Below are 72,089 nucleotides of genomic sequence, written 5' to 3'. Positions count from 1 at the left end.
TTCTTGTTGGTAATCCAATTCAGAGAACCATAGAATAGCAAGAAACTTTAGGACTCACCTAGTCTAACCTCTTCATTTGACTGAAAGGGAAACTGAACACTAGAGAAGCGAAGTCTGTAGCACAGCTGATCATGAGAACATACAAAGAATGGAAGGATGGTTCCTCTTTGGCAAAGCAAACAGAGGAGTTGGTTTCATTGCGTGTCCAAAGAAATAAGAAAAATCATTTCATTGAAGACTTGGGCCATCTCCTCCTGGGGTACTCAGGAGGCACATAAGCAAAAAACCATCCACTATGAAGATAATTGGGACAGATGCTCTAATTATCAATATCCATTATGTCTGTTATGAGGATGACAAGCCTAAATAATGAATTATTAAAACATGTGCTAAGTTGAATATGTACATGTGTATTCTCTGATATCTTCATTTAGAAGATAGATCATTTCCATCAATTTTTCCCCAATAATCTGTTAAAATATATAGCTAAATAAAATAAAGTAGATTTTCCCAGTTTTGTAAAAGGAAAAAAATAACGAATTATTTTTCTTTTTTTAAAAAAAGCAATTTTTATCGATAGCGTTTATCTCTATATCATCTTCATTTCTAAATGTGTCCATCCTCCTTTCCTATATGGTGAGCATAATTCCACAAAGAATTTGATAAGACCTTACAAATGAAAGCAACTCATACGTGATTGCTTGAAGACCTTAATGCAGAGGTAGTGATAGGAAAGAATGGCAAAAGGTACAAAGCCACCCTCAGTTCAGGTCCCCTTAGCTCCCATCACATTATTACTTCCTCATTTGAGAGAAGCTGGGATGATTAGCATATGTCTCATTGAAATTCCTGACGGGGAGCTCCCCCTTGCTCTATGGGGAGTGGATTTCTCAGAGAAACCAAAAGGGTTGTGCATGGGGGAGGTGTTAGGAAAGTGTCTGGGAAGCCTAGAATGTCCCTTCTCTCCCCCCTCCATGATTCAATCTTATTCACTATCCAGGGCAAACTTTCTTAGGCTATTGCAACTTTCAAGAAAGTTTTTCCACTGAAGTCTCAGCTCAGAACATTTGAGACCTTATTTGGACTGGACTCCCCCTTTGAGGGTAATGGACTATTTTTTTTGTAGCCTTTGGATTAACATGTTCCTTTTGCAGGAGGACCTGAGAAAGGTCCGACTTTCCACTGTGTGCCAGTGGAAAAAGGCCTGGCTTTGGAGTGTGAAGATCGAGCTTTCCATCCCGTTTGTCATTTCCATTATTTACTGTTGTTGGTATAATAGTACTAACTTGCCCAAGTTAGTTTCCTTCTCTGGACTTTAGTTATTTATTTGTAAAATGAGGGGATGGGACTAGGTGGTCTCTAAGGTTCCTTTCATCTTTACATCTATGATCCCAAGTTCCTACTTTGCTTGGGGGAATTGGGGAAGAAATTAGTTGCATTAGTAACTCCTAGACCCTGTCTACTTGGCTACCTTCTAGGAGATCTATCTACCCTGTATACCCTTTACCAGTCCTTGCATTTACAACTACTGAATGAATAAAAAAAAATTTGATCAATGCTTTAAGTGTACTAGGTATACAGATATGAAAAGCAAGACAGTCTCTGCCCTTCTACTAAGGGAAGACTCCACATATAGGGAGAGGTAAGGAGGAAAGACAGCTGCCATAGGCCCCTTCTAGGCCTGGAAGGGCCGTTGACTGACACTTTCTAGGTGATTACTGTTCTTTGGGGTAGAGGTGTAAAGTGTCTACAGGGCTGGTGCTGTAGAAGATGGGGGGAAAATTCAATGTTCTGTGGCGCGGTGTGAAGATGATAGTAGCACAGCATGGTGAGTTTGGGTCTGGGATACATATAGCCAATCAGGAGCTCAGGGCATTCAGGCAAGAGCTGGAGTGCCATGGCATGAAGATAGCCTCAGGGGAAGGGAAAGGTAAAGGAATAATCATTTATGTGAAAATATACAGTCACTATGTGAATAATTGGATTCAATTCACACATTAGCAAAGTAATGCTTAAGACTATGCAAGGAAGTTTTCAGCAATATGTGAACCAGGAATTATCAGAAGATCAAGGTGGTTTTCAAAGAGGCAGAGGAACTGTGGACCAAATTGCAACATTTGCTGGATTTTGGAGAAAGCAAGGGACTTCCAGAAAAACACCTCCTTCTGCTTGATTGACTACATTAAAGCCCTTGACTGTGTGGATCACAATAAAATATGTCAAGTCCTCAAAGAGATGGGAGTACCAGATCATCTAACTTGTCTCCTGAGGAGGGTGTATGTGGACCAAGAAGCAACAGTTAAAACTGAACATAGAACTGATTGATTGGTTTAAGAGCAGAAAAGGAGTATGACAAGAGTGTATATTGTCATCTTCTCTGTTTAACTTGTATGCAGGGTACATCATGCAAAATACCAGGCTGGATGACTCAAAATCTGAAATTAGGTTGCTGGGAGAAACAGCAAAATCTCAGATATGCGATTGATACCACTCTGAAGGCAAAAAGTGAAGAGGAATGAAGAAACCTCTTGATAAGGGTGAAAGAGGAGAGTGTAAAAGCTAGCTTGAAGTTTAACATTAAAAAAAAATTTGGCAATTGGTCCCATCACTTCCTGGCAAAAAGAGGGAGAAGAAATGGAAGTAGTGTCAGATTTTATATTCATGGGCTCAAAGATCATTGCAGGCAGCAATTGCAACTATGAAATTAAAAGATGCTTGCTCCTTGGAAAGAAAGTTATGGTAAATCTGAACAGCATGCTAAAAAGCAAAGACATCACCTTGCCAACAAAGGTCCATACAGTGAAAGCCATGGTTTTTCTAGCAGCAACATATGGCTGTGAAAGTTGGACTATAAAGAAAAACTGAGTGCTGCAGAATCAACACTGGAATTGTGGTGCTGGAGAAGATTTTTGAGAGTCTCTTGGACAGCAAGAAGATCAAATCAGTCAAAAAATTATTCAGTTACTCATTGGAAAGTCAAATACTGAAGCTTAAATACTTTTACCACGTAAGGAGAAAAAAGGACTCATTGGAAAAGACCCTGATGCTGGAAAAGATAGAAAGCTAAAGGAAAAGGGGATGGCAGAGGATGAGATGGTTATATAGTATGATGGAACCAATGAACATTAACTTGGACAGACTTCAAGAGACAGAGGATAGAAGGGCCTGGTGTGCTATGGTCCATGGGGTCATGAAGAGTCACACGTGACTGAATGACTCAACAACAAAATTTTCTAGGCACTGTGCTAAGCATTTTTTGCAAATTTACAAATCTCATTTGAACCTCACAAGCATCCTAGGAGGTAGGTGCTATTATTATCCTCATGATACAGTTTGAAGAAACTGAAACAGAGAGGTTAAAGGACTTTCCCATGATCACACAGCTAGTTAAAGTGAGTAAAATCAGATCAGAACTCAGGTTTTTCTGACTCAAGGGCCAGTGCTCTTGTCCACTGCCATGTCTCTATGATACCTTAAGCTTACTAAGTGAACTTATCATCTTTCCTCCCAAACCTGTTTCTCTTCCCAGCTTCCCAATTTCTAATGATGATACCATGATCTTCCCATTTATCAAAGCTTGAAAACTTGAAGTCATCCTTGACCTTTGTCTCTGACTCCCCTGCCATTTATTCAGTAATGATCTAATAAATCATCAGATCTCACCACTTCTACCTTGGCACTATCACACGTCTCTTTTTTCCGCTTACATTGCCTTTTACCCAAATTCAAGGCTTTATTCACTCAGGTTTACCTAGGCTATTGTAATAGCTTTCTAACTGGTTTCTTTGCCTCTATTTTCTCCTGTTTCTAATCTATCCTTCATGTAGCTACTACAACAACCTTCCTAATGCAAAATTCTGATCATATTATTTCCTTATCCAAATGCATTTAGCCTATTACCTATACTGTAGTTATTAAAGTGTGGTTTGAGAACCCCTGGGTGGTCCCTAAGATACATTTGAGGGGTCTACAAGGTCAGTACTATTTTTATAACAATACTAAAATGTCATTTGTCTCTTAAAATACTTTTCCCTTTTCCATCTGCATATTTGTACAACACTAGATTTTCTTCACATACTTCAGCCAAAACAATAGATTCCAACAGACTGAATGCAGAAGCACATATGTGAATCTAGCTGACTTCTAAGCCAGATTCTTAAAAGATTTGCAAAAACATATAAACAATTCCACTCTTCTTACTAATTCTTTTTATTTTGGAAAATATATTTTTCATTAAAAATGTTATTTTTGTTGACATGTAATAGATTTATTGTTTTTATTTTCTATTAATAAATATTTTAAAATGTGTCTATTTTAATTTTTAATATGGTAAATACTGATAAGTATGTAGCCTACATAAACAAAAGCTCTCTGGGGTCCTCAATAATTTTTCCAGGTCTTACAGTGTCCTGAGACTAAAAATTTTGAAAACCATTGGCCAATAGGATAGAACATAAATTCTTTTGGCTGATCGTCAACATGCACCACAATCTATTGCTAGCCTACTTTTTCATCCTTAGGTTACGTACTTACAAATTCAAACCAAATTAAATTACTCACTGTTCCTCATCTTGTTCCACTGTGTCCAGACTCCTTCCCATTTGTATACAATTTCCCATGCCCATGACAGATTCCTTTGACCCACCTCTGTAACTAAATTATTTTTTTCTTACAAGTCCTACCTCAGGTAATGCCACTCCTATGAAGCCTTTCCTTCATCCCCCTCTATCTCTCTAATTTCTCATTGCTCTCATATGCACTTTTCACATGCTAATTTAGATTTTGAATATCTGAGTACTTGTCTTATTCCTCTGTTATTACGTATTAGGACCTAGAAAGCTGAATTTGTGTTGAACATGGTTGGCCTATAATAAATATCTATCCAAATGAACTTGTTAAATAGAGGGGATGAACCTTGATGGAAAGCAATGTGTTAACCCCAAAAATGTAAACTCATCTTAAAAAAAAAAAATATAACCAAAAAAAAAAAAAGATTCATCTTCCTGAGTTCAAATCTGGCCTCAGATATTTACTAGCTGTGTGACCCTGGGCAAGTCACTTAACTCTGTTTGCCTCAGTTAAACATCTGCTAAACATCTGTTAAATGAGCTAGAGGAGGAAATGGCAAAAGCACTCCAGTATCCTTGCCAAGAAAACCCCAAAGAGGGTCATGAAGATCCATCCATAATTGAAAACTGACTGAATAAAAACTACATACTAAACAAAATTGTCATAAGGAACACATTGTACACTGTAAATATTGGTATGATTGGAAAAGTTTAACATGTAATAAAACAGCTATTGTTAGTCATGAAAATGGTAGTGGTGCTTGAGAATAGGGAACATTCATGTAGAAGCCACAATGTGCCACACACTACACTAAAGTGCTCTACATATATGATCTCATTTGATCCTCAGTACAGCCCTTGGAGGAAGGTGCTGTCATTATACACTCGAGGAAACCAAGACAAACAGAGGATAAATGACTTCCCTGTGGGTCACGTGACTAGTAAGTGTCGGGAGCTGGATTTGAACTCAGATCATCCCAATTCCAGGGATCTATCCATTGTACCACCAGCTGCCTCCTAGTAATTACGATGCCAGTGTTGGTGATGAAAGTAGCAGGACTAGTGGTGGTAATGGAGGGGGAGTAGCTACTAAGAATAATGACTGATTGTGGGGTGCTATTTGTTATACTTCATAATTCTCAGAGGGAACAAGTAGCCTTACTTTGGGTACCTGATCTGCCCAATGAATTTAATGTTGGGGCTATATCCCCAGAGTTTACATGTGCTACATATAGGGGAATTCATCTGGGATAAATATTAGATCTGTCAATATCATCTCAGCTGGTATGGAGTATTACATCTTATCACTAACTTTAGGTGGAGTATAGTAAGGAATGTGCTGGTAAATGTTTAATAATAAGTTCTCCAACAAAAAAAAAGTAAACATGACACACTTTAAGTTTAATCTGCATTTTTAAAAATTTCTCCATCATTTTAAGTGGAAATAAATCAAGCCCTGATGTGCGGCATTTGCGAATTTCTGGAGTATACATACTTAACACTGAAAATTTAACAACTGGCTCTTACAAGTGAGGGAATTATAGGAACTGAGTGAACTACACTGACTTCATCTTATGAATCATTTCTGGAGCTAGCTCAGTTTCTTTTCTATTCAATTATGGGTCTAGTTTAATTTCTTGTGAGAAAGCCTAATTGTATTATTTGAACCTATCTCTGCATGACTGGTAAGTGGAACCACCTCTCCCAGTTGCTTATAGAGCCTCAGGGTCTATCTCCAGTTGTCCTGATCTGTATCTTGCCACTGGACCCAGATGGTTCCTGAGAGAGCATGAAGCCGGTGACTTTGTACAGCCCTCCCTCACTTAAATCTAATTCACTTGCATGTCATGGCATCACCTCCAGAATGAAGGACAAAGCACAACAGAGAACCTCAACTAAGGACGTTGGTTATGCTGACCAGAAACCTAGTTAGATCCAAAGACTGATGCAAAGAGTTTTCTCACAATTATGCATCTCAGGCAACCCATATATCCTGTCTGAAAACTGGCCTCATGGAAGTCAATCAGTCACTGTTTCCTTGTTCCTTTGATTAGATAGACACTTGGGGGAGGGGAGGGAGTGTGACACCTCTTTTTCTCATTTCAGGGAATTGTGCCTCTTTACTCTCTGCCTCTCAACTCGAAAAACCTCTAATTTGTGTTCCAATTAGAAATAAGATTACCTAATGTTGTATCCTGATTTATCCTGTTAATTGTTTGCTTTTGATTCATAAAAATCTGTTTTCCCCTATAATCTGGGTCTAGTGCCAACCTGAGTAGGCCTGGTCCCAATTTGTTATGCAATTGGCATGTATTGCTTAATGAATCGATATGCTAAGGAGCCCATACCTTTGTTTCCTCAGTTATTTCAGATTCCACCTACTACACAAGTTAATTCCAGTACACAGTCAGGTGTGGTAATTGATGAACTGGCTCAAAGATGCCACCCTTTCAGATACTTTAAAAAAGTTATGGAGGCAGCTAGGTGGCACAGTGGGTAGAGCACTGGACCCAAATTCAAATCTGACCTCCAACACTTACTAGCTATATGATCTGGGCAAGCTGTTTGTCTGCTTCCAAGAAAAGAGAAAGTTATAAGTCATGGTTTCATTTACAACCCTTTTTTCCTGTTGTTTAGTTTGGCTATATTCATGTCTGTTGATGTTTTTCAAGTTCATAATAAAAATGAAACTCTCTCCCAAATAAAATGTTAAAGGCAACAAAATGAAAAAAATTTTAAAACAAAACAAGGAAGGCATTGGTTAACTGCTTGAGGGATATGGCAAAATGTTAACAAACTAAAAAAAAAGTCAGAGCACCTACTATGTGCTAGGCACCTTGTGGACCCTTCATGGAGCATAATTTATCTATCTATAGTTTATCACAAACGACTCAGAGAAATTTGAATCACTCAGCTCTTGGAGAGATAGTATAGAAAGAGTCGTGGGCTGATCCAGCAGTTCTAGCCACACCATCAAATCCCTGTGTAGCTGTGGGTAAGTTGCTTGACCTCTCTGTAAGGGGAAAATATTGGACTAGATCTCCAAGTTTTCTTCAGGCTTGAACATTCAATGATTCTAACAACAACAAAAGAGAATATTTGCTTTTATAATCATCCTCAGACTAGAAATGCTAGAACAAACATAGTTAATAAGAATCTTAAGATTTAGATAGGATAGTAGACAATAATAGAGGACCTGGTGGCTTTTAATGGGTTAATTTTGAGATTAGTTTTAAATGGTTTAGTTTTCTATCTCAAGAGACTTTAAAATTTTACAGAAATGGTTACAAAAGCACCATTAATAATGTCTGAGGAGTCCTGAAGGAGATATATCAGAAGATCTGAAATTGGCTAATGTCTTAACTTTCCAAAAGGAGGAAAAGATTGATCCAAAAACTATATCCTTGTGAATTTGACATTGACCTCTAGCAAAACTTTGCTATGAATTATTATGCAGATGATTTGTAAGTACTTAGAAAAAGAAGCAGAGACCAATAGGAGTCATCATGACACAAATCACGACAAACTAATCTAATACCCTTTCTCGATAGGGTTATTGGGTGGCTGTCATGGACGCTGAGTATCCTGAAGCCATTAAACAAAATGTCTCCTGGTATACTTGTGGAAAAGCTCTCAAAACATGGCTGGGTGCTAGTAATAATTGGGTGAATTCATAACTGGTTGAAGAATTACATCAAAAGTGTTGATTAATGGATAAATGTTTATTGAGCAACAACACAGCATAATGGATGAAGTACTGGTCTTGGAGTGGGGGAGACCTAGATTCAGATTCTGCCTCAAATACTTATTTTGTGATCTTCAACAAGTCATTAGATCTATCAACCTTAGTTTCACTATCTGTAAAACGGGGTGATAATAGCACCTAACTCACAGTTTGGTTGTGAGAATCAAATGAGTTAATACAAATATAAAATGATTTATAAACCTTTACAAACTATATAAATGTTAGCGATCATTACCTGGACATAGGTCTTTCATACCATGCCATAGAGCCATGTACCAGTATGTGGCCATGGACCAGTTAGTTTTTGTCATTGACTTGAAATATAAAAAGCATAGTTATCAGATTTTCAAATAACAGAAAAATTGGAGCTAGAAGGGATCTTAGAGAACATCTAGTGTAGCTTCTCATTTTACAGATGAGGTAGGTGAGGTCTAGACATATTAAGTGACTTGCCCAAGGTCAAGTAGCTAGTGAGTGATCAAACAGGGAATTGTAACCAGATCTTCCATCTCTAAATCTAGTGTTCTTTCCACTCTAACATGACGCTGATACATTGGAATCTAGATCCAAAAATATCTCAACAGGTTGAAAACATATGATTAAAATTCTTTTTATCTTATCTGTGATTTCATCTGTATAGAGAGCTCCCCAGGGAGGAAACCCTAGCTATTAATGTAGATCAGCAATTGTTTTGCAACTTACAGAGTTGCCTGGGGCACTGAGAGGAGGTTAAGTGATTTGCCCAGGGTCACACAATCCATATGCCTGAGAGGCAAGATTTGAAGCCAATTTTGAGAAGAGCTCTCCAGCCTTCCTACTACACTGACTCAGACTAAATGACTGTATGAATGAAATAAATAAGGATAAATGCAAGTCCCTTTACTTGGGCAAAAAGTAAAACCAACAGGTATACAAGTACAGGTAGGGGTTTAACAGGTGTTTGTGGGAAAAGGATTTTTTTAAAAGTAGTAGACTATATATCTTCAGTTTGAGCCAACAGTATGGTATGGTTACCAAGAAAAAAAATACAGTTTTAGGATAGGTTGCATTAATAGAAGCTTGGTGTCCCGATGAAGAGAAGTGATAATCCAGCTGTGTTCTACTTTATTCAGGCCACATTTAGAGATCTAAAGAACTGAGTTCAGTCTCCATTACTACTTATCTTTTAGGGAGACATTGACAAACTAGAGGGGGGTGTTGAATGGTAAAAGGGCTGGAAAATGTCATATAAGGAATGGCTGAAGGTATTAGGAATGTTTAGCCAAATGATAGTTAGTAGGAGGTATTCACCTTGGAGACAAGGTCTTCTATTTCATCTGCCTTCTAAACCACTCTCTACTCCCCCTTCACAGGTCTGCAAAATCACCTAGAGATACCTAGAAGATCTATGAAGTCTTTTTTATGCCAAAATTTTGCTTAAGATTGGTTTATTCCACAATTTTTTGACTATTTACTCCTTCCTCTGCCCCATGACCGGCAAATCACAACCTCCCGATGCACTGATTCAGAATAACTCATTGAGTAAAAATTACTTTCCTTTGGGATCGCTTGTACTATTTCTATCCAGGATAGCAATTCCATTCCCTACAGCAGATTCTCAAACCTTTTTGCATACAGTTTTTGCAATGTTGTTTTAGCCAAAGTATATGAAGAAATTCTGACCTTACACATATATACTTATCTATATATCTATATCTATATATACATATATATGTATATAGTTGGAAAAGGGCAAAATATAAATAAGGCAAATAACATCTTTGTGTTATTATGAAAATAGGTTTGACCTCACAGACCCCCAAAAGAGTCTCCCCAGGAATTCTCAGAAAAAGATTTTAAGAACTGCTGCCCTAATAAGGAGACTTCCATATCTCCTATTTCACTACCCTCTGAAACAGTCTTCAACTTTCTCAATCACGTGGCACTACCATTAAATTTTTTTGAGTATATGATCCAATATGTACTTATTTACTTACAATGACGTGTTCATATACTACTCCACTAGTAATTATCCACATCATAAAACTTATGTAAAAATAGAAAAATTTAAAAGGATGAGATGAAGATGAATAATATTTGGTCCTAGAGTCAATAAGGAGTGACTACCATTTATCAAATAAAGTAGAGTTTAGGCCTGGACCCACTAATGCTGGTGGACTCAGGATTGGCATGAAATCAGATGCCCGTAGCCCATCTAACATTTAACAAAACAATAGCACAGAAAGGTTATTTAGGAAGGATATGGCCCAAATCCAGTTGGACACTTCTCCCTTGCTTCCATATTTGCCCTTGTGGGGTGCCTCTGGTTAGGAGCATGTGTCAAGCCTGAGGAATTATCAAATACTTACTCATGCTTGGGGCCTTTTTATATTTAGTCAACCAGACAACTTTGTCAACAGTCTGAGCCTTCATACTCGAGATCAGTTAAGTCTCTAAGATGTATCATTACCTTTTAGAGGAAAATTAGCCTAGTCTAACATGGCAGGGTCCTGGTCTTTGATACATATTTCAACCTATCCATGCCAGTCCACCCTGGGCAACTCTTTCTGTCCCACACAAAATAAAAAGAGGAAATGAGGGTTTTTTATTCACCAATCACTTCTCCAAAGTCTGAGCCTCTAAGGAGCATCAGCCACAACTGAGATGATTTGAGGAAGAGGGAGTGAGTATGTTGGTGGGAAAATTATCCTATGCAATTGCATATGTTAATGTTTTACACATGATTTTGCTTCATTATTTTTGTGATCATATTTAGATCATGACTGTAATTTACCACTCCTTCCCCTTATCTTGCTTCAACCCAATTCAGATGCCACTTCTAGAACATTTGTCTTAGAGCTCTCTATCTCCACAGATTATCTTGAATTTTACTTTTCTATGTTCATGTTGTATTTCCTAGTAGAAAATAAGTTCCTTGAGAACTGTATTTGTTTTTGTATTCTGTATACAGTTCCTTGCACTAATAAATGTTTAATTAACACACAATGAAATGAATATGAGAAGAAATATGATAGAACAGCAAAGGTGTTGCATATGGAACACCATATAATACTAATTAGCTCTGTTAGAGGAGCAATACAATATTCCCTAAAGTCCAGATGTCTCTTTCCTCTTAAGTTTTAGGGAGATTATTTTAGGTCAAAAGTTATCAGTTCAATCACAATTGCTCTGAGCCCCAAGGTAGGAAAATTCTTAACGTTAGCAAAAGGTTGATTTTCTGCCTTATCTGTCTCTGGTTAACACATTCCTTCATTGTGGTGGAGGCAAAATTCAGTTTACTGGAAATATTTGGGTAGCAAAACAGTGGATTATATTACAGTGTCTGTGGATAGGCACTGGGCAGGGAAGTTGGGAAAAGAGCCAATCTTTTCTCCACACTTCTCTCAGCCCAGGTCTGCTCCAAAATTCCTATAGATCCAATGACCTTCCTCTCTTTTTGTCACAGCTCAGTCCTGTCTTTGCCCCTAAGGGTGTGCTGTAATGCCACACTTGCTCCAACCTCTTGAATGAAAGTAGTTCTAACCAGTCTGGTAATTTACAGATGACCCCTGACTTGTGGCCAAATTTCCTTGGCCTATCAAACAGAATTCTTGGATCTTGTGCAACAGTCACTTAAGTCAGAAGGGCTTTTCCACGTGGTCTAAGATTGGTTGATTAGGCATCTTTTCACTTACTTTAAGAGGGGTGGGGCTGAGTAAATCAATCACCCCCACCCTCACAAACACTAAAACAGGGCAGAAATTTCTGGAGAGATTGATGACTAGTACGGTCAGGGAAGGTTAATAGAGGGAAAATACTTGAACTGGGTTTTGAAGCATAGGTAAGATTTTTATATGCTGGTGACAAGGCAGCCACTAATGCTCTCAGCCAAGCTTAGACATACTTCATCACTGCAATAAACCACTGAATTTCAGGCCATAAAATCTTTAGTCAGCCCCCATATTCCAAGGAAGAGTGCATAAGCATCCCCTTCAGCATCCTAGCTCCATGTTAGTGGGCTGGTGGCAAGGGAGACATAGGCACTTCTGTTTGCAACAGTTAGTCATAGAAAACTTGGCAGCTGCTACCCAGATTTTACAAACAGCTAGAAATTTGCAAAGAGCCATCCAGCTCTGAGCGAATTTCCTACAAGCATACAGAAAACTCCAGAGCTTCTCCAGAGTCATTCAGAATGCTGGCAAAAAAGAGATGAAGCAAAGGAACTCACAGAAGGACAAATGACATTTGATGTCCTCCACATACAGCGTGCTAGCTAGAAACTAATCTTCCTTTCCACCCTTAGGGCACAGATCCATTGAGTCAGCTAGGCAAACATTTGTTAAAGGTGTGCTGTGCAGGTGGATTTCAGAAAAACCTGCAAAGACTTCCATGAACTGATACTGAGTGAAATGAACAGAAGCAGGGGAATGTTGTACACAGTAACAGCAACATTGTGTGATAACCAGCTTTGATAGATTTAGCTCTTCTCAGCAATACAATCATCTAAGATAATTCCAAAAAACTCATGGTGGAAAACGCCATCCACATCAGAAAAAGAACTATGGAGTCTGAATGCAGATTGAAGCATTCTATTTTCTCTCTCTCTTTTTTCTTTTTTGTGGTTTTGTTGAGGTCTGAGGGGTGCTGGGGACCCCAAAATACCGACATGCCAGGTCCTGCTTGAATGAATTCGACACAAACCATCTTAAAGCCAAAGAAAAACAAAGTTCATTAAAGATTTGCCATATTGAGTTGACTCTTAAAGAGTCTAAGCATTTGTATAATGCTTGTTACAAGCCAACCAGATAGAATCTCAGCTAGACAGAGTCTGCGCTGGATCGCACCTGAGCACCTTCATGGAGTCAAGATGGAACTTAAGTACAGAAAAAGACTGAGAGGAGATCTTGGGGTGGTCTTGATGATACTGGGGTGTAATCAATGATGAGAGACAACTGGAGGTGATTGGGGGGTATCAGACAATGGAGGGCTTGGATAGGAAGCAGGTGGGGCAACAGATTTGAGTATGAAAGGCCAGGTTAAGTGGGGAGATTCAGGGGGACCTGGCTACAAATCTGAGTATGAAAGGCCAGGTTAAGTGGGGAGATTCAGGGGGACCTGGTTACAAATCTGAGTATGAAAGGCCAGGTTAAGTGGGGAGATTCAAGGGGAGTTCAAGGAGGTTCCAAGAGACTGAACCCCATCAGTTTTCCCCTTTTTTTCTGATTCTTCTTTCACTACATGACAAATGTGGAAATATATGTAATATAATTGTACATGTATAGCCTATATTAGATTGCAGGCCATCTTGGGGAGAGGGGAAGAGAGGGGGGAATCTAGAACTCAAAATCTGATAAAAGTGAAGGTTGAAAACTAAAAATAAATAAGTAAAGAAATAAATGTGTGCTAAGTACAAGGACCAATGGAAGACACAAAGATGTAGAACACAGGGTGCCTGGCCTCAAGAAGCTCATAATCTAGTAGGAATGATAATATATGTATTCAATCAATTATAATATATGTATTATATGTATTCAATCAATTAATCAATTAATTAAACAATTAAACATTTATTATGACAGGCACTGTGCTAAAGTCTGGGGATTCAAAGACAGTAATGAACCAGTTTCTGCCCTCAAGGAGTTTATAATCTACCAAGGAAGAGAAGTCTTACATCCAGAAGGGAAAACAGTCAAAGATAATATAACCAGATAGGTGTTTACAAAGAAGTACTATGAAATAAGCCCCCAGAATGCAATGAATTCAGAGGAGATTACTTTCTAGTGTGGGGATCAAATTAAGCCTCTTGAAGGAGACAGCATTTGAGCTGAGTCTTAAAGGATGGGTAAGATTCCAGCAGATGGAGTTTCTGATGGAGAGAAGGATAATCCTGTATCTCTTTCCAGTGCCACAAATTCAGTAACAGAAAGTTCATGGAGCAGTTAGTTTTCCTTCCTTCTGAGAACTGGCTGCAGTTTCCTGTTTCTTCTCTCCCCACTCCCTCCCCCCTCCAGGGAGCAGTATCCTGCCTGGGGGAAGATAGTACTTCTTTCTCTAAGGCCATGCTCCAGGCGATGGGGCCATCTTGTTGGAGGGGAAAATGCTACCTCTCAAGTCACTCTCCTGGCTGCAGTTCATAAGGAACCCAAAAGACATAGAGTCTTGCTGAATCACCAGACCTATATCAGCTGAGTCATCAGACCTACAGAAAGGAAAGAACAGTCACAAAACTGGAAGAACTAGATGCTGCCGTGCTGTCTGGGGAGACCGAAGCAAGGGCAGCAGACCAAAGCCTTCTGCTATCTGGGCCTCCTGAGGCTGGATGTTTTAACTCAAACTCGTTTCTATTATCTAGCTGTAAATGGGCTAAATTAAGAAGCTGCATTTGCCCTTTCAGGTCAGAGAGTAAGTATGTTGCTGTCCTACTCTCAATGAGACATATGATTTAAATTGGGTGGTAGTAGGGATGGAAGTCCTTCAACTATCCACTTTCACTAGCCCATGATCAAAAAAAAAAATCAATTTGTTGGACAAGGGATGTAGTATACTCTGTGGTCATGGGACAGTTTTTCTCTTCATAGCTAATGGAACCAGTGGGGGGCAGGAGGGGAGAGAATTCACTTAGCCACTTGAGCCTTATGCTCTAAAATTAAACTAAATGCCCAAGACACGGGCGCAGAATTGCAAACTTTCTGATTTGGAAGGAACCTCAGAAGCAACCTAATCCAATAAGAAGGATTCTTAATCTATCAGTTTACCCAACAACTGATACTTGGTGCAGACCTCCAGTTTGAGGGAACCCACCACTAGGGTAGCTCAATATACTTATAGATAACCCTACTTGTTCAGAAGTTCTTTCTCACAGTTGATGTATACTGATAAACACTTGTGTGATGGGATCAAAATTTCCATGATGCAGCTTCTTTACTCCCAAGAAAGAACCTTAGGAAGCTAGGTAGTTTGGTGCACAGTGCTGGCCCTGGAGTGAGCCTGGACAAATCAATTAACCGTTGTCTGCCTCAGCTTCTTCAACTGTAATATGAGACTGACTCCCTGGGTTGCTGTAAGGATCAAAGGAGATAATAGTAGTAAAATGCTTAGCACAGTGCCTGGCACATAGTAGGTACTTAGTAAATGCTGCTTTCCCACACCCCTAAGAGAGAACAAAGCTGCCCTCTGAAACCTGATTGATCTTACTTAATGCAGCTTTCTGGTCATTTAAGGGCATAAAAAGTCCCAGTCATTCCGAATCCAGGCTTTTCAGGCTTGGTGGGTACCTAAGACCATTGGAGTTGCCATACCCTGAAGACTTGCTGATCAGATATGTTTCAATGAAGAGACAAGGTTGAATCTGTAAAAGCTACTAAAGTCCACTGAAGGACAAATACACAGTATCCTTGTTGCACATCCTTGCTATATTAGGGCAAAGGAAACCTCATTTTGTGAAATGTCTAATGACTTATAAGTCTCATTTCCTCCCCAAATCAAACCTGAACTAACACAGTGCTAACATTTGAGCTGAACCTCTGAAATGTCCTATTTTGGGAGTCTTGTGGGGAGGCACATAAAGGTCCTGGTGGTAATGTTCAAGATGTAAATGTATATGACACCTTTAAGAGAGGTATCAGGATCCCCATGCCAAAATCACCCCTCTCTTTTTCCTACTCTTTTATTACTATTAGGAGACACCCTGTTTTCGAGAACTAAGGCCCAACCAGCCAACTGCACCCTGAATTTGGCATAACAACAATCCTTTGCATTTACCTTCTGGATGAACTCTGCCGCAGCAAAATCCCAGAACTGTTTCACACCAGCCCCAGGTGGTCCCGGAGCTCAGACAAGCACCTCCAGTAACCACATTCTGTCATGAAGCTTTGCTATGAGATCAACTCACCTTGGGGCTTCTGCTGTTCTCTCATGGTCACGGACACAGCTCCCCGAGTAGCCACTGCTATATATATCAAGGCTTGGCCTCGATAAAACAGGCCTCTAGAGGAGGCCCCAGCCTAAGTGTCTAGTTTCCCTCCTCCAGCAGAATAAAGAATGCTTTTTTGCTTATAACTACCCTTAGCTCTTTGGTTGTGTTTTATTTTTCAGAGTTGGGGTATTACCTCTGAGAGCTCTTCATCATTTTTCAAAGTTAACAGTGGTTGCGTAACCTCTCTGGCTCTTTGATCATTTATTTTCAGGGTTTGACTGGGTTTTGTGGGGAAATGAGCTAGCTGATGCAGAATATAAACGACCAAGGAAAGACCATCATAGGATTATAGACTTAGAACCAGAAAGGACATAATTGGTAAACTTGTCCAGTGCTGTGTGAGAAAATCAAGGTCCAAAATGATGACTTGCCTAAGGTCATACTGGTCATATGACTAACAGAACTCCCACTGGAATCCAAGTCCTCTGAGTCCAGATTCAACAATTCTTTCCACTGCTGTCTCCCAGTTTTATAAATGTATGGTATGACTTTGTCCTCATTATCCTAACACATATGCATACTAGCAGGTTAGGTTCCCAAAACTAGACTGGTTACACTTCTCTCTGGTGGTATCCCTGAGGGTAGAGGGTAATTTGAGAGTGTCTGGGTGGCAAAGTGGATAGAGTATCACATCCAGAGTCAGGAAAACTCATTTTCCTGAGATCAAATCTGGTCTTCAATACTTACTGTCTGACCCTGGGCAAGTCACTTAATTCTGTTTGCCTCAGTTCCCTCATCTATAAAATGACCTGGAGAAGGAAATGGCAAACCATTCCAGTAACTTTTTGCAAAGAAAATGGGGTCATGAAGAGTTGGACACATTGGAGGAAAAAAAACCTAAACAAGAGGGTAATTCACATTCTCTAATGCTATCAATGCAAGGCCTCAGTCTGATATGATCTTTTTAAAATTATTAGTCATTAAAACTCTAGTATCATTTAACCAATTGACATCAATTAGCTTTTACAAAAAGTAATTTATTGAGAAGCCAGAAAAACAAATATTTTCCTGAAATACCAGGAATATACTCTCCCCTATTCTACCTCAGTCCCTGAAGAAATCTGCTAAAACATTTCACTTCTGCATTCAGAAGAAGTCACTACTATTGTGCTATAAGAAATGATGAGATTAAGTGGGAAAATTCAAGGAGAGTTCAAGGAGGTTCCCAGAGTCTATACCCTCAAACAAATGGGACCCAAATTATTTTGGGGGTTAAGGACAAATGTCTTGGCTTCTGAAACTGCTTCCTGCTCAAGGGGTGTAGAGCTGTCCCTGCCTTGCTGGTTCCTGATCAAGGGCTATGTCGCCTGAGGAGCCATCTGGAAGCTGATGACTTGGAACCTGGAGGAGACAAACCTGGCCAGGAGGTTAAGTAAACAAGGATGAAACAGGCACAAAAAGAGTACAGAGGTGGAAGAACCAGGAAAGAGCATTATCACAAGAAGCTAGAGAAGAGAGTATCCAGGAGAAAATTATTGATGCTGTCAGACGATGCAGAAAAGCCAAGAAGGATGATGATTAATTAAAGATGAGGAAACTGGACTCCACATGAGCTTAGCACAGTCACATGGGAAAATTCATTCTCAAGTCACCACCTTGACAATGTCCAGAACAAAGAGGAAGCAGTATAGCTCACACCCCTAAGGACCTCTCCATTCACAAGGAGTACTGAATCTTCTCCACCACCATGATGAATGACTTTGATGGACATACCTGTTTTATACCTCACTGTTTTTATTATTGGATGGCTATGGAATAGGATTATTTTTGTTGTGCTATCTTCCAAGGAATTATCAATGATTTTGGAGCATGGATGGGAAGTGCGTTATTGTAAAAGCCTGTTTTGTTCTACTGAACCAGATGTTTTTTCAAAATCAATAAATAAAATACACGGTGGAATCTTTAAAGAAAAGAAATGATGAGCAGGCAGATTTCACAAAAACCTGCAAAAGACTTACATGAACTGATGCAGAGTGACGTGAGCAGAATCAGGAGAACACTGTACACAGCAACAGGAGCATGGGGTTATGATCAACTATGATAGATTTAATTCTTCTCAGCAATACAATAATTCAAGGCAATTCCAAAAGACGTGTGATGGAAAATGCTACCCATATCCAGATGAGGAACCATGGGATCTGAAGGCAGATTGAAGCATACTATTATTATTTTTGTTTGTTTTTCTTTCTCGTGCTTTTCCCCTTTTGTTCTGATTCTTCTTTCACAACGTGACTAATATGGAAATGTTTAACCATGATTGTACTTGTATAACTTATATCATACTGCTTACTGCCTTGGAAGATGGGGAGAGAAGGGAGAGAGGGAGAAAAATTGAGCTCAAAATCTTACAAAATTGAACGCTGAAAATTATCTTGACATGGAATTGCAAAAAAATACTATTAAGTGCAGAAGCAAATTGACCTTCTGAATTTTGGCAAAACCCCTAGATGAATGAGGTGTTTCAGTTGTCACTGGGCTGGGTCAGATATACTACTTTTTAGAACTTCTTCTGCCTTCTCAGGCGTGTTCAGTCTTCAATGACTCTGAGCCTGGACTGGGGCTCCAGGCTTCTGGTGTTTACTATTCCAACCTTCAAAATTCATATGGTTGTAGCTTTCAATACTGCTTTATCTGAAAGTAAGAAATTATAAATTGGTAACTAACTGGATATGCAGGGTGAGAGAGAATGAGGAGCACTCTCACTTCACCTGAAATCAAGAAATAGTGAAAACAGAAGAGATGGAAGCAATAGCAGTGCCATGGACTCCCAAGCCATATGGCAGTGACCTGAGTGGGGAGGTAAAGACCTGAGGCCTGTTTGTTTCTCTGCTTAGGGCTTTATTCAGTCAGTCCTTGACTCCTCAGTCCAACACAGCTGGGCAGGAAAGAAAGAATACTTTGGCCTTTCAGTTCCCTTGAAAAGCACATGGTAAGAGAGCTGGAAATAGAATACCTGTGCGTGCTCTGAATTGGGGATCAGGGCCCTCTCATTACACATGGTTACATTGTGGGTATGTAATATGTCATGTACACATACATTATATTATGTGTTTCCAGAAGCTGGCTACCCAACCTCTCCAAGTGAGTTGGCAACGGGTAGGCCATGCCCCACCTGCCTAGAGGATGAGATTACACTGTCAAGGCCCCAGTTACATAGGTATACATACAAGGCCATTGATTCCCAGAGTAGGGGGATATCCTCCAAAGCCAAGTCTGGTTCCATTGATAGTAAATCAATAGACCAATCAATAAACATTTATTAAGCACCCACTATATGCCAGGCACTGGTTGAGTTCTGAAACGTCAGAAATTTGAGGTATCTTAATGACCTGACAATTCTGTGCTACCTACCTCCTTGGGGCAGGTGGGTGATGCAGTGGATGGGGGACCAGGCCTAGAGTCAGGAAGACTCATCTTCCTGAATTCAGTTCTGGCCTCAGACACTTACTAGCTGTGTGACCCTAGGCAAGTTACTTAACCTTGTTTGCCTCAGTTTTCTCATCTGTAAAATGAATTGGAGAAGGAAATGACAAATCACTTTGCCAAGAAAACCCCAAATGGGGTCACCAAGAATCAGAAACACAGCAAACTACTTACCTTACAATAGCTGGTGAGATATTTTTTGGACACAGCCAATGCTGAAATTGGTTCTGCTTAACCAGGTATGGCTGTTATAAGACCTTTGTTTTTCTTTTCCATTTTAATTGAGTGGGAATGGTGGGAGGGAGGGTTATGATGGTGAAAAAGCAGACTTTTGTCCAGAGGAAAGGCAGCTAAGTGGCACAGTGAATAGAGAGCACTGACCTTGAAGTCAGTAGGATCTGAGTACAAATCTAGTTGCATATGCTTACTAGTTATATGACCCTGGGCAAGTCACTAGATCCTCATTGCCTCAAGAAAAAAAAAGTTAATGTGGCTTTCTGCTGAGGTTTCTTGTGTAGACTTGCCTACCCAGTGGCTTGCATCAGCAGTTACTACAAGAGCCAGAAACGAAGAACTTTTGCCTAGTTTCCCGTTCAGGAGCTGTATAGTGATAAGATGCTCTTCTCCTCCCCAAGCCTTAGAGACTGTGAAAGCAGAGGCACAGAATTCCCTAAAACATTCTTCAGACTTAGGAAGACTTGTGTGAACTGATTCAGAGTAAAGTAAGCAAAATCAGTTACAGTTTACGCTGTGACCACAAGAATGTACAGGAAAGCAATCCCTGAATGATTTCAGAACTCTGATTAGTGAAGTCAACAATAATGAGTTCAGAGGACTGATAGAGAAAGTATGCCTCTGGACCCTCAGCAGAAAGATAATGAACTATAATTAGGCAGAATTAGCCTAATAATAGTATTTAGCATTTCTATAGCACTTTAAGGTTTCATTAATGTATTCATTAATTTTACTTAAGTATACTTCATATAAAGGGAGAGCCCTACTGGGGGAGAAGGATTATTTCTAAGTGAGAAAGATGCTCTTTTAAAAAGAGCACCAATAAAACAGATTGTTAAATCAGTGCTGCCTCCTAAAGCAATTAATTCAGTTTGAGTCAGAATCCACCTCAGTTTTCAGGGGGATAAAAAAATCTAGGAAAAAAACTCAATAAGAGGGGCAGTAAGGTGGCAAATTGGATAGAGCACAGGCCTTGGAGTCAGGATGACCTCAGTTCAAATACAGCCTCAGACACTTCCTAGCTATGTGGCATTATTGCCTCCAAAAACAACGAACAAATAAATAAAAACCTCAGTAACAAAAACTGAATGTATATTGAAGTATCCAGCGTAAGTCCTCCTGGGCATGGCCCTCCAAATGTGTTCAAATTTTACTTGTCTTCTTGAAAACAATTCTAAATGTTTCCCAAGACTTAGAGAAAATAAACTGTACACTGGAGATGAAGAAACACCAGGTTATAGAATGGAGAGCTCAGAGTCTTGAGAACTAGTAGTCTTGGCACTACTTTCTTTACCTTACCATATATTCTGAACCAGTTATATCAGACTCTAGGGTCTGATTTTGTTTGTGGAAAAATGAAATCAGAAAGAAATTACTCCAGGAAGAGAGGGATTTTTGTCAACCTCTACACAAGAATCAATCATTCAACATTTATTAAGCTCCTACTTTGTGCCAAGGCACTGTGCTAAATTTTGGGGATACAGAGAGACAAAAGACAGTCCCTATCCTCAGTTTAATGAGGGAAACAACTTGCAAGTTCTATACAGGATAAATAAGAAATAATTAACAGAGAAAAGTCTCTAGAACTAATTAATTAAGAACTAAAAAGGAATTAAGAACTAAATTAATTAAGAACTTAAGAACTAAAGAATTAAGAACTAAAAAGGAATCTGGGTACCTTAAAGATGAAGAAGGTGCTGGTGGCACAAGAAACAAGACAGAAGCCTATCTGAAGAAATGAACACTTGAGGACACTGAAGTATCAATGTATCTCTGATCTCAGGGGTGTAAGAACTTCCTTCTCCACTGATGGAACATGAAGCCTTCCACGTAGGCTTGTCCTATGGAGCTCTTGTCAATATCCTTCTATTTCTTCCTTCTTTGTATCTCTTCACATTGGTTGTATAGAAGAGTACATGAGTTGCATGGTTATCCCTTTCTTCAAATGTGACTAGCCCATCTTTTCCTGTCATACATACATAATATGCTTTACTTCATCCATATGTAATAGGGATGCACCTCAATATTTAATTTTTATATGATACACAACAAGGTCACCGATATGGCATGGCAATGGAGAGGAAGCCCCACCTGATGTCTTGAATACCAGGTGGTACGCTGGTGGGACACGCTAGAATGGTTCTTTAAGGGAAAGTAAACTATTTTGCTGCTTGCAATTTACAAAAGAACCAGTCACTGGAGTATTCAAAGAGAATACTCTTTCAGTACCTATAGTCTTCAGGAAACATTTTCTTCACTTTTGACATGTTGATACTATATGGCTGCAAATCATCAAATCCCACAGTCTCTAAGAAAAATGAGTTGAAGATGACCCAACAGGAAATGGACAGATGCATGATGTCTGTGAGACAGATACGACAATGTATGGCAATAGATGTAAGAGAGGGAGCCCCAGTAGTGGGTGAAGTTTGGGGCTCCCTGTGGAATAAATACCCACATGTAATGATGAATGGAGTAAGGAGGACAGAGGAACCTAGGAGAATCCATACTGTGATTCTTTTCCCTTTTGTCCAGGGATTATGTCTTGTCAACAGCACTAACAGAGGACAGCAGTGGCTTCAGGTTACACCTTTCTCTCTTTGTTTTTATTTCTTCTGCTTTTCACCTTGGGCTGGCTTAGGAAGCGGTTGCACATAGCTCACCAGTAGGTGCTTATATTACTCTTATGTCAGACTCACCTATGTTTCCAACTTCTATTCCCCCAAATGAACCTTGGTATGCTCATTTATTTTATCTGGCAGTGGAATAAATAATAAGAAGGGAGGGGCAGAAAACAGAGGGAGAGGTGAAGCATGAAGGGCTGACTCCCCAGAAAGGAACGGCTTCTTTCTTCTTTTACCCTGAAGGTGTGGAAGTACAGTTAATGCAGCAGCTACCTCCATGGCTTGGAGTTGGGTGAGGGAAGAGAGGGAGAGGGGAAGGAAGGCGTACATAAAAAATATCCCACACAACCCTTGGCAGTGGTACTCAATTGTGCAATCTCTCTGGATGAAGGAACTGAGGCAAACCTGGGCACCATTATATTCCCTCAAGATCCCAAGATGAAGGATGTATGTGAACATATCAAAACTCTTCCTTTTCCTCCTTCTGACATCCACTCCCTAAAGTTTTCATTAACAATTCCAGACACAGCCCTTCAGGGAATTGAGCTTCCAAAATATCCTTTGCTGTTGGATTCTGGGATGGCTGGCCATCACCAGACCCCTGACTTACATTTCCGATGGCAGCCTTTACACTGTTTCTCCATTATTGGTGATTGTTGCATTCTTCTCATAAACACCATGCATCTGTCCATTTTCTGTTGGGTCATCTTCAACTATTTCTCTTAGAGACTGCAGCATTCCATGACTTGCAGCCATATAGAATTGCCATGTCAGAAAGTGAAGAAAATGCTTCCTGAAGACTTTAGGTATTCAAGAATATTTTTTAACACCAATGACTGGTCTTTTGTAAGTTGCAAGCAGCAAGATAGTCAAATTACTTTCCCTTAAAGAACTAATCTAGCATGTCCCACTTGGTATGCAAGACATTAGGTAGGGCTTCCATGAAGACAAGGGAATTTAAAGTGATGGGGCCAGGTCAACAGGGGAAAAGGAGAAAGGGAGAAGCACAGGATGCAACCAAGCAGTGGTTAAAGCATAACGATGTAAGGGGCTGATTGCTATACCTCAGCTTCAGTGAGCCAGTCATCACCCATATAAAACCTGCACAGCCCTTAACAACTCTGTAAAAGGTGTTTGGTTGTAGTCATAAAAATTCCATGTGTCTTTGTAGCTATGCTCCAACTTACTTTATGTATTCTGTAGTTATTTTAAGAGAATGTCTTTTTCCAACTCTTTTGTCAAGATTTTGTTGATAATATATAAAAAGATCAAGGATTTTTGTAGGTTTAATTCATATTTTACTTCTTTACTAAAGTTATTGTTTCAACTAATTTTTAGTTGACTCTCCAAGTAATCCATCATATCATTTGCAAAGAGATCATTTTGTTCTCTTTTTGCCTGTTTATTTTCCTCAATTTCTCTTGGGTAGAAGTATCCTTTTAACTTTGAAGTTAATTTATTTAAGCTCTTAATTAGAAAAGTAGTTTTATTGCATTTTATGGCCTATGAATATCTCCTTGCATATAACTCTTGGGTCTGAATCACCTCCAATTTATATTTCCAACTGCCTTTCAGACAACTCCAACTGGATGTCCAGCAGACATCTTAAGCCCAACAGATCCAAAACAAAATCTATTGTCTTTCCCCCCTAAAACCTCTCCCCCTCCTGCCTTCCCCATTACTATAGAGGCCAACAGCATTCTCTCAGCCCCTCAAGCTCACAACATAGGAGTTATCCTAGATTCTTCATTATCTCCCACTCCTTCTTCACCCCCACTTCCAGATCCAATCTGTTGTCAAGGCCTGTTGATTTCACTCAGAGTGAAGAAATCACCTGTCCACGACATCCCTTTCTCTCCTCTGACTTTACCACCACTCTAATTCAGGTCCTCATCACCTCACATCTGTATTTTTGTAATAGCCTGCTATTGGGTCTGCCTGCCTCAAGTCTCTTCTCCACTCTAATCCATCCTACATTCAGCCACTAAAATGATTTTCCTAAAGCATAAGTATGATCATATCATCTCTCTACTCAATAAACTCCAGTGGCTTTCTATTGTCTCCAAGAGACACACAAAAACTGTTCCTCTCTTCTGACTAATGACCTCCTTGGCTTCCTTGAAGTCTCAGTTAAAATCGTACCTTGTACAGGAAGCCTTCTCCAAATCCTCTTAATTTTAATTCTATTATCTTCATTCTGTTAATTATTTCCTATTTAACCTAGATATAGTTTGCTTTGTACATCTGTTTTCATGTTGTCTCCCCCATCTTATTCAGCTTCATGAACTCAGAGGTCTCTCAGCCAATCAATCATGTCTTTCCTTGTGTGTGTAGTAGGCAACTACTAATCTTGGGGGAAGGGCCCAGTTCTTGGGCAGTAGTGGGATTACAAAAGTTTTAATACCATACTTTCAGAACCATTAAAAAAAGTACCCTAGGATATTTGGAAAGCATGCTCACAGAAACCAGTACAATAGTATATAATTTTGATGAAATATAGGGACCACTACTGTAAAGTAGTACAGAAAGTTTACCCCTTTTTCACCAAAAAGAGGGAAGAGAATTTATATACGTTCTTAGTATATATGATAAAAATAGATAAAAACCTATAGAAATGCTTTTGGAGCAAACTTATATCACTTCACCGAGCAGTAATGGATGCTATCAGATTTGTTGTCCCTAACTGAAAGTAATTTATCACCATGTAAAGATGGTGAGATGGTTAAGATCCAAGACTGGAATCAAAAGGCCCTCCATGAGCAACATACACATGAACTCAATGAATAATATATCAACAAAGAAGCTTTAAACAAATGACTGAACACGAGGATTTGTTTGTTGAAATAGATAATGACATTTCAAGACCAGGTCATTGCCACTAGGAATTCTAGAAGGGTTATCATTATGGAGTCTGGACTTAGTGATCCCTGTATTCAAGTGAAACCACTAAGTATCACTGTGGAGGGCTAAGGTATTTTGCTCTTTTGCTCCCTCCTCCCAACAGGAAAAAGCAATTGAGCTGAATCCTCCCAAATCACAACAAATTCTGGCACTGGATTTTTGTTTTGTCTGGAGGCAAAAAATGGACCTTGGTCCATGTGTCTTACTTTCTTGGTTAAAGCGTTTATTTAAGACAAATGTTATTAATAAAATCATATAAGTTCAGTGTCCCCAGTCAAGCGAATGCTTAACATTTGGACAGAGATTGCTGTCCTATTCACATTCCATGTATTTTTAGCTAGCCACTGACTTCCACTTTTTTTCTTTTTTCATAGGTTAATATATACAGGCATGTACTATGCACCAGTCATGATTGATTATGGGGCTTTTCATGTAAAGGAAAAGTATTTCTTTTTAAAAATTTATTTACTTATTTTTTTAGTTTTCAACATTTCACTTCCATAGGATTTTGAGTTCCAAATTTTCTCCCCATCTCTCCCCTCCTCCCACCCTAAGATGGGGTATAATTTGATATGCTTTCTATATATGTTCAGTATGAACATTTTCATATTAGTCATGTTGTAAAAAAAGAATTAGAACCAAAAGGATAAACTATGAGATAGCACAAAAAAAAAAAGAGAGAGCAAATAATATACTTCAATCTGCATTCAGATTCCACAGTTTTTTTTCTGGAGGTGGACAGTTTTTCTATCATGAGTCCTTTGGAGTTGTCTTGGATCCTTGCATTACTAAGAAGAGTTGTAAGTCATTACAAATATGGCTGTTGTTGTAAACACTGTTCTCCTAGTTCTCCTCACTTCACTCAGCATCAGTTCATATAACCTTTGCAGGTTTTTCTGAAGTCTGCCTGCTCATTTCTTATAGCACAATAGTATTCCATTACATTCATATACAAAACTTATTCAGCCATTTCCCAACTCATGAACATCCCCTCAATTTCCATTTCTTTGTCACCACAAAAAGAGTCGCAATAAAATATTTTTGTACATGTGGGTCCTTTTCCCATTTTTATGCTCCCTTTGGGATACAGACCCAGAAGTGCTATCGTTAGGGAAAAGGTTATGTACATTTTTATAGTCCTTTGGCCATAATTACAAATTGCTCTCTAGAATGGTTGGATCAGTTCAGAACAATGCATTAGTGTTCCAGTTTTCCCACATCTTCTCCAGCATTTATCATTTTCCTGTTTTGTCATATTAGCCAATCTGATAGATGTAAGGTGGTACCTCAGAGGTGTTTTGATTTGCATTTCTCTAATCAATAGTGATTTAGAGCATTTTTTAATATGACCATAGATAGCTTTAATTTCTTCTTCTGAAAGCTGCCTGTTCATATCTTTTGGCTATTTATCAACTGGGGAATGACTTGTATTCTTATGAATTTGCTTCAGTTCTCTATATATTCTAGAAATGAGACTTTTTTTCAGAGACAATGGTTGTAAAAATTCTTTCTCAGTTTTTTGCTTCCTTCCTAATCTCGGTTGCATTTTTAATGTAATCAAAATTTTCCATTTTGCATTTCAAAATGTTCTCTATTTCTTATTTGGTCACAAATTCTTCTATTCACCATAAATCTGACAGATAAACTATTCCTTGCTCTCCCAGTCTGCTTTTCTTACTATCAATCTTTATTTCTAAATTGTGTACCCACTTTGACTTTATTTTGATATATGGTGTAAGATGTTGATCTATGCCTAGTTTCTGCCACACTATTTTCCCATTTTTCCTGGCAATTTTTGTCAAATAGTAAGTTATTATCCCAGAAGATGGAGTTTTTGGGTTTATCAAACAGTAGATTACTATAGTCATTGGCTACTGTGTCTGGTGTACCTAATCTATTCCACTGATCCCCCACTCTATTTCTCAGCCTTCACCAATTAGTTTCGATGATTGCTGCTTTATAATACAATTTAAGATCTGATATGGCTAGGCCAGCTCCCCTCGCATTTCTTTTCATTAATTCGCTTGATATTCTGAACCTTTTGTTCTTCTAGATGAGGAAAATTATTTTCAAAGAAGAAACTTAAAAATCTGAAATTATAACAGATTTAAAGGACATAGAAATTTCAGTGATAAATTCTCATTATTTGTGAGAAGAGATCAAACAGAAGAGAAAGGAAGAGTATGAGCTATGTCACCAGTTTCAGCAGTTTCTGGGGAAGAGAAACAGTTTCACTACACTTTCTTCATAGTATGCCTTTCAATAAATGAAGCAATGAGAAAGGAAAGCCCCTACCATGTCCTCACTCATCTGTTTCCAGTTCTAACACCTTCCATTTTGTTGCTACCTCTCCTCAGCTTCATTGCTTCTCTGACTCACTCACTTCTTTGACTCTCCAAATGTCCTCAGTTCAAACTCTTACATCTTTAGTCACAAATTGCATGTTTTTCTTTTCAAAACTCTTAAGCACAGCTGAAGTCCTATAAGTTCAAAGATCATGCTAGTTTAGTCTTTCTCAGAGATGGGAGAGAAAGCTTATCAGTCTGAACTACCAGTTTATTCCTGAAAGTCAGTCTGAGGTTACACAAGAAAACGGTATAAATGGCAACACATTGCAGATTATAAAAATTTATTATCTACCAAATGTCCAGCAAGATTCAAACCTAGTATCTGGAATTATACATCAGAGGGCCATTATTTTTTATAAACTAACATGACAAATCCCCATACTACAAATAAAAACCTCAAAATATACTAGAGAGCTCAACAAAAATATAGAGGAATAATGGCCATTTATCTCAGAAGGTTGTTTTTCTTAACCTACCAAAAAAGATCAGCATGAATGATGGTGGTGGTGGTGGTGACAAGGTCATCACTTCCAAAAATTGCATATGGATTCTCCTTAAGGAGCTTGGATTTACTTATCAAGGCAGATTATGCAGGAAAGCAGTAGAAACTGCAATACACCATGGCAACACTTGATCTAATGGCTAGAAGTATACATCAGAAGGTTGGTATCTTTCATAAACTAGCATGACAAATCCTGTTACTGCAATTTTTGGACTGGATTGGTGATTGCATCATAGGAAGAAGGTTCTAGCTGAGAGCAGATTGGCACCTGATCTGCAATTTATATTCTTAGAAGTTGCCTGGGACATCCAGAGATTAATTGACTTGTCCAGGGTCACAGAGCAAATATGCCAGAGGCCAAACATAAACCTAGAGTTTCTGACCCTATGAGCTCTCTCTTCTATAGACTTCAAAATATCCTTGAAAACCAAAACAATAAACTATTAAAATGGGACAAATTATCACAGATATAACTGTTACCTACCAGCTCTTGGACATAGCATTGATCCATGAAAAGGCAATAACTTCATTTTAATAGGTTTTACATTACTAAATATGTCCAAGTCATGTGGAATGAAGCACACTTGTAATATAGAGACACAGAAGAAGATATTAAAAGCAAATGGGAATTGATTATAGCACTTAATTTCTTCCTTCTGTCTGCTATTGGAGTTATCCCAAAGATATTTCCAGTGAGGCTGCAAAAACCCTTCAAACCCATTATTTTTCTTCAATTAAAAAAATCAGTTGTTTTATGTATCCAGTGCAAAAGTGTGCATAACATTAAATATAAAAGAACAGTAGCAAGATAGCAACTTGTCCTAGGATCATTTCCATCTCCACTCAGTGGGAAGACTATTATTAGTAGCAGATATCTAATAAGTAATAATAACAACAGTGGATAATGCACTAATAGACTGTCTTTTATCTCAGATGATCTGGGTCTGAATCTGTGCTCTCCTGTTCAGTACATGTTTGACCTTAGGCAAGTAACTTTACTTTTCAGGGTCTCATTTTCCTTATCTATACAATAAGGACTAAGAACTCTTCCAGCTCTGAGATTTGATTGAGTATGATATAATTTATCAGAACTAACATTTATACTGCCCTTTGAGGTTTGTAAAATACTTTACATATATTATCTTCATCGATCCTTACAATAGTCCTGTAAGGTACCTGGAAGGTATCTCTCCCTCTCTCTTTTTTTTTATGGATGAGGAAATTTGAGGCTGAGAAAGGTTAGGTGACTTCCTGAGAGTCACAAGGGTAATAAGTGCCTGAGGCAGGATTCGAGTTCCAGTCTTCTGAAGGCTCCTATCTAGTGCTGTATCCAGTTCACCACCCGGAGTCAGGATTCCTGGGTTCAAATTCTGCTTTGAACATTTGTCAGCTATGTGATAACATACAAGTTGCTTGACCTATCAAAAAGAAGGATAATAATACTTGTTACTTATCTTGGAGGAGTTTCCTGAAAAACTTAATAGACTTATATAAGAATAGAATAGAACGCAATTATATAAATGCACACACACACACAGATAGATAGATGGTAATTGAGGTTAAGGGATTTGCCCAGGATCACACAGTGTCTGAAGTCAAATTCGAATCCAGGTCCTCCTGACGCCAGGGCAGGTGTTCTATCCGTTGCACCACCTAACTGACTCAAATGGTGCTCAAATGTGCTCTTTTTAAATAGTACTTACCTATTACAAAGCTTTCTCACGTGTTGTCCCATTTGGACCTCACAATAACTTTATGCAGTAATCAGTGAAAGTATTATTGAATCTACTTGATGGATCAGGAGTCAGACTTGGAGAGGTAAAATTATTTTCCAAGTTGATACAGCTAGGATGTGAGAGAACTGGAGCTTCAGTCCAGATCTCCAGACAGCAAATTATAGTTTTCATTTTGCTGACTCTCTTTAAGAGTAGGAGGGGAACTCCATTTGGCTCCAAAGCTTTTGACTCAGCCAGTTCCTTCACCATCTCCCAACCCTCCTGCTCCTTCCAATCTTCGTTCCTCTATCACAAACATAGTGCTTCTTTCACTGACCCAACTCTAATTTTATTAACCCTTATCTCCTATCCCCTCCTTTATCCTATCTAGGAGGTAAAATCAGAATTTGGGAGGTGAAAGGAACTTAGTGATCGTCTAGTTGAAATCCATAATTTTACAGATGAGAAAAACTGAGGTTCAGTGAAGGAAATTATTTAAGTGACACAACTTCTTAGTAGTGGATCCAGGACCAGAACTCTGGCCTTCAGATTCCCTATTCAGTGTTCTTTCCATGACTTTATCCTATTATTACTGATAAGAGTATGTCAAAAACTCTGGGCAGAATAGTTAAATAGGGTCCAGATGACACCATGATCTCCTCTCCAGGTGCCACAAGAATTGGGTGGGGGAAGGAAGTGAGGCTGCCCCAGCTCTAGCTCCGTCAGGAAACTGACCCCCTCCTGGTAAACAAAGAACTTCCTTCTCCTTAGCCCTTGCCCAGAAAACCAAGGCACTGACTGCACAACTGTTTATAGAGACAGATGTTTGGGATGGAAAGAAAGACAGTGCTCCCTTGTCCCCATGGAAACTGAGGAAGTTTGCATCCCAGGCAACTGGAATCTGAAAAAGAAGTAGTGATTTAGGGAACCTAACCCAACCCACTGACAACATTTTGACATTTTCAGATGCAGGTTACTAACAAAGAGGGGTTGCTGTGGCAACCTGGGGCCGGAGGCAAATAGTTGCCAATCCTCACCAGATCTGGGGAAGGAGCCAAGGAAACAGGAATGAGAGGAGGGGAAGAAAGAATGAAAGGGGAGGGGAGAGAAAGAGAGAGGAAAAAGAATTAAAGGGAGGGAAGAGGAGAGGAAAGGGAAGGTGAGAGGAGGGCCAAGGAGAGAGAATAGAAGTTAGGGTAGGGGAAAGAGGAAAGGAAGGAAGGGGTAGGGGAGAGAGAAAGAAGGAAAGGAAAAATATGGAACAAATACAGAAGGACAGAGGGAAGAATGAAGGGAAAGGGAAGTGAGACAAAGAAAAGAGACAAGGAAAGAGGGATGGAAGGTTTCATAATGAGAAACAAATAGAGAAATAGGTATTAAGCAATATAAGCTTTCTCTCCTTCAGGACATCAGAAAGAAGTTTGCATTCTTTCTTTAAAAAAATCTTCAGCATTTCCTCTATCCCTGATCAAGGGCAAATCTGTCGTTCTGGGTACCATTCAAAGAGTGCCATCTGGCACCAGCCTCTTGACATGCCTGGCACTGTTTGGCTGTGTTTGGCCTCTATAGTAAGGATCCCCTGGGGTGTGCCTAGTGTCTCCTGTGACAGCTCCAGCTCACTAAAAGTCATAGACACTAAGTGACTCTGGCTTTTGAGTATAATAGTATAAGATTAACAGCTTGAAGAGATCTTAGAAATGATCTAATAAGACCACTTCATTTTATAGATGAGAAAACAGGCTCAGAGAAGGTAGCTGACTTGCCCAGGATAGCAGGAGAGCTGCTGTAGGAGAGCAGACCTACATTGTACCTTGAACTTGGGTAGTGCTCCTTCAGAGACCCAACTTGTTTATGGGGGGGGGAGCCCCGAAGGGAGCGCTACCTAGCAGGATGCCTTACACATAATAAAAGCTTAATAATGTTTGCCACATGAATAAATGCTAGACATGTCCTGGGGCAGGGCTGTGCAGAGGGCTTGTCATGTTTAAATCTAGCCCTCTTCAGAACTGTTGGCAGAGGGCTTCCAGGCTCAAGGAACATGTGTAGTGGCTGGGGCTAGGGATCAGAGGATCATAGATTTAGAGCTTCATGGGGACTTAAGACAGTGGATGGCTTAAGATTCTAGTTCTACCCCACAGGATCAAGGGGGCTACCTAGTGGTAGTCATGGAATAGTTAGCCACAGAAGTGACAGCTAAAGAACCTTGCCCCTACGCTCCAGAGAGCAAGAGTCCCTGAGTGAATGGAAGCAGAGGGGAGCTGAGGCAAGAAAAAGGGACTGAGAGCTTCATTGATCTCCCTGAGCAGGAGAGATATCAAGCAAGATGCTTTGTTGGTCTGGGATCCACGCCAGGATTAGGATAACAGGATTTAGGAACCTTATAGATTATCTATGTTGGCCAGCTCTGAAATTAGGAAACTGAATTCTGGAGATTCCTGCTATTAACATTATATATATATTATTATATTATATTATTAACCTTATTAACATTATATATAATCCTGTTACTAACATTATATATATAATATATTTAATATTACATGTTAAAGATTCCTGTTATTAAGTCATGTCTGACTCTTCTTGACCCTATTGAGGGTTTTCTTGACAAAAATACTGTAGTGGTTTGCCATTCCCACTCATTTAACAGATGAGGAAACTGAGGCAAACAGGGTTAAGTGACTTGTCCAAGGTCACACAGCTAGCATCTGAGGTCAGATTTGAACTCAGATGCTCCTGATTCCAGGGCCACCACTCTATCCACTGAGCTAAACTACCTGCCTCTTATTCAAGGTTGTACAGGTAATAAATAGCCAGATACTTTTGTTTCAAATTGAAAACTTTTGGGGGAAGGGGGGTTAGAACAGGGCCTTGAAAAATGTATGAAACTCCCCCCTGACACACAAAGCATATGTTATATGTGACACATGGACCTGAGGTCCAGCACTGGACAGAGGATACAGAACCGATTCTGAGTATAACGTAGATTCTACCATCGCTTCCAAATATACGTTCTCTTGTCAGGTTGAAAGAATTGACCCTTCAGCATTCCAAACTCAGCAAATAGATATGTAAAAGACAAACATGATCCTAATCTCCCTAGAAATTTACAGTACTGTAGAGAAAACAAGAACAGCTAGGTGGTGCAGTGCATAGAGGGCCAGGCCTGAAGTCAGGAAGACTCATTTTTGAGTTCAAATCTGAACTCAGACACTTACTAACTGTGTGACTCTGGGCAAGTCACTTAACTCGTGTTTGTCCCAGCTTCCTTATCTGTTCAATGAGCTGGATTGGAGAAGGAAATGACAAACCACTCCAACCTTTTTGCCAAGGAAATCCCCAATAGGGTCAAGAAAAGTCAGACATGACTAAATAACTAATTACTGCTGTCCAGTAACAACAAGAGAAAACAAAGGGAAGTATGGAAGCCATTGATATCTTACCAAGTGAAGCAGTCAGTGAGGAAGTTTAATTCAATGAAGTAGCTTTGCTGATGTTCCTCAGTCATTTCAGTCACGTTCGACTCTTCCTGACTCCTTTGGGATTTTCTTGGCAAAGATACTGGAGTGGTTTGTCATTTCCTTCTCCAGTTCATTTGATACGTGAGGAACTGGAGCAAATAGGGTTTAATGACTTGCCCAAGGTCACACAGTTAGTAAGTATCTGAGGTTGAATTTGAACTCGGGAATGAGTCTTCCTGATTCCAAGTCAAGTACTCTTATCCACTGTGCCACCAATCCAGCCTCCAGACATTTACTAGTTGTGTGACCCTGGACAAGTTACTTAGCCTTTGTCTTCCTCAGTTTTCTCATCTATAAAATGGGAGTAATAATAGACTCCACCTATGGAATTGTTGAGAGAATAAAATGAGAGAATATTTGTAAAGTGCTTTGTAAACCTTAAAGTGCTACGTAAATACTATTATTATTAATGCCATTAAGGTAAGTGGTCTCAAGTTTCCTTTTGATCTTTCCTTCCTTGTATAGTTCACTCCTTTTTAGCAAGCATTCACTGAGAATGCAATTAAAATCACCTTGGCCTTTATGTGAAGACAAAGCACCTTAGAAAAGTACAGACAGCAAATACACAAAGTTTTTAATAATTCATGGTTACTTCTGAGGGTAAATATGCCAATTGGCCAGGCAGCAGTGAGTCAGGGGAGAAAGACTGGAGAACAGATAACTTTACAAGGCCCCATGATGTGGTAAACAGGCACATCCAGGCAAATATAAATTCTGTGCAGGCTTTATCACTCCTTCAATGTGTTAGTGAATTGGACAAGGGTCTGACTGGTCAGTGCAGAGTAGCAGCATTCTTTCCTGCCATCAGCTCACCACTGGTACCTGTCTGCCCTCCCCTCATTCCTCTCCTATGACAGCAAAAGTTACAGGGCTTCCCTTACTGTCAGGTTTCTGTTCCCATGATACTTTAGTCTCACTCCATCCCCACCTCACTCCCAGTTTGAAAAAAAATACACTTTTCATGAGCCCTCTTGCCAATAAGGGACTACATTCCTCCCCAGGATTTAGAAATTTTGCAGTCCCTTACAAATCTGTTGTGACAGCTTGACACTTGGAATTATACAGGATAGCATCAAATTGCATTTTACAGAATAAAGATGAATAACTCAGCATCCTAGGTAATTTCTTCATAGCACCATGCACAGATCAAAACATATGTAAGAGACATAGTGGTAGTTATAAACCTAATTTAAAAAGAAAAAAAATATTGGACAAGATTATAGTTCTGATCGGGATGATTTTGTTTATGATCATTTCATATCTTTGATTAGCACAAATATAGGGAAGATTGAACAGAAGGTCACAGAAGGGTTAGGAATGACCAACAAGTGACCAGACTTACAATGTCTCAGGTGTAACTGGAGCCATTTTTTCTGTTTTAAAAAATATTTTATTGGTTTTAATCAGTCATGGTCCACCTTCTCCCACCCCACTGAGATCATAAGAAAAACAAAATCCATTAGAATCAAATTTTCACATTTTGTCATGTCCAATTTTTTTTTTCTCATTCTACATTCTGAGTGCTTCCCCTCTCTTACCATTCTTTGTTTAAGATCATGAAGACACAACAGATCCACTCCCAAGCCTCGACTATTTAGATCCCCTTTAAGGACCGTGATGATGGGGTCACATAATCTCCATATGTGAATATAAGCAGATTGTCCTTGTTAGCCCTTTATCATTGTCCATTTACATTTATCTTTTTATGTTTCTCTTCACTTCATCAGGAATACTTGGAAATCCTTTATTTCATTTAAGGTCTTATTTTTTTCCCTGTAGCATTATACTCAGTTTTGTTGGGCTACATATATATATAGTTTATGTAGTTTTATATTGTTTTCTTGGCTATATGTCCATTTCATTTGCTTTCTGGAATATCTTATTCCAGTTCCACACTTTTTTATAGTGTTGGCTGTTAAATTATGTGTGACCCTGGTTTGTGGCTCCTAACTTTCTGACAGTGTACAGTAATTTTTTTTCCCTTTTGACTTGGAAACTCTGGATTTGGGCTATGATGCACCTAGGAGTTTTCATTTTAGAGTTTCTTTCTGGAGGTGATTGGATTATTTTTATTTCTTGTTCTCCCTCTGGTTCTAAGACTTCTGGGCAGTTTTCTCTGAAGGCTTCTTGAAATGTTGTCCAGGTTCTTTTTTGGATCATGGCATTCAGATAGTTCAATCATTCTTAAATTTTTTGCTCCTCAAACTGTTTTCCAGGTCAGTTGTTTTTTGCTATGAGATAGCTTATGTTATCTTTTATTTTTTTCAGCTTTTTGACTTTGTTTTAATGTTTCTTGTTGCCTCATAAAGTCATTGGTTTCTGTGTGGTCTATTTTAATGTTCAGGGAATTTGTTGCTTGGGCCAGGTTTTATAGCTCTTTTTTTCAAGCTGTTTTTTCAAAGTCTTTGCAATTCTTTCTTCCATAACTCTCATTTCTTTTACAACTTTTCTCTCAAGTGCTCTCATTCCATTTATAAAACATTTTAATTCTTTTCCACTCTTGCTTCCCCTCTTCCAGGAATTATATGCAAGCTGAGGCATTCTTTAGACTACATTCTATAAGATATTTTAGAGTCATTCTCTTCTGTGTCTGTAGCTTCCCTGCCACTCTAGTAGCTTGCTGTAAAAATTGTTTCACAGTTTTCTGTTTTCCTTCCAATCTTGGTTACATTGGTTTTGTTTGTGCAAAAACTTTTTAATTTAATGTAATCAGAATTATCCGTTTTGCATTTCATAATGCTCTCTACCTCTTGTTTGGTTGTGATGCTTCCTTTATCCATAGGTCTGACAATAAATTATTCCTTGCTCCCTTAATTTGTTTATGGTATCATCCTTTATGTCTACATCATGTATGCATTTTGATCTTGTCTTGGTATACAGTGTGAGATGTTGGTCTTTGTCTAGTTTCTGCCATATTGTTTTCTAATTTCCCCAGAAGTTTTTGTCAATACTGAGTTTCTTATCCCAGAAGCTGGAGTTTTGGGGATTATCAAACAGTAAGTTACTATAGTCATTTACTACTGTATCTTGTGTACCTAACCTATTCCACTGATCCAATACTGTATTTCTTAGACAGTATCAAGTAGTTTTGATGATTGCCACTTTATAATGTAGTTTTAGATCTGGTACAGCTAGGTATTTACCCATTCTTCCAGCCTACTTCCTTTCTTCAGATTTGATATTAGGGCTGGGCTTTTCTATACTTCTAGAGGGAAGATCTAGGCTTGTCTTTTTCCTGCTCTTTTAAAATATTGAATGTTTTGCTATTCCAACATCTTGGGTTCAGCAGCTTACAATGCTCTCAAAATGGTCTGAACTAGGGAAAAGTTTGATTGCTTCCTTCCTACTGAGCTCTGCAAGTGCTCGACTTGGGCTTGGGTCTGTGCAAGAGTAAATTGCTGTTAGATTTCATCCCTATCAGCCAGCTGGAAAGCTCTGCTGGTTCAGTGGCAGAATTGTAGGCTCTCTTTTGGTCTGGTATTCCTACCTGGATTATTTCTCAGAAGACTGGACTAGATGCTGGAAGTGAGACCCTGATCTGATCGTGAGATCTGAGACACATAGCTGCTGCTGTTTACTTCCTCAATATACTGACCAGGGCCTCTCCCCCTCCCTCCCACCTTGGTCTAATTTAATATTATTGGAAGATTCATAAAGTGCTTTGCAAAGCTGAAAAGTACTATATCAATGCCACCTATTACTATTAGTTACTCTTATTAACTAAATCTGGGCTGGCTAGCGGTGTTCTGTGCTCTGAGGTGTGTGTTTGTAACCTGAGGAACTCTGATTTGTCTTTACAGAGTCCCCACCAATTTTCAGTGCTATTTTGTGAACAGAAAAGTTGCTCACTATCTCCACTAGGTATGGAATAGCTTTCCAAGAATCTACTAACTTGTATGTCCCATGAATATTAGGGTTTCCCAGCAGAATTCTCACCTTTGTTGAAGGTCTGGACAATAGTAGTCATCCTGTCATTTCTGACTTTTGATATTCTTGTGAGCAAAAGATGTAGCTAGGCAGTAAACTTCTTTTGGCTTCTCCCTCAGTTGAGAAATATGTTAGTAGTGAAAACCTACAGATTCTCTATTCTTAGAGACTTCATAACACAAATCAACAAATAGCCCTGGTTTGTGCCCAATGACCAACAGATAGGGTATAAAGCTAGAATCATCATTGTTGGTGGATGTGTACAAGCCATACTGGCTCCACTGATGATTTCCCCTCCTCATCCCAGTGTCCCTAACATATTCATCAATGTGCAGTTGAAAATTTCAGCTTAGGGATTTCTTTAAGGGTGATTAAAGTGTTGTTCTAGACTTTCTGATGACAGTCAAAGTTAACCTCTCTACTTTCAAAGTCTCTAATCTTCAAGGATCCAAATGGATACACTAAGAAATATTCCACCTGCCCTCCCACCCCAATACTTTTAACATTTGTAGAAGCTTTCTGGCTCCTGGTTTGCCATGTCTATGCATACCTTGTGAAGCAGTCAATCACCATCAATATATGACTTGGGTTCTTGTTATCTCCTTCCAGTGATAGAAAATCAAAGCTGACAGGTTTCATATATGCATTATAAGTTGGTAGTATTTTTCTTTACACAGAAGGGGAATAAGTCTTATTTTTCTTAATAATATCTGCAGCCATCTTAGGTAAGTAAAATTCATTTCTTACAACTTCAGCTTCCTTTTTTGACCAATATGTTCACAACTGCCATAATCAGTCAGTCAATAAAAATGATTAAGTGCTGTTATATGCTAGGCACTATGATAAGTGCAGGGAAAACAAAGAAGGGCAAAAGACAAGTCCTGCTCTCCAAATCTAATGGGGAGACAAGATATAAAACAACTGTATATAAATAAAATCTACAAATTGAAAATAATCACAGAGGGATTCGTATTAAGAGGAAACTGGGAAAAGTTTTCTATAGAAAGCAGGATTTTAGCTGAGACTTTAAGGAAGACAGAAAAAACCAGGAGGTGGAAATGAAAGGGAGAATTCTAGGTATTGAGGACAGCTGGTGAAAATGCCTGGAGTGAGAAGATGGAGTGTTTTGCTTGAGGAATAATAAGGAGGCCAGTGTCAGGAGATGGTAAAGTATGTGGAAGGGTGGAAGGTGTAATTAGATTGAAAAGGTTGGGGGGAGGGGAGTGCAGGTTATAATATACTTTTACAAGAAACAAAGGATTTTATATTTGATCCTAGAGCCACTAGAGATTATTGAATAAGGAGATGGTATGGTCAGACTTACATTTTAAGAAGATCATTTTGATAGCTAAGTGGAAGCAAAAGTTCTATGTGCTACTGGGTAGCACCAATTTCCAAGTGCCATGTTTGGGACCAGTGACAGGCTGTTACAGTACTCCACTGCACAGCTCCAACTTCCTCCATTTTCTCAGCAGTAAGGTATGTTATACAAAGCAGCCAACTGTAACATGTCTGGGACTGGGATAGTGAAGACTCTACTGCCTCAACTAAATTTAAGGCACTGCTAAGATCCATCATTCTCACTAGGCAGTCCCTCAGCCAAGTCTACCATCCTGACCTAAGGCACTTTCTGGGATGAGTCCCCCTAGGCCCCAAGCTTGGGTCATCCTAACTGGAAAGCCAAGGAGAAACCCAAGGTCATGTGCCTGAATCACAGTGGCTTTTAAAGGAGAGTGGGTCACTAAATATACATGAGGCTATGGAACATATATGGATTCCCAGATGACTATAATACTAGGAGACTCCTTCCAGGGAGTCCATAGGACATCTTTGTTCATATGGAGGTAGGTGGAAGAGCCTCTGTTGGTGGAAGAGTCATGGTTGTGGTATCTAATTAGGATAAAGTTATTATGAAAATGGATATTATGCACTCCCACCTGTAGAGGCCCTTAAAAGCTCTCATTTCCATCCATCTTTATCATTCCTTCACTTCTGGACTTCAAAATCATCTACAATTCTTAGGCTTACCCTCAGCATTTGGTTGTAGAAGTACTGAATATCGGTTCTCCTGAACACTTCTGAGAAGGGTTCTCAAAGGTGATTTTGCACTTGAGTCCTTCACCTTTCTCTCGGTACTTCTTCTGATTGTTTCTTCTTGGATGCATTAATTAACTTTACTCAATCCTGAATTTCTAGTTTTTTCCCTCCTCTACTTTCTTATTTTCCAGACTCCATACTTCTCCATGGCCATCTCCTTCTCTTCTTTTCAAGACTAGAGGCTGGGTTGGTTCATGGACCCTAAGTCACCATAATAGTGGAGTTACCCCTGGGACAGGCAAGCAATCATCTCCAAAAATAGTATGTTAAAATTGCAGTACCTATGAGACCAGGGGCAGAGAGTATTAGGTTAAATATGAGAGGACCAGGGACAGAGAGTATTAGGTTAAACATGAGAGGACCGGGGGCAGAGAGTTATAGAGCTTCTTACTATCCTGAGAGCAGGGATACCCCACCCCATCCTCAAACTTTAAAAGGAGTTTATTCCAAAGGTACTTAAAATGAAAGTAGCTCCAAGAGTCCCAGGAGTCACCTAGGGCTTGCATATGGGTTGGCAGTGAGGTAGCGAGAACATTCAGAACAATGGACTGGTGAGTAGGTCCTTAGTTATTCTTCCTGTAAGAATTACCTTGTAGCAGGTCCTTTCATTATACTCTTCTTGACACTGCTAAGTTTTCTGTATTGGAGTATTTGTTTTACTTTTATTGTTTGGTGTGGTGAGCAGGGAACTGCCAACAGGAAACCTTTCATTCCTCCTGTCTTAGAAGGTTCATTTAACACCAATCTGGTGATTTGTCATGGAACACTAGAGACTCCAAAGAATTGAAGCTGAGAATTACCCAAAGGGCAACCAAGGGTACACAGTAACTGTAAACAAGCTAAAACACATTATAGAAGAATTATGTAGGAGAAGTGGTGTTAAGGACACCATGTAGGAGCATTAAAAAGGAAAGGTCAGTCAGGTGAGGTAGCATGCACCATGGATGGAGAACTGGTCTGAGATCCAAGAAGATCTGGATTCAAGTCCTGCTTTTTGTATGACCCTGGGCAGGTCATTTAATCTCTCAATAATGGAGGTAATTTTCTAAGATGATAAATTGCAGAGAAAGTACCAACATGCATTGGTAGATAAGAGTTTTTTCAATTCAGGAATTCCCAGGATCACTGAAATCATGGATTCAGGCTCTATCTCTACACCTATCCAGTCATATGGTGAGAACAAAAATGCTCCAATGTCAGATCTAGAGGAAGGTCCCCAGAAGCCTCTTCACTCCAGCTTACTCCATCTGGGACTCCAGACACCGCAAGTACCCTCTGTCCCCATGGTCCCTTCCTCTGAGAGCCTCCTTCTTAAGGAAGATATCCAGGCCACCAATATGTCTTTACACCTCTCTGGACTTTACTCCTGGCTCTCCTCTTGGGTTCTGTCTGCAAATGTTTTCGTATAGATTACTGCTATTTCCATGCTGGTCTAGCTTCCTCTTACATAGTGTCTTCTCCCATTAAAATGTAAGTTCTTCGAGGGTAGGGACTATCTATTTTCCTTTCTTGTAGTTGTATCCTTATAGCTTAGCACGGGGCCCTTGTAAGGACATTTCTTCTTGTTGCTCAGTTATATTCAACTCTTTGTGAGTTTTGTTGGCAAAGATACTGGAATGGTTTGACATTTTCTTCTCCAGTTCATTTTATATATGAGGAAACCAAAGCAAACAGGGTTAAGTGTCTTGCCCAGGGTCATATAGCTAGTAAATACATGAGGCTGGATTTCTAACTCAGGAAGATAAAACCTCCTGGTTCCCGGGCCAGTGCTCTATCCACTTAGCCACTTGACTGGTTTTTTGTAACTAAATGCTTAATAAATGTTTTATCAACTGACTGACAGACATATTAGGTAGAGTATGTGTAGAAAATTTGTGAGAGGACATAAAAAATGTTGCACAGAATGGCCAGGCATGGCCAGGCTACAAAACTAATTGTTTAAGGGAGCATTTTTTGCATTCACACATTCATTGTAGAATTGACAAATGGACGTTGGTAAAGAAAGAGGGGAGTTGGCCCCTTTCTTCCCGGAGTTTGAATGCTAAGACAAAAACATGAATGTGAATATGTACCAAGAGTAACCATCCGTTTTCATTTGTACATGGATAAACCAGTTAAATAAACCCAAGGTAGTAAACTCAAGGTTAACTGCCTTCAGAAAGAAGGAATCTCTTCTGACACAGAAAGAATAGTAGGAATCTCTATTCACTGGTTCTAGGGCTGGTGTAACTACAAAGAGGGGAAATCTCACCAGTCCTCCTATTACATTGGACTCTCTCCCTCCCCTCCTAATTTCAGTCCTACTTGGCTCTACCTCCTGAGTAGTTTCCGTTACTTCTATAATGGAGGAGGGCAGGGTGGGAAGAGTAAGTATAGCACCAATGTATGTTGGTGCTTTCTCTGCAGTTTATAGTCTTAGAGAATTACCTCCTCCTTCCCCTTTCCCAAAGGCACAGAACAATCAGTTCAGTCTCCAGCGAAGGTAGGCATGCATGCATGCGTGCACGCACACACACGCTTTTCTCTCCCTCTCCCTCTCTCTGTCTCTGTCTCTTTCTCTCTGTCTCTGTCTCTCTGTCTCTGTCTCTGTCTCTGTCTCTCATCCTTCTTGGCTCCAAACAACTCCCATCCTTTCCCATGTCACCCCAATCCTTTCTCTATCTCTCCTTATCATCTAGACTTCAAAGGGGCTTCATCCCTTCTCTTATCACAGACCCTTGGGGTGTTTTCCAAACCTAACTCCCCATGCCTAGTCCTTCACCCAAAGATCCTAGATTTGAAAACGAAGAGATTCTGAGGAATCATATTTAATATAGCCCTCTCTTTGACAAACAGCATATACATCTTTGCCTCAGGTACTCCATACAATGATACAGCCCACAATCTTATGTACACATGCACAATTCCCTCTAATTATACCAGCTGTGTTTTCCCTCCCTAAGTTCAGTGGTCTACAGAATTGAGTCTTTGGAGGCTCAAGGAGAACAGAGAGGATACCTCTGGATCCCCAAATGCCACCTTAAGGCTGATGGTAGAGCATCTCCTTTTTATTACAATGCACCTTTTTATTTCTCCTGCTCCCAATTGTGAATTCATGATGCCCCAAATCTATCTTGAAAGACAAGATTTTTAAAACTCAAAAATTGTGCATTATTTTCCAATATTTTGGGGGCATTGAGAGAGGAGGGAGGAGAGGGAGAAGGATCTTGTCCAGAGGGACCAGCTTCTCTGGGAAAGGGACTTTCCTTAGAAGGAACCAAGACATTTTATATCAGCTTTTAATGATTTGGGAAGGGAAGCTGAGCGGCTCTTTACTGTAATTTGACCAACTAAATTATTCATTGAGAGAAGTAGAAGGATATTGGATGATGACCAGAGACCCTGGCCCAACCCCGTGACCCTGGCATCAGGCTGATCTGCCCTCCTCCTCACCTCAGTCCTAAGGGGCTAGAGCAGTTTTGTAGATCTGGGAAATGATTGGTCCCCTGAGGGCTATATTCAGAGCACACTAATAATTCACATTTATTGTGGGGGGGAGAAGGGGGGAAGAGGAGAAAGGGTAGATAAGGGATTAAAATCACCAGATTCCAGAGAAAAATGTTCTAACTATCTTGCCTCAGGAGGAGTTACCACTCAAATTTCTTCTTGCTCCAGTGCTGAAAAGAAGCCAGGAGATAAAGAGAGCTAGGCAAGGAGAGGAGTGTTTGACAGAATGGAGCAACCTTCCCAGGGTAGGATGAAGATATTTTGAGGTATATATGGGCACAGTATTCAAAGGCTTCGGTTGCTGCAGCACTCCTCCCAAAGGCAAATACGGTAAACAAATTCTTTTGTGGGGTGTTTCATCCTTATTAAGGGATAAGAATGAAGAATTCTGATATGGTTGAACAAACAATGAATTTGAAGCCAGAAGACCTCGCTTCTAGTCCCTGCCCCTTGTCCTAATGGTGTCTTACTAGCCGTGCAAGCTTGGACCCTTTCTAACCCATGGTTTCCTCATCTGTAAAAGGGGAATGATAATAAGACTTGTGTCATGTATGCAAATCAGGAGGGAAACCTTTGCAAATTGTAAGGTACTATAAAAATATATGCTATTATTATTTTTAGGAGGGAAAGGAAATTCAGCTTTGATAGGCTGGTTCAGATATCTCTCTGAAACCAAGGCAAACCATGGGAGGTTCTGTGAGGAGGTGTAATCAGACACTAGAACTTTTTCACTTCATCAGTTGCCAGAACCATTTCCACCACACCCCCTCCAACCTCCAACCTCCCTACCCTTCCCTTCCTGGCAAAGGAAAAAAAGAGTAAGTCCACATAGCCTCCTCCATCTAGCTAAACTTCATGGTCACTGAGTCTAACTGGGCAATAATAGTAACAAATAGCTAACATTTGTAAAGCACTTTATAAATGTCATCTCAGTTTATCCTCACAACAACCTACTGAGGCAGGTGCTATCATTATCCTCATTTTCCATATAAGGAAACTGAGGCATACAGAGGTTAAGTGACTTGTCCAGGATCACATAGCTAGTGTCTGAGATCAGATATGAACTGAGGTTTTCTTGACTCTAGCTCCAGAAGTTTATCCATCACTCTGTTTAGCTGCTGCCTCCAACTAGGTTTCAGATCAGGGCAAAGGTGGAAAAGATATTTTGTTTACTTCAACCCTGTCCCTCTTGCTCCAGGCACAAGGTCAAAAGAGTGAGCACTGAGTCAAGTCATCAATTTATGGAATCTGTCACGTATCTACCATTAGAACATAACTAGTAATTCTAGTTTGTGGGGCAAATTCAATTGAGAATGAGAATGGGGTGGGGTAGGAGAGTTGACAGTGGACAGAGGACAGTCTAATTTCAAGTGGGGTTAATTAGCAGACTAATTAGCAGCTGTCCCTCCCCCTAGATCTTTTTTGTACCATGGAACACTTTGGTAGTCTGGTGAAGCCTATGAACCCCACCCTCCTCAGAATGTTTTTGTGAATTTTATTTAATGAATTATATAATTATATACGTATATATACATATAATTTATATGATGAATTTAAAAAATACATAAGATTAGGAAGAAAAGCAATTATTTTGAGATGCAGTTATAAAAATATTTTTTAAATGTTTACAAACCCCACGTTAAAAATCCCTGCCGAAGAGGGTCTGGTCTATGCTCCCTTGGGGGTTGGAAGGGAAGAGGTTCTGGAAGCATCATAAAGATGCTTGGGGATGTTAGACTAAGGGAAGTTGTACTCTGACAGTGAGATGGTAGGGAAGAAGTGCATTCCTCCCCTAAGGAAATTTATATCCCCCAAGTCAGTGTAAAGGTAGGAAGTGTGATTGATTCAATCAATTACTGCATCTTAATTAAGAGTAAGTGACAAGATACCATGCCCTCATACCTTTGTAAGGTGAAAGTAATCAGAGGTATATACTAAGTGTGGTCTATTGAATCAATCAATGATAGGCATTAGACTAAGTCCAAAAATATATCGATCAGTTTAGAAGTGCTTAAATACCATTGGATGAAATGAATGACAGTACATGGGAAGTCTGATCAGAATGGTTGAGGAAGTTGGATATGCCCTGTGAGACATTAAAAAATCAGTAAGCTACTTTAAAATCAGAGATTCAAGGGTCTGGCAGCTCAGGGTGGAAACTTCCCAACCAAGCTTCTGAGAAAGAATTACCTAGGGTAGAGGGGAAGGGTCCTGGCCTTGGCCTTGGCCCTAATTCAATTTCCTTTGGAAGGTTGAAGGATGTTGGACTTTGTTGGCATCATAGCAATATCTTTTGCTAACTGGGGCAGTAACTTCAGGGGAAGCCAAGGACACACTGGACCAGAATGATGAAAGATCCCAGACTCTACAAGTAGCCTAGCAGAAACAATATACCATCCCTAAGAGTGACTTTTTGACTCCTTTAGCGAAAACACTTTCCAGAGCTATGAGTTTGCCTGTGTGCTCTAAGCTTGAGCCCACCTTCCCCCTTGGATTACACATGTACTGGTGGAAGAGTGTCATGGACTTTTGGAGTTGTTTTATAGAATTATCCAGCACTATATATTTCAGGAAGAACAACCTCCACAAATGTCTTCCACCTTTAACCTCATAGAAAAGAGGACTAGCATGGGGAGGGGGGAAAAAGGACAGAAGTATTCTGAATTAGAGGAGAGAGGATGGAGAAGAAGAAAGAAGGATAGGGAAGGAGAGAGGGGGTCAAGGAACACTGATGCCCCTTTTGCATTTGTTTCCTGAACATCTCCCCATTGGGCTCTTCCATTTGATTTCCAGAGCCCTTTTCACTACTCTTGTAGACTCAGCCTATTATAATTACTTATACACACATGCTTATGTATACCTGTATGTCTTTATCAAGAAAACCCTAAAAGGGGTCACAAAGAAGAGGACATGACTAAAAATGACTAAATAAAAATATGTTAAAAAATAATGACTAGCATTTGTCTAATGCTGTAATATTTGCAAAGAACTTCAAATACTATCTCACTTTATTCTCACAACAAATCCAGAAGGTAGATGCTATTATTACTCCTGTTTTACAAATGAGGAAACTGAGGTAGACAGCAATCACAAAGGTTAAGTGATTTGCCTATGGAACATACAGCTAGTGTTTGAGGCAGCATTTACACTTGGGTCTTCCTGACTCCAGCTCCAGCAGTCCATCCACTGTGCCACCTTGCATCAGAGAGGTCCAAATATAATATTATGGTAGGAGAGATTCCAGAGGAGCTAAGAAATTGGGAAAAGGATTCATGGAGGACATGCCATCTGTGCTGGGCTTTGAAGGAAGGGAAGGAGTTCCACAGGCAGAAACGTGGGGAAAAGATCATTTCAATCACAATGGAAAGCATGTACAAAGACATGGAGGTGGAAATGGTTGGAAGGTGGTATTTGGAGTCAAGAAGGTATAGCCTTGAATGTCAGACCAAGTTTGTATTTGTCTCCTCCTGTAGGAAACCTCTTGGAAGGCAGGATCATACGATGTTTCTATGTTTTTCACAGTGTCTAGCATTGTGCTGACTACATAGTATATGACTCTGCCAAAGACCTAAAATTCTGTCATCTTGGGAACTCCCAATTGGGAAGTCCCTCCACCAAATTAGATCACAGGTATCGATAAGTTTTAGGAAGTTACAGGAAGTATATAGAGAATAAATGGCTTACCTAGGGTCACATAGTGTTAGAAATGATAATTGAACCCAAGTCTCACTGATTCCAAGTCCAGTGCTCTAGGACTCACACCATGCTGCTGTAGTATGCTTATCTAGACAATGTTCAATACATACTCAAGTAAACACCCTTTCCAGGAACCGCCCAGTTTTTGTCAACCCCAGCAAAGGGTGTTACATCTGAATGAAGGAAGGAAGGAAAAATGAATGAATGAGTCAACAAATGAGTGAATGAGTTAGTGAATACTGAATAATGGAGAGACAGACAAGATGAAGGGCATAAGGAATAAGGGAGAGAAAGAAGGCAATGGAGAGAAGTAGAAGATGGGGGAAATACAGATGAGAAGGGAAAAGAAAGCAAAGGGGCAAGGCAGAAGGGAGGAGAGGAAGAATGTGCAGGATCTAGAAAGAGGGAATGAGGATAATAGTAGAAGGAGGGGCTGAGGCAGGGAAGAGCTTTTGGAAAATGGAGCCCAGAGGGGAACATGTTGACTCAGCCTCTTGCCTTCGATTTTTCTCCCTTTCCCCAGGAATCTCATTTTATTTTATTTTCGGGAAGGCAGCTTGGTTCCGTGACTAATTTGTTCTTAAACAAACCAAACCCAGGAGGTGGGACAATTGGGGCCCTAAGTGGGGAGACTGGTTGGGACTTGAGTCACTGACTACCCAGGGGGCAGGTCGAGGCCACCCCTAGGAAATCCCTTCCCAATCCTGCTTCCACCCCCAATAGGGTGGGGGAGGCATACTCTCGTCCCACCCACTTTCTCATAGTCTTCTTGGAGAGGTGGGGATACACTTGGGAGGCCTGGGGAGTAGGCACGGGAAGCAGGCTGGTCCCTGGAACCCAATCAGGCTCTGCCTAAGGGAGACACTTCTGCCTGCCATGCAGCCTAGAGATGGGGGTGAAAAGTGAGGAGCACTTGGAGTCTATTTTATCCTTTGAGAAGGGCAGTGACCAAACTGACCTAGGAATTCTTTCCCTACCTCTTCTTTCCCCATAGGCTCCCCTTTTTCCGGGGCATAGCGTTGTGCCTGACACATAGTAGGCTTATTGACTGACTCTTCTTCCTCACCCACCGGTGGGCACCCAATGCCCAGCGATTTGTTCTCCGCAGCTCAGAAAAGCAGGTAGTTTCGGTTCCTGAGAACCCCAGGAAAGAGGTCGGGGTGCAGGGCACAGGGCAGAGCTAAGGCATCTCAGCCCCGGGGCACCTGACCAGAACATAAGACTGTCCTGGGTTGGGAGCGGGCCAAGCGTGCTTTTGTGTGCAGGTGCCAGCAGCGGCCGGACAAGCATCTGGGGTGGGTGATGGGGCTGGGGTCCCGGGCCGGCTGCCTCCTGCCCTGCCCCTTCCATGAAAACATCAGGCAGAACAATGAAGGGGCGAGCGCGGCGGGCGGGGAGCGGGCCGGGCCGGCTCCCAACGCCCATTGATTGGCTATTATTAAAGACAGCAGCAGGGCAGCGGCCGAGCAGAGCCGCAGCGGAGCTGTCGGGAACTCGTTTGGGGCTCCGCGCTCCAGTTACTGGAAAGGGCACTCCCGCGTGTGGCGAGGTGGAGATGAATGGAGCCCGAGGCGAGCTCGCTGGAGTTGGCCTGGCGGTGGCGCTGCCAGCCAGCGGGCAGGCCCGGCCCTGCGGTCAAGGGGGGAGGAGGGTGGCTGCCGGGCATCCCCGCTGAAGGAGGGAGGGAGCCGAGCGCCCAGCTGGGAACGCCCGCCCCGGGGCCCTGGCCCTGGCCCTGCCCCTTCCCTAGCAAGCATTCCCCGCTGGTGGAGGACCGACCTACCGCAGGGCGGACACGCGGGACTCAGCGTGCCACCCTGCCCTTCCAGCCTCCGAGCGCCCCGGAGCCTTCCTCCCCAGGACCCTCAGGACGGCTCAGCCCCCTCTCGGGGCAAGTGCGCTGTTTGTGCCCTTGGGCAAACAGGGAGGGCTCCGGGATGGCTGGGGCGGAGACGAGGGTCCCCCAGGACTGCAGGAAGGAGGGGGCGGAGCTGGGAGGGGACGGGAGGCAGGGTAGGGTGGAAGAAAGCTCGGGCAGTTTATCAGCAGCTGCGAAAAGAATCTATCTCCTTTCCCGGTATCCTCCCAAGCACCCCGAGGGTCGGTTCCAAGAGGAGAATTAATGCTTGTGGGTGGAAAGGGGGGAGAGGCTGCCTGAGGAGGAGGAGGAGCTCAGCCATCTGGTTCCAGCTGGAGCCCAGGCCCCCTCTGCAGCCCTGCCCCCTTAGCCCCTCAGCTCTTGCATCCTTGCCAGGCTGAGGAGGCCTCTTTCCGAGAGGTGGGGAATGCTGCGCTCCCATCCAGGCAGCCCATGAGTCACCCTCAGCAGGAAGCCGGACCTGGTTTTTGGCCGCAAGATCAGTGGGTCTGGACTAGGCCAGAGTGGACTGGAGGGGAAGAGGAGGGAGGGAGGGAGTCAGTCTTCAGCCTGTCCGGGCTTTCCTAGTCCCACACAGAGGGCAAAGGATCTCCAGCACTGAATCCAGTACTTTCAGAACCCTTCCAAATGTCGGCTGACCGCTATGGAGAGCTCCTTCTTGGGGCAGGAGGGGGGGTAAAGGAGTTTGGGATAAAGAGGATTAACAGCTCCTAAACTAGGAATTGCCCTTCCCACCACCATTTCCAATCCCAAGCCTATGAACTCAGACCTGAGGCAAAAATCCCTAGCCCTGCTCACCTTCAGCCACCCCCAAACAATAATACTTAACCTGAATGGTACTGGTTTTGAGGTTTACAAAACATTTTACATATAATCCTAAATGCAAATAATAAAGATGATGAATAATACATTATTTCACTTACATGGTGATCTCATCAGTTTTCAAGGGTTCAGTTATCTCTCCATGCTTGTGCTTCTCGGATCTACATATCCAGCTCTGGTGTCTCCTGAGCATCAGTCCCACTGCTGAGGTTTAGGGGTACTGGGACCCTAAAATAGGACACATCGGGTCCTGCCCAAATGATTTCTACTCAAGCTTTCTTTCAGTCAAAGAAAAACAAAGTTTATTAAAGACTAAAATTTAAAGATATTAAAGTTTATTAAAGATTTATTAAAATTTATTAGAGATTATTAAAGATATTGGGTAGACTCCTAAGGAAGCAGAATGTTTGTGAGGCTTGTATTGACAAGTGGGCCAAATAGAACGTGAGCCCTTGTGAGGAGGGTCAGATTGAATCTGAGCACCTTCATGGAGGCAAGTTGGATCTTAGGTACAGAAAGACTTTGGGAGGGATTTAGGGGTGACTGAGTAGTCTGAGGTGCCTAGAGGAGGGGTCCAGGGAGGATCTTGATAGGAGTGGCCAGTAGACTGGGATAACTGGACATCAGAACTCCAGGAACCAAGAGAATGGGATTTTGATAGGATCAAAGATGGGAAGTAACTGGAGGCAATAGGGAGGTAACAGACTTGGGCAGAGCAATAATGAAAAGTTTATGACCTCAGGCGATGCCAGATCTAATGACAAGATTCAAGGAGAATTCAAGGGGGCTCCCACAGCTATATACCCCTTCATCACCTTGCAATTGGCCTACATCTGAAACTCAACATGTCCAAAATAGTGCTCATTATTTTTCCTCTCATTCAACTCTTCCTAACTTTTTTCTTACTAGTGAGGGCACCACAATCCTCTTACAGTCACCCAGCGTTCAAAACTTTGATGTGATCTTCGATTACTCACTCTCATCTACCCTATAGAGACAACTAGTTGCCAAATCTTGTTTCTACCTCCACATTTTTCATAAATAGCATCTTCTCTCTGCTTCCACAGCCAGCTAACACTAAACCAGGGTCCCATCATTTCTTCAACCAACAGCAGACCATACGTTCGTCTTCCTGTCTCCCCACTTCAATCCACACGACTATCAAGGGGTTTTCCTACGTTATTGATCTGACCAGATCATACGCATATTCAGTAAACTTTAGTAGTTCCCTATTACCATTAGTATCAAAAACAAACTCACTTAAATCTCTTCATCACCTAGCTAACCAATCTTCCAATCTTTCTAGTGCTCTTTGATATCGCTCCTTTATATGCAATGTTCAACCTTACCTCTATTACTGTTTCTAAGATGTGACTTCATATCCTGTTTCCATTGCCTGCTTTCAAACTGTCAGTCACTCTCTCCCCTTTCACTTTTCTTCCTTCAAAGCACCAACTTTTTCCAGGGGTCTTTCCTGGTCTGTGTGTGTGTTCGTCCTTCGTTGCCGAAGAAGACCATGCCATCAGAGAAATAATGACATGACTTGCACTTGACTTTGTTTTGAGTGAGAGAGGGCTGTGCAGGTCACCAGCCTCACTTCTCCTCCAGAGCCATCTGAATCCAGTGACCAGACATTCATCAGGATGACTGGAGATGACCCAGGATGAGGGAGTAAGTGACTTGCCCAAGGTGACAGCTACTGAGTGTCATTTGCTAGTTCCTTTCTATTTGGTTACTCGGTAACTACTTAGTATATATTTCACATAAGCACTGCCCCCCTCCGCACATTATATATAGTTTTTTCCCCCATTTCTTTATCAGGTGGGATTCATCCTTTATTTTTTTAAAATTTATTTTATTTTTAGTTTATGGAATAAAACAAGCATTTCCAGAACATAGTACAGTAAAAAAGATAATTGTACATGAAACTGCAAATCTACTGGGCACAACTTGTGACTCCTTTTAAATAAACAATAAAGTTGTGTATTTAGAGGGAAGGGAGTTTCACTTTTTCTTTATAAAAGTGCTTTTGGGGCAGTATCTAGCAATTAATTAAGCTCTTAATAAAAATTTGTCAATTGATTGATACCCAACAGTGCTGGGAAGCAGAGATATTACTGATGGAGTTTTGTTTTGTTTTGTTTTGGTAAGGGTGTGAGATAAAGGCACTTTAAAATTTCTCCCATTTCAGACCTAAAGTAAAAGTATTTTCATGTGGAAAGGCTAAGATTTCAAGTGACAGGTTAGCAGAAACAATGGCCTCACCTCCTGGTGTAGATGGCCTGTGTACTTTTTTTCCTTTAGTTGGAAAAGTACTAGTTCAGAAGTTTTTAAAATGTTGAACAGATTTTGATTTTTAAAAAATTTCAGAAGGCAATTTTGAGTCTTGTAATTTCCAAGAACACTGGGGGTGGGGTAAGGGGTTGTCTTGTCTTCTCCTTTCAAATTTTTAAAATTCTGAACTTAACTCTAAATAAAATGAGCATTTCCATATGTATAGAACAAGTATAGGAAACTGGGTGTTATGTACAGTTTGCTTTTCTTTTACCATATATAATAAATTCAACATGTAACTTTAAAAGCTGTCCTGCTTGATTCTTTCTGACCTTGCTTTGGTTCTCTTTTGTGTATTTAAAAAATGTTCCAAAGATCCTCTTTTTTTCCTTCTGTTTTTCAGGAGCTATTCTGTTCCTAACACCCCTCACTCTCCTCCATTAGAAAGGAAAGAAAAAAATGAGTCCTTCATAACAAATATGCATAGTCAAGTAAAACAAATTTCCACACTGGCCATGTCCAAAAATATATGTCTTATTCTACATGAGTGCATTACATGTTTGTCAGGATGCTTCAACATCTGTCTTCAGAAATCATGGTTAGTCATTGCATTGATTAAAGATTTTCAGTGTTTTTTTTTAATAATGTTTTTGTGTAAATTATTCTCCTGGTTCTACTTACTTTGCAGCAGATCATACAATAATCAATAAACGAACAAACAAATAGATTTTTATTAAGCACCTACTTACATGCCAGACACAGTGGTAAACCCTGAGGATACAAATATATTTTTAAAAAAAGAGAGAGGAAGGAAAAAAAAGGAAGACAATCTCTGCCTTCAACATAAAGGGAGAAGAATGCTGGAAAATGGAGAAAGGTACCCCACCCTCAGGGGTATGGTGAAGAAGTCAGAGATGCCCCAAAGTAGTACAGCCAGGTGAGAATGTCAAGCTCTGAGCTGATTTCCTTCTTTAAATGGAAGTCTGGGAATCTTTTTGAGGGTTTAGAGGAATACAAGTCTTTCCAGGTTTCCCTGAAACTGTCCCTTCTGTCAAGAAAAATTCAGAAGTAAAAATTAGGTGGAAATACTTTAGGGTTATTGGAGAAATGACCATGCTTGGTTTGTAGTCTAGCCTTCAGAGATGCAAATTTAGGAAGTACATTGGTTAGTCAGGATGAGTTCACCCAGCTCTTTACCAGGAAGGGGTGTGGGGGGGAAAAAAGACTAAGCCTGAGGTCAATAGTTTGCTGGAATGGCCTTGCTCATTGTTCTAAACCGCTTTGCACCTGGGGCTGAGCAAAATGGGGGAGGCTTTTGTTGGTGCTGTAGTAAGAGTGTCTGCTCTTTCTAAAAGAACTGGCTAAAATAGTGTAGCAGTTGCCCAGACAAGTGTTTCAGCAAAGCAGCCCCAATCAGCGTCAAGGGGTGCAGTGCCCAACTGTGACCAGCAGAGACTGGCCTGACCAAGTCAGTGGGAGCAGCGTGAAGGTGGAGGTGTGAATTGCCTCTCTACCCAATCACTCTGGCTCCTTATGTTGGTACCTCTCTACTTAGGATTTTCATTTGTGTCCTCTGTGTTCACTCTACCAGTTGATACTGGATGTATTTTTATTTTTGGAAAATGCACCCCAAGTTAAAAGGGGTGATATTTCTGCCACTTCTGTAAATGCTGTTGTTTTGAACTAACTACATCCTCTGTTGAAAGGGTTGTACAGAATTTATTTAGCCAGTACCACCAAGATAGCTAGTTATCCCCCAGATTATTTAGCCTGAAAGAAAAGAAAATGTGAAAATCAAGGAACAGCTATAGATGCTAGTAAAAAATATTCCATTCTTCTATGTGAATAGTGCTTGTTTTGGTCTGAGCCTGATTCAGGCCAGTCCTGTTAATTTAGGTTCCATCTTGGTACCAGATGAAACATTTACATTACAGTGGACTCTTTCTGCCCTAATACAGAGAACTCAATAACAAAAACTACAACCTTTTCCTGGGGAGAAAGCCTGTCTTTCAAATGAGAAATCTTTTTAATCCTTCCTGGAACATATCATAGATGTGATACAGACTGAGGTAGAGAAGTACGGGGAATTGCTGAAAAATCTCAGGGGACCAGTTTATGATCTGGTATGTACATTGAAGATGCAAAGCTCTGTGACTGTAATATTTGAATGTCTTCAAGTGTTGGGTAGCCAGTTTCAGTTTCATGATGCAGAAAGCATCAATGATATTTATGGGAAAATCTTCACTAATGCAACAGGAAGAGAAAGGTCATAGATTCTGTGTTGATTAAAGAAGATGCTACAGAGGTTCTTCATTCAGGGTACAATGCATATGTATCAGGTGGACCATACCAGACTGGCTCAGTTTCTTAGGAGGATTGTACAAGATGTTTTTCCTTTTTAGGGGGTGGTGACCCTCAATCTACTACTGACTCATTACCCAGCTGGATTTTCCTTTTTCTACCCAACTCTCTTCTAGGGACTCTGTGATCTAGTGACATTGGCATCCTTGCTGTTTCTCTCCTCATGCTCTTCCTCCTCATCTCCTCTCAGTTTCTCTGGCTTCCTTCAAATCCCAGCTAAAATCCTAATCTCCCTTTTTTCCTATATATAACTTGTTTATAATGACAAAATTGTTAACATAATTGTTAATATAAGGATAGAAATTGTTCATACTAAATGTACTATGATTGCCAGTCCCTTAAGTGATCCTTGTAGTATCAGAATTTCAGTAAAGTCTTTGCATTTCTACTGTTAAATATTTATTTTTGATTACATTGAGCTGAACCGCACCCTAGTCCTCTGCACATGTGTGCGTGCATGTGTGCATACACACACACACACACACACACACACACACACACACACACACAGAGCTATCCTGAGATCTTGTCTTGCGGAGGAACCTGGCTGAAATTGGATTTAGGCCTTTGGTGTCCTTGCCCCATTCCATTGGGATTTATGGCATGAAGGGCAAAACAGCCAGAATGAAGTAGTTTTCCTTGCCCAGATTGCCAAGGGTCACTGGGGTCTTGACCAGGCCTTGCTGTCTCATACTCTCCTCCTCTTCTCTTCCAAAAACTTTTTCATGGATCTCTTTAGTTGGGAAATCCAGTAGATGTCTCCCCGGGGTGGCAGTTTTGCTGCCTTATTATCTCAATTAAAGACACTTTATTTATCAATTCAAGGCTTTGATTTATTTTAGGACTTGACAGTACCTAGTTGTTTGTATGGTGTCTTCTGGCTTAGATGGTGAGCTCTTTGAAAACAAAGACTGATTTTTGCCTTTCTTTGTATCCCTAGTGGTTGGTATAGTGCCTGGCACATAGTAAGTATTTAATAAATGCTTATTGACTTGGCTTCCCAGTATTAAAACACTTTCTCAGTTCTGGGAAGTAATATCAAAGGATGTGTAAATTATTTTTATCTTCTTGTTAGCTCTAAGCACCTAACTAGAAACAGGGCTTCCAACATAACACCTCAGGATTAGAGCTATTGCTCTTTTCCAGCCTTCAAGTTGTCAGAAAGAAACTCAAGGCAGGGAAGGAGAAACTGGATTGAGACCTTTCGGATCATAGTTTGGGGGGGGGTGGGGCAGTAGGAGAGGTGGGAGAAGAAGAGTCAGCCACACAGCTTCTGTCCTGATAATACCTTGTGCCCTGTTGGTTCAAGCAACCTCCCAGAGTCCAGACCCCTTTGTGGAAGTTGTCTCTTCCGGATACTTCTGCTCTTTCCACTTCCCTGGCCTTTCAGAGCTTTCCTTTCTGTAACTCCATGTGGCTTTCTACCACTTCCCTTTCCCCAACTCCATACTTCTTCTTTTCGTAGCCCATATAAACTTCTGGGAATCCTCACCTCAACTCCAACTCTGGTGGAAAAATTGTGTTCCTGGAACTAGGTTAGCTATAGCTTCCCCTCAGGGTTCAAAGGGTAGCCCTGAGGGGTCAGGGATGATCCTGTAATAACACTGGTTCAAGCGCCCAAGGATGTGCTTCCCCATTCCCCCAAGATTATCAATTGAGAATCAGTTTTAGTCAGCAACTTTTAGAAAAGGATTTTACTAAGGTGGTACAAAACATCAGTGGGATCATGGAAAAGTAATCATTTGCTGGCAGATGCAGGGATTTTGTTTGTTTTTTAAGCCCAGTTAGCATTTTTTTGAAGCGGTGAGGCAGTTGGGGTTAAGTGACTTGCCCAGGTCACACAGCTAGTAAGTATCTGAGGCTGGATTTGAACTCAGGTCCTCCTGACTTCAGGGTATGGATGTTGTTAAAGCCACAATTGGCTGCATGAGCAAAAGAAACAGTCCCTCTTCCACCTTCCACCTTCCCCCCTATCTAAACTAGTACAATCTATCTGGCAAGGAGAAAAAGAGTCTATGACCAGGTATGAGCCACAGAGGTTCCAGATTATTCCAGTACACTCAGATCCTGCCTAAAGGGCAGAGTCACTCCTCCTGGAAAGAGAAAGGGCTTTATAAGGAAAGGAAAAGCAGACTTACTGCAAATCATAGGAAACATGATCAGTGGTTGTTAGTCTGAGATTTATGCAATGTATACTACTGGATTCTGATGGCACAGAAAGACAAAGAAAACACAGCTTCCACCTGCCTCAACAGATTTTACCAGGCTGCGTATATGCCCCAAGACAACACACTTATGGCTTATGGAGAAGATAGCTGGAAACACAAACTATGAAGAATTGTTAATAGAATACTATTGTGCTATAAGAAATGATGAGCAGGTGAACTTTAGAAAAACCTGGAAAGACTTTTACAGACTGATGCTAAGTGAGGGAAACAGAACCAAGAGAACATTGTACACAATTACAAGCCACAATGTTCAGTGATTCACTTTGATAGACTTGGCTCTTCCCAGCAATGCAAGGTTCTAAGACAACTCCAAAACGCTCATGATGGAATATGCTGTCCATGTCCAGAGAAAAAATTAAGGAGTCTGAATGCAGATCAAAGCCTAGTACTTGCTCTCTCTCTCTCTTTCTTTTGTTTTCTTTCTTCTTTCTTCTGGTTCATTCCATTGGTTATAACTGTTTTTTGCAACGTTACTCATTTGAAAATTGTTATGTTTGTCCCTCGTTCTCGAAGAGGAGCATGACATCAAGATGATGACATGATTTGCAGTTGACTTTGATTTGAGTGAGGGAGGGCTATGCAAAGTCACCAGCCTCATTTTCTTCTCCTGAGCCATCTGGGTCCAGTGGCCTGATATTCATCAGGATGACTGGAGATGGCCCAGGATTCAATGTGAGACCCTGGCCCTTTCAAGTTAAGGTCTTATGTGAATGTATATGTAGAGCCTATATCAGATTACATGCCATCTTGAAGAGAGGAGAGAGGAGGGAGGGGAAAAAATGTAGAACTCAAAAGCTTGTGGAACTGAATGCTATAAACTAAAAATAAATAAATAATTTTTTAAAAGAAAATTAAAAAAAATTTAACTCTAAAAAAAAGACTAAAAAGAATTGTTGTACAGTATCTAGAATACTTATCTTTGGAAAGACACTGAAAGAATACAAGAAACAACTGACAAAAACTTTGGATGTGCTACCATAAGTTGATTTGAAGCTGTTAACTGACAAATGCCAGTTCTGTGCATTCTCTGGTTCGCTATCTGTAAGCATAAGCAAGGTAGGATTTTTTGTCATTTTTTTCTCTGGAGTTCAGTTTCCTCACTTAGGCTAAATTGTAAATATCTGAAGGATTAATCTCCTTTGAACCCTGATAATTCACAACTGTGCTGAGTCAAGTAGGTTTCATGCCTTCTGACTCTGACCCAATCAGGGATTGAATTTTTGCTTTATTTTGGGAGGTTGGCATTTTGTTTTGGGGGCTCACTCATGAGAAGGACCTTTTGATTCCCTGGATGGGACTCTGGGTAGCTGTTTATTAAGAGCTCCCCAACTATTCAGATGCTGGTGCTCTCCTGGTCTGGTGGTATATATAAGTGGTTGTATTATTCTATTTCAACAGTTGGAGCCCTGTCTGTTGGATTCTTTCTTGGATACTCACTTCCTCCTACTCTACTTATCTGTCTGCATTGTTTAATTAAAGTAAGATTGTTGACCCCTTTGAAGCTGTCTTTCTTTTAAAAAAGCAGATCAAAAAACCTGTGATAGCCTCCCATTCTGTGTGCTAGTGTGTTTGCTAATACATGATCTCAGAGCCAGCCTGGCTCCCTCTTAAGATTCTAGGGGTACAATTTAGGGATTTGTGGTATCTTTTTCCTAATGAGACTGGCTTGAGCCCCCATTCTGGGTTTGTCCCTCATTTACTAGCTGTGTTACCTTGGGTAAATCACTTAACTTCTATCTACTTCAGTTTCCTCAACTGGGAAATATATCCTCATTTCCTCAGTGGAGAAAATAATAGCAACTATCTACCCAGGTTGTTATGAGGATCAAATGAGATAATATTTGCAAAGTGCTTTGCACAGTGCCTGGCATTTAGGTGATGTTTAATAAATGCTTATTCCAATTCCAAGTCCATTTAACCAATAAGCATCAATTAGTTTCATAAAAGGACATTTATTTCAAAAACATAGCCAAACAAAAGTATAAACACTACTCTCTTTACCCTCAGGGACACACACACACATACCCTTATACGCCTTGGTCACTGACAAGAGTAGACTCAAACTTAGCACAGTTTCTTTCCTTTTTTCATATCTGAGGTCAGATTGGAACTCAGGTCCATTTGACTCCAGGGCCAGTGCTTTATCTACTGGGCTACCTAGCTGACCTGTTTAGCACAGTTTCCACATGGCATCAGTTCCACCTAGTTGGTGTCCTTGCCTTATGGCTCCCACTGCATCCAGGGCCATCTCCAGCTATCCTGATCTATATCTCACCCCTGGACCTGGATGGCTCTGGAGGAGAAAGTGAGGCTGGTGACTTTGCATAGCCCTCACTTAAATCCAATTCACTTGCATGTCATGGCATCACTTCGCAGATGTCTTAGTCCTCTCTCTTCAAGAACAAATGACAAAACAACAACAATAAACATGTTGCCTTGTGAGTCCTTGTCTCATCTGAGGCAGAACTTTATTTTTCATTCTTTGGAACATTGATGCTAGATTGGCTGCAAAACCCTGTATGGATTTAACTTCTATAATCCCAGGTTCCCAAGCTCCCTGAGGCTCCCTCTCCTAACCCTTAAAAACCCACAAGGGCAAAGCCCCGCAGATAGATCTACTTCACCAAAAAAGAAAATAAAAACAGATGATTAAGCAGGCAAAAATAGAGACCTATATCCATGGGGCTGCATATTGGCCTTAGAGAGAGGGCCAAGGCCTTACCTTTCAAGCATTGTCCTTGTAGGATGCTGTCAGTGAAGATAAAAATCTACCAAGAGGGGACAGCTACAGAGAGTGACCAAAGCTCTGGTTGGTTAGTGCCTTTTGAAAGCACTCAACTGTCTCAGCTATGCAGTCAATCAAAAAGGCTTCTAACCTCATGCTTAGCAGATCAGAACCAGTTACAGAATGTCTATGCATGTTCCAAAGTCTCTTCAAGGGATTTCCATTATCCATCATTACTACTCTCCCAGAAGCAGACTCTAGGCTCTCTTCCACCAGAAGATTAACATCAAAGGTGATCTGGTGGGTGTGTCAGTTCCTTGTTACTTAAGCAAAGAGTGAGAGAATAAGCATTGCTCCAGAGAAATTAGGCATGTTTCTCAGCTGAAAAAAGCCAAAGAAGCTTTAACAATTAAGGACTAGTGGAATATATTAAAACTAAAAAATTAAAAAAATAATATTCTTCCCTAAAGCCCTTTACAGACTCCTGGGGAAAACCTCATGGAAAGGTGGTTAATACGTTGAGACAAAAAAAAAAAAAGGCCTTTTATTAGGTGAATGGATTAAAGGGAAATCTCTCTTTATCTCCTGAATGGATTAAGTTTAAGGTCTACCCTATGGAAAGTTTTTTCTGTTCAATGGGAAACATTCTTTTCCCTGGGACAGCTAGGTGATGCAGCAGATAGAGTGCCATCCTTCCTGCATTCAAATCTGGCCTCAAACACTTGCTAGCTCTGTGACCCTGAGCAAGTCACTTAACCCTATTTGCCTCAGTTTCCTTGTCTGCAAAATGAGCTGGAGAAGGAAATGGCAAACCACTACAGTATCTTTCCCAAGAAAACCCCAAATGGGATCACAAAGAGTCAGACACAACAGAAACAACTAAACAACTCGCACCACCTCCTATTCAATTTAGATTCTCAGATTCTCAGGTACAGATTATTGATTCTTCAGGAGGAACAGAGTAGCAGGTATGGAAATAGCAGGTATTGAAGATTGTTCCATTTCTCTCTCTCTCTCTCTTTCTGTATATATATGTGGATCTTTTTCTTGTTCCACATTCCTGATATCTTCTTGGGATATTGGTATTAATATATAATATATGTATATATATTTCAAACTTTATTTAATTTTAAATTTATGGAATAAAGTAAGCAGCAGAAGCAGAAAAAAAGGTCAGCTTGACTGAAACGCTCTGAAGCTGTTTGGAGACAGTTGGGATAGAAAATGCAAACAAGTGTTTAAAGGTTCCGTCAATTTCCTCACCATCTACCTTTATTGGTCTGTGCAGATTCAGGCAAGTCCTTTGTGTTACATACCAATGCATAAATGAAAAGCTTAGCAATAATTCTGTTCTCAGATAATGATGGTCACCATGAATGTGTTGCTTTTCCTAGCAGAATTATGCCAGTGAGACTTAGTATCCTGTACACAAATTGGATTTCTTGGCTCTGAAATGGGTGATTGTTGAGAAGTTCAAAAATTATAAATCTGGGACTAAATTCCAAGTATGGACAGATAACAGTCCACTGATACATCGTGACAAGCAACAAGTTGAACACCACCTGGAAGAGATGGGTAGCAGCAGTTTTAGCTCCTTATCGGTTCTGCACAGTATCAACCAGAAAAACATACACAGATATAGATGCTCTGTCCAGAGGGTCCCATGATACCGAAGTTGTCGTTACACTTGAAGAAGGTGTAAAGGCTATATGTGTTGCCCAGGTAGATGGGTGGAACCTAACTTAAATGAGTTGTGGAAAGTGGGGGTGGGGGAAGAGGATGTAGATCCCATTTTCCAACTGGGTTGCCCCCCATGCTTAGAATGCATTTCCTTCTCACCTCTAATTCTTATAATCCCTTGCTTCCTTCAAGGCTCAGTTTTTGTGACAGCTTCTAACAGGAAGTCTTTCCTGATTTTTCTCATTGTTAGTGCTCTCTCCTCATGTATTTACTTGAATACATGTGGTACCCTGCTCCCAATATACTACAAGCTTCTTGAAGTCAAGGATTGTGTTTTCTTTTTTCTTTTCTTTTCTTTTTGTATTCCCAGTATTTAGCACAGTGTCTTTTATGTAAGAGGCTGTTAATAAATGTTTGTTGGATTGCATTGCACTAGATTAGAAAACAAGTTGTAGAGAGGTTGTTACTTGCCCCAGGTTGCACAGTTAATTAGTGTCAGAGAGAGAATTAAAACTCAGATCTTTCCAGTACTCTTTTCCTTATATCACGCTGCCTCTAGCATCACTAACTAGCCTGGGCTTTCTGTTCACTCTAGACAAGAACAAAACATGATAGGAATGTTTTGGGAGGAATCCAAGGAAGGGCCAGAGCTGGAGGGTTGGATCTGATTGATCCAAAAATCAAGGGTAAAGGGGTGAGATAGTTGGCTGGGGAATGAAACTTAGAACAAGAAACTGAAAGCCTGACTGATGAGTCAAGTTCATTCAAGTAACAACAGTGTGTGCTTGTAATTTACCTATTTATAGACCCGGAGACCTTCCGCACTACATGAAAATATTCTGACTGGCCTGTTCACAGTCTGGCTCCAATCAAATCTCCAAATGAATCTCACCTATGGCAAATGGTGTACTTTGGTTGTATACCCTACATGGCCTTAATCCCAAAGCTCCTCACACTGATACTGATTCCCCTATTAAGATTCCCTTACCTGACCCCAGATTCCTTTAAGTTAACAAATATATATTCAAGTACACATAAGTTTAAAAAAAACCTCAATGAGCACATAGTCACATGCCACTATTTTCAGGGTTAACAAGTTACAGAAAGATGCTTGTAAAAGTCTTTAAACTAGGAGCTCTTAACCTGGGGTTCATGAACCCCCAAAGGATAGTCAGGATCCCCGTGCCAAGACCACTCCTCTCTTTTTACTCATCTCTTTTTATTATTAGGTGACACCTTGTTTTCCAGAGCTAAGACCCAGCAAGCAAGCTGTTCCCTGAGCTTGGCCTAACAACAATCCTTTGCATTCACCCTTTGGATGAACTCTGCTGCAGGAAAATCCCAAATTGTTTCACACCAGCCCCAGGGGGTCCCTGAGTTCAGACAAGCATCTTCAGAGCTACATTCTATTCATGAAGCCCTCCTATAAGTCAAAATCACACTGTTGCTTCTGTTATCCCCATTGCCACAATTAGGGCTCAGTTCATGTTTCTTTGTCCAGTCACTGGTTTTTATCAAGGTTTGGCCTCAATATAGTGGACCTTCTCCTAGGGGAGCACTTGTGTCTAGTTTCCATCTTCCATTGGAATACACAAAACTTTTTGCTTATAACCAGTTAACTCTTTGGTTTTATTTTATTTTATTTTTCAGAGTTAACAGTTGTGATAACTTCTCTGAGCTCTTTGGTATAGTCAGAGTTAACAGTGGTTATATAACTGCTGCGGCACTTTGGTCATTTATTTTCAGGGTTTGAGAGGATCTATGGATAGATTTCAGGGTATCTATAAACTTGGAAGGGGACAAAATTACATCTTTATTTTTACTTGCCCTAACTGAAAATTGACATGTCCTTCAGTTATGAATATAGGTAACAAACCACCATTGTATTGGGCTACCCCAAAGCAGTCCATGACACAAAACAGATTTAAAAAAGAAAACAAACCCTGCTCTGACCAATCCATCCCTATCCCCTCCAGTTCTCAGCCCCCAGCTCCCAGGGTAGGTCAAAGAGAAGCGAAGTGAGAAATACACATAACCATAGATAGAGACACTCATGGAGACAGACGCACAGAGACAGAAATATAGAAGTACAGAGACAGAAACAGAGAGAAAGAGAGAGATATAAAAATAGACAGAGAAGGTTCATCAGCTCCTTTCCCCTCTGGGAGAGGAGATCTCCAAGGAGTCCCCTGTGGAGGTGGGGCAGAGGGGAAGAGAAGAAATGGGGGCTGTCAAACTGGTATTTCACTCTCCCTTTTGCTCTTCCTTTCAGTCTCAGCCCCCTACTCAGAGGCCCATGCTGACATAAGGCAGGAAGAGTCCAGCTTTGGCACCCTGATCTAAATCAGAGCCAGCAGCCTGAGTCAACCTGCTCTCGGTTTCTATCCTCCTAAATTAGCTTTACCCGGCTGAGAAGAGTGGGTTTTCTGATGAAAGGGGGATGAGAGAAGGGGCAGATTCAGAGAAAGAACTGAAAAGGCTATACTGAGATAGCAGTGGGGTTTCCTCCAGCTGTATTGTGGGGGCAGGAAGTGCAGCAGGTGTGGGGGGGGGGGGAAGGAGGGGTGGACAGTTCTCTGTTCTCTGTTGCATGGGTGTTTTACAGTAAGAGAGCTAAGCTCTCAGAGGAAATGCAAGGAATGTGCTTGTGCCCCACTCCAGGGCCCACTCACAGCTAGCATTTAGTCCCCAGAATTCTGTGCTAGGGGTCCAAGGCTGGGTTTAGCAGTCTGCCTGTATAGTAAGTAGTGTTTTTCAAATGCTGAGGGAAAGGGCAGAGGGAATGGTGAAAGAAGGGAAGGCTAATTAGTCAATCAACCTTTTTTTTAGTATTGCTCAGAAATGTGCCCCCAGAGAGCAGAAAAGCCCTTCCAGATGACCTTCAGGCCTGTTATTTAATTTAATAATTCACATTTGCATCGTGTTTTTCAGTTTGTAAAATGCTTTCTTCACAATAAGCCTTGGGAGGCAACTGGGGCTCTGAGGGCAATTAGCTTTGGATTACAGTCATAACTAGAAATTCTGACAACAAGGGCAAATTCAGTTGATGAGGAATGGGTCTAAGACATCATTCTTGAGGCATATTGAAGACAGAGTCATGGGAACTGAGAAGGTTGAGAGGTTGGAGTATTTGAAGGAGTAAAAGTAAGAATTGAGAAGATTGGCCAGGCATTGAACTTTTTATTGGAGAGTTAGGGAAATGACCTAGAGATCCACAGAAAACAACATGGCAGCAAGAAGGATCTGAAATAAACTTTAAAAGAGGAGAAAAAGAAAGGAAGTAATTGTTAAAGATTGATGGCAGAGGTGACTACGAAAGTGGCAACAGAAAGGAAAGGAGTATGCCAATTCCTCTTCTTGGAATTGAATAAGAAGACGTATGAGAGAAAAAGCCATCTCTTGAAGAAAGAGATGCTTTAGGAGAAAACTAGATTTTAGGGAGCACCAGAAGATGGAAAGAGTATAAAAAGAAGAGAGCTAGGATAATGGGGAGTTTATTAATAATAAAGGCAGTTTCCAGAGAGAAAGAGGGCAGAGATGATTAGGAAACTGGAAGGGAGACAGCATTGACCAGCAAATAATCATTTCCCTGATGATCCCACTGATGAGGTTTGGGACTGCCTGGGAATAACAGGTGGGATGGGAAGAGGGGAGTGAGGAAAGATCAGAGAAATCAAGTTCCAGACAATTGGTGATCGTTTAAAATCAAAGGTGAGAAAGTAATGTATATTTGGAACCTCATCATTCTAATCAGTAGTTAGGAGTAGTCAGGAAAATGTTGGAAGGGAATTGTAATTTCTCTTTATATTATGCATATCTACCTCCACAATATCTCTTCCATCTGTCCCCTTAACTCCACACAAATAGTTTCTATCATAATTCAGGCCCTCATCTGCTCTAGTAATCTAGTATTGCACTAACTTCCTAATTAGTCTCCCCATTTCCAATCTCTTCCACCTCCCACACTACTGCCAAATAGATATGACCACATGACCCTCATACCTAAAACTTAAATCAATTCTTATTGCCTCTATGACAGGGGCTCTTTTTTTAAAAAAAACAGCATTTTTATCTCTCCCCCCCCCAAATACATGTAAAAACAATTTTAACATTCTTTTTTTTTCAAATTTTGAGTTTCAGTTTCTCTCTCTCCTTCCCTCCTCTTGTCACTCCCATTGAAAAGGTAACCAATTTGACACAGGTTATACATGTGCAGTCATGCAAAACACATTTCCATGCAAGTCCTGCTGTGAAAGAAAACACAGACCAAAAAAAAAAGCCCACCCAAAATAAAGAAAGTAAAGAAAAAATATCTTCAATATATATTCAGGCTCCACCAGCTCTTTCTCTGGAGATGGACAGCACCTTTCCTCATAAGTAGGGCAAGAGTTCTTAATCTTTTTTGTGTCTTGTGTCCTTTGGCAGTTTTGTGTGAAATCTTTCAATTCCTTCTCATAATGTTTTTAGATGCACAAAATACATCATATAAAAATGGAAGCAAATGATATTGAAGTATAGTTGTTAAAATCTATATACATAAGAGTTCAGAGACCCTAGTTTTTGGCCCCTTGCCTACCATAAAATACATACTCTTCAGTCATTTTATATTACTCCTTTTCCTACATTCTGTATTCTGGTCAGACTGATGTGCCAGCTATCCCATCATTCATTGCCTTATCTTTGCACAAGTGGTTGCTCATTTCCTGCACTCCTTCCTCATCTCTAACCTACGGTCAGTGACAGCTCAGCTCAAGGTCGTTCTTGATCTCACCAATTAATAGCATTCTCTGCCTTTTGAAATTAGTTTGTATACACTTGTCCTTACTTACTTCATTACATATTATGTCCCCTCTCCAGCAGAATGAAAGTCCCTTGAATGTTGGACAATAGTTATTTCTTTTTACATTCTTTTCTAAATTGTTCCTCCACTGGAACTCTCCACACCCTTCAATTGAATAAAACAAATAAAAAGAAATCCTTAAAAAATCATGCATCGTTCAGTAAAACAAAACCTCACGTTGGCCATTTCAGAAGACAGATGTCTCTTTGCATTTCAAGTTTATCACCTCTCCATCAGGAGTTGAGGGGCATTTTTCATCTTCAGTCTTCTGGACTTGTGATTTGTCATTTTGTCAATCAGAGTTCCAGAGTCTTTCAAAGTTGTTGTTTTTCCCTATGGTGTTGTTGTCATTGTATACATTGCTGACCCGATTCTCTTCATTTCACTCATAGTCCTCTAACTGTCGATTTGATCATGGCAGCTGTGAGACCCTTCTAATCACTCAACCTCTGTTTGCCTCAGTTTCACCATCTGTAAAATGGGGATAATAATAGCAACTACCTCCCAGGGTTGTTGTAAGGATCAAATGAGATAATCGTTGAAAAGCACTTAGCAGAGTGCCTGATGCATAATAGGTGCTATATGTTAGGAAGTAGCTAGGTTGCTCAGTGGATTGAGTGCTAAGCCTAGAGTCGGGAAGATACGAGTCCAAATGTGGCCTCAGACAGTTACGAGCTCTGTGACCCTGGGCAAGTCACTTGATCTCTGTTTGCCTTAATCTATCGGAGAGGGGAATGGCAAACCGCTCCAGTATCTTTGCTAAGAAAACCCTGTGGACTGTACGGTCCAAGGGATCATGAAGAATCAGACATGACTGAACAAAAACAAATATAGATTTTAGCTAATGTGATTATTATTTCTTAGGGCACAATAATATTCCATTAAAGTTTATATCCTGCCATTTGTTTAGCCATTCTCCAGAGGCTATTTCTTTTTCCTCTTTTTATCCCCTAAACCTAGCAGAGTACCTTAAACATAATGGTGGTTAATACATGTTTCTTGAGTTGAATTAAACTGAACAAAATTACAAGGTCTTTTGGGATTGAGAATGACATGAGAGGTCATTTAGTATAATCTTTTATTTACAGATGAGGAAACTGAGGCCCCCAAGTGATTCTCACAGAAACCATTTATGGGTTAAATAAGTTACAATTTCTATAATATTCCATAGACCTGAGCTCCAAGACCAATTGTGACCCCCACATTATTCACTATAAAATAGTGAGCACTTGCTTTATCTGATACTGCTTGCCCTGAAATGATGGGAGAATTCTGGAAATAAGGGGGAGACATTTACCAGAAGTTTAGATTAGGGGCCCAGGACACCTGATGCTGCTGCTTCCCCATTCTTCCTGCTTCAGCTACTAAAGAATGAGGATCAAGAGATATGCAGAGAGGAATTACTCTTCCTATACAGTCCTGTCTCCTGTAGTGCATCAGAGGTCTTAGAAACACATGAATGTCTCTGCACCTTCCAGATTATCAGAGTCACACAATAACTCACCTCTTTGTATGCTGAAAAGATTTGCGTTTATGGTGGGAACCAGAACACCAGGGAGCTAGCTATTCCTGGCATTTTCAGTAACCGTTTCTGTGACTTTGAACATTTTATTTCCCCTTACTCATTCCTCATCTGTCAATGAGGAAGTTGGACATGGTTCCTTCTGGTTCTGATATTCTGTAATCTACAATCAGAAGGAATGGAACCTTGTTTTATCCTACGCTGTTCTAGGAGAGTGAGACATTATAAATAGCCCTTACAATGCCTAACTTCACTCATTTTTATCTTATCAAACTAGAGAGGGATGGATGGGGTGGGAGAGAAGCAGTCACGGGACCTGGGTTTGAATCCTGACTACAACATTCGTCAGTTATATGATTATGGGCAAGATACTGCAGATTCTGTACAAGCAATGGCAGCCCACACCTAGCTCATGTCCACTTTTCTACAGAAAAACACATAGTCATTTGGTCAATTAATTAATTAACCAATCAAACAGCCATCAAGAGAGTGTAATAAGCTCTGTCAGAGGGCAATCCATTCCAGCTATCAACTAAGGTGGGGATAGGGGAAAAAGGGTGGGTGGCGGTCTGGGACAAAGTTTTTCCAGCAATTAAGAAATAAATTCCCTCCCACCACCACCATGAAGCTGAGCAGGTTCCTGCCAGCCAGAGTCAAAATTCAGTCCAGGGGAAAAGGAAATGAAAAATTGATCTGAATAATGAGAATTATAGAAATCTCTGTATGGCTCTATCCCCATTCTCTATCAGTGATACCACTGACCTCTTTACATTTATACCATATAAGCAAGCCACATACATTTTATTGTACAAAAGAAAATTTATAAGAAATTTCAGAATTACTCTGTGGAGTACTTGCTTTAAAAAAAATAATACATATAACAAATTCAGCATGTTACTTTCAAAGCTGTCCTCTTTTGTTTCCTTCTGAATTTTCTTCTGATTTCTTTTGTGCATTTAAAAAATGCTTCAATGACACTTTATTTTTATTCTTTTTTGGTAGGAGCAACACTATTGCTAGCTTCCCTCCCCCCACCCCACATAAAGAAAGAGTTGTTACTGTATACAGTGTTCTCTTGGTTCTGCGCATTTCACTCTTCAATATTTCATGCAAGTCTTGCCATGTTTTTCTAAAATCATCAAGGTTATAATTTCTTACAGCAAAGTAGTATTCCATACCACAACTTGTTTAGCTGTTCTCCAGTTGATGGGTATTCCCTCATTTTCCAATTCTTTGGCACCACAAAGAGAGCTGCTATGTCCTCATACCAACCCTGGGAAGTAGGTGCTATTATTATCCCCCATTCTACTGAGAAGGAAACTGAGGCAGCTAGAGAAGTTAAGTGATTTTCCTAGGTCACATAGCTAGTGAGTGTCTGAGGTTGAATTTGAACTCAGGTCTTCCTGCATCCATGACATTCTGGGAGGTACATATGAAAAATAAAATGGTAGAAAGGGCATTTTTAGAAAAAAAAAAAAGAGAGAGAAATCAGAAAGTATAAGAAAATGAGGAAGCAAGAAGTAGTATAATTTGATGCAGGTTACAGTCCTTCTGAAATAGGTAGAACAGGAGTACCTGGAAAAAGATATATATGGAACTTTTCATGGTCAGAAGGGGCCTAGAGAATGATGTGTTAGGGATGCTGGGAGGAATTCGAAGGAAAATACAACCACCGAGTCAGGGTTAAAAAGAGAACACTTGTGGCCTGGAACTGAGGGAACTGAGGACCAGAAAGAAAGACTTGATTTATTCCAGAATCAGAGCTAAAGGTGTGAGATATCTGGCCTGGGAATGAAGCCTAGAGTAACAGCCCAGGAGTCTGACTAATGAGTCAAGCTCATTCAAGTCAAAACACTGTGTGTTTCTAACTCATCTATTTATATACCCAGAGGTTTTCACACCCTATAGGACTATAACTGGCTTACTGGGTGTGTGTTCACAAATTGGTTCCAACCTATCTTTCAAGACAGATTTCACATGACTCCTCTTCATGCACTCCTTACCTTTCATTTCCTCCCTCCATGACCCTGCACAGGCTTACCCTCCACCTAAAGCACTCTTCCTCTTTTGCCTTTTGGAATTACCAGCTCCCTTCAAGAAAGTTCAAGGGCCAACTACTATACTGGCCTCTTTCCTGATCCTGATCTTTTCTCTCCAATTAACAAATTATTTTTTGATAGATATTTTTTTGAGACAATCGGGGTTAAGTGATTTGCCCAGGGTCATACAGCTAGTAAATGCCTGAGGTTGGATTTGAACTCAGGTCCTCCTGACTTCAGGGTAGGTGCTCTATCCACTACTGTGCAACCTAACTGCCCCAACAGATTATTGCATATTCACCTACCTTTACACATGTTGTTACATATAGACACATATTTAGGGGCAGGAAGTCTTTTTCTTCCTTTTTTTTTTTTGGTATCCCAAATGCCTAACATCTCCTAGGTGCTTAATAAATGATTGATTGAATTGTATTGTGCCGAGGATGCTGGAGAAGAAGTCTTAGAGAGAGAAATAAAGGGAAAGACTCAAGTATGGCTTTGCCTTTGGCCCCCAACTCCCTTGTAGGAGCAGGAAGTTCATAGTAGCAGAACAATGGAAGTCTTTGGTTTGGGAGTTTGTAACATTATAGATTGACGAACAGCCTGGTGATGTAGTAGTTAGAGTGTTGGTCCTGGAGTCCGGAAGAGGCCTGTTTGGGAGTTCAGATCTGGCCTCAGACACTTAATAGCTATGTTACCCTGAGCAAGTCACTTCATCCTGTTTGCCTTAGTTCCTCATCTGTGTGTGTTCATTCTTCATTGCCAAAGAAGACCATGCCATTAGAGAAATAATGGCATGACTTGCACTTGACTTTGTTTTGAGTGAGGGAGGGCTATGCAGGTTTCCAGTCTCACTTCTCCTCCAGAGCCATTTGAATCCAGTGACCAGATATTCATCAGGATGACTGGAGATGACCCAGGATGAGGCAATTGGGGTTGTGACTTGCCCAAGGTCACACAGCTAGTGAGTGTCAAGTGTCTGAGGTAAGATTTGAACTCAGGTACTCCTGACTCCTGCACTGGTGCTCTATCCACTGCACCACCTAGCTGCCCCGGTTCCTTATCTATAAATGAGCTGGAGAGGAAATGGCAAACCAGTCTAGTATCTTTGCCAAGAAAACCCCTATTGTGGTCACTAAGAGTTAGACATGACTGAATCAACTCAACAACATCATTGATTGAGTGCTAAAACTTCACAGGTCACCAGTCCAATCATCTCACTTTATAGATGAGGAAACTGAGGCCCATACTTGTGACAAAGTGGCTTGCCTAAGCTCACACAGGTAGTAAGCTGCAGGTAGTAAGCTGCAGAACCAGCATTGAAACGCAGATCTTGGGACTTTTCTCTTTCTCACTCTACCTACCACAAGCTATTTTGTCACAAAGTTCATCATTGGAACTGGGATTGAGAACTCAAGAGTCCTGGATTGAATGCCACTGCCCTGTACCTAATCTCACTGCTGCCAGTTCCTGGGACAGGAACCAAAAACAACTGAGAGGGATGGATGAATCAATCAGTAAGTCAGTTTGTCAGTCAACACTGTGCTCCCGATCCCTGAGGGTTCTAAAGTCTACAATCTAATGAAGCCAGTGTGGTGGTTTGACACTTACTCATATGCATTTCTATTAAGGAGCAACAGACTGGGCTCCTAACTTTGGCCAGCCTCCTTTGCTCAAGGAGTTCTGACCTAGAAAATGAGTATAGCTTGGAGCAAAATTTCTCCACTACTGGATAACCACTTCAAAGCACATTTTCCCCCTGGGTTTATATTAATAACATTGCCTCTGTATAGGATGACTGGGAGGTTAAAATTCTTACGGAAGGAAGAAAACTAGAAGAGATAGTTCCCTATGCTTGGGGAATCTCATAGTGTAAAAAGGGAAATGGGAGAACATAAGAGCAATGGACATTGGTGGTTAATGCTAATTGCAGCGATATAGGGGCCATAAAGGTGATAGTTAAGATAGGGTTGTTCAGAGAGGAAGTCAAGTGTGTTGAGCAGAACTTTAAGGGCTGAGCTTAAAAGGATGTGCTTCTTTTGAGGAAGGGCATGGGGGAGAGATTACAAAAACAAGAAATGGCACTTGTTCCCGGAGACAGAAATGAGCCTGTAGTCACATGGCAAGGGTGGGGTAGAGTGGGGTGGTTACTATATCTGCTTGGCTCAAGGTGCTTGGCTTGTAGAGTCCCAGAGGAAAATTAAAGATAGAAGAGAATAGGTTGAGTAAAAGGGGAGAAATAGTCATAATTTTGAAAGGGAATTAATCCATCTTTTCAAATTTGATCCACAAGGTCATTAGAAGCAGAAGAGTGGTGGACCCACCCATAGCAAATACTGACTCTCTGATTGGTCAGATGGAGGCTTCAGGGTTGTTCTTTCACCTGCCCTTCCTTTAAGCTGAGAAGTCACTGACTCCAGAGAGTATTCCCCACTGATGCTAGCAGGGAGTGGGAGCTCTCTCCTCTGCTGAGGGATTTAGTCACCTTTACCACTCACAGGGCAGGAGCGCCTTGCTTTGTCTTGCAGTTATTTATGTCTAGGCTTCACCCCTTTTACAAGATTGATCCAGAAGGCGGAACTAGGACCAATGGACAGAAATGACAGGGAGGCATTTTTGAATTTAGTAACATTACCCAACAACAATCTGCCTTACAAAGCAGTAAGTTCCTCATCACCTGAAATTTTGAAATATGACCTAAATGATACCCCCCCCCTTCCCATCAGGGATGTCATAGAAGGGGGTGGGTGATCTGTGATGTCCTTCCCAATCATCAGTCAGTCTATTATGTGCCCTGGCACTGTGATAAACACTGGGGAAACAAAGAAAAGTAAAAATAGTCCCTGCTATCCTAGAGTTCATAGTCCAATAAAAGGGTGGGAAGTAAACAATTATATGTAAACAGCTATGCACACACAAAAAAGATATGTATAGGATAAATTGGGATAGTCCTAGTAGGAAGGCATTAAGATTAAGAAAGA

This window comes from Notamacropus eugenii, chromosome 2 (assembly GCF_028372415.1).
Source record: "Notamacropus eugenii isolate mMacEug1 chromosome 2, mMacEug1.pri_v2, whole genome shotgun sequence".
NCBI lineage: Eukaryota > Metazoa > Chordata > Mammalia > Diprotodontia > Macropodidae > Notamacropus > Notamacropus eugenii.
This window is presented reverse-complemented; position numbering follows the sequence as displayed.